The sequence below is a fragment of the Lynx rufus genome, unplaced genomic scaffold, assembly GCF_022079265.1.
Source record: "Lynx rufus isolate CCGP_SWC_20201006 ecotype Redwood Valley unplaced genomic scaffold, mLynRuf1.p SCAF_31, whole genome shotgun sequence".
Lineage (NCBI taxonomy): Eukaryota > Metazoa > Chordata > Mammalia > Carnivora > Felidae > Lynx > Lynx rufus.
Window position 1 is genome coordinate 2,480,412 of NW_025814847.1, and position 72,089 is coordinate 2,552,500.

The 72,089-nt window shown below is 43.1% G+C and overlaps 1 protein-coding gene and 1 pseudogene across 1 annotated transcript; both read right to left on the reverse strand.

Annotated features, from left to right (window-relative positions):
* Positions 1-18,446: 18,446 nt before the first annotated feature.
* On the reverse strand, positions 18,447-21,867 carry LOC124521727 (T-cell surface glycoprotein CD1a-like; annotated as a pseudogene).
* An 8,554-nt stretch (positions 21,868-30,421) lies between these two features.
* On the reverse strand, positions 30,422-37,642 carry LOC124521651 (uncharacterized). Its single transcript, XM_047092630.1, is given in 7 exon segments — positions 30,422-30,496; positions 30,733-30,894; positions 31,781-32,625; positions 32,693-33,661; positions 33,664-35,148; positions 35,151-36,093; positions 37,625-37,642. Coding segments are annotated over 7 exon segments (4,497 nt in total).
* Between the last annotated feature and the right edge of the window lie 34,447 nt (positions 37,643-72,089).

The following is a 72,089-nucleotide window of genomic DNA, read 5'->3' on the forward strand; positions in this document are numbered from 1 at the left end:
AATGGAATGTCATTCAGCCATAAAATAACGATATCTTGATGTTTACAGTTCCATGGATGGAGCTAGAGTGTATTATGCTAAGCAAAATAACTCACTCAGAGAAACACAAATACCATCTTTATTCACCCACATGAGGAATTGAAGAAACTAAACAGATACATGTAGGGGGATCAAAGAGGGAGGCAAACCATGAACCAGACCCTTACCTACAGAGAACAGACTGAGGGTTCCTGGAGGGGATTGGGTGGGGGATGGGTGAAATGGGTGATGGGCATTGTTGTGATGTTGTATGTCGGTGATGAAATTGCTAAATTCTACCCCTGAAAGTAACATTACCCTATATGCTACCTAACAGAAATTTAAATTAAAACTTGATTAAAAAAAGGAAAAAAAGAAAAGGGTCGGGATGTGAGGTGATAGCCATGTTAACTAGCTTGGTTGTGGGCATGTCACCGTGTCCACATACACTAAACCATCAAGTGGTTACTTCCTTTTATGTTTTCAAAAGACAACAGAGTTTATTGCACAGCAATTCAATGCATTCAAACGTGATGAATGCAACGTAAAATATTATTCTTCACAGTTTGTCTCGATTCAATTTCCTTGACCAATGCTTCATTTTCGGTCAAAATGCTGCATGTCAAACTGGAGGCTCCACAGCTCAGGACCTGAGCGTCACCTGCAGCTCCCTGCATGCCATGTGCACTGGGCTCCCGACGTTCTTCAGGCCGTCCTCTCTGAGAAGTTGTTGGAAGACTTTCATCAGGAGGACCTTTGTGCCCGAGTCCAGCTCCAGCCTGTCCAGGGATTCCCGAAGGATGAACGGCGTCTGCTGGAAGCCGAGCTATCCCAGCCTGTGTGGCAGGGCCCGGGCTCTCGACAGATTGGTGACTGCAGGGCGGCCCGCCGACAGTGAAGCTTCTTGTCCTCCCGCTTCTAGGTAATTTGGCCTTAAAACTCCCCGGGGTATTGTCTGTCGGGGAATTGCCTAGGCAGGCCCCCTGGGAAAAGAACCATTAGGGAAGAAAATAAGGTTCCGCAAGAAATTGTGCGGCCTTACGTTTAGCCCTCGCCATCCCCTATGGAGACTCCTCTACTTACGGGAAGGATGGCCTCATGCATTTGCCAGCAAAGAGGGCCTGTAAAGGAGAGACATATGGATTTGAAAGCCCCATTCCGGCAACTAAGGAGTGTGTCTCTGGGCACAGGTGACTTCAGCCCCTAGGCCCACCTGGCCCCCCAGAGGCATTCCAGATGATGACTGAACCTAGTCGCTTAAGCTACAGAATGGTTCATTGGTTCCTAGGTGCATTGTCTCTCTGAGAATGTATGGGGCATGGGTTTCTAAGGCCTTTTCGGCCCCTTCCTGGCACCTCGGACCGAGGCAGACACATTGTTCTTCTGGCCTCGTGTGGTTAGGAGGTCATGTCCCTGTAACTGTTCCCCTTGAAGTGCTGAGAAACGGAGGGCCTTTCACGTGAACAGCAAAGCAAACGCTTTGTAGATTATAGATAAACACAGATGCATAATGGGATAATGTAAGAAATTAATCTATAATCAAAGGGTATGCGGGAAAATTAGGGGGAAACCTCCATGTTATTTCTAAAAGGTTGTTTACGCATAGGACCATTTTCAAAATTAGGTAATGTTAGAAAAACATAGATGACGTATGCTACAAGGAAATCACTAGCAAATAAAATGCCACGTTTGCTACAATAAACCGGCCAGTTCAACACACTGCTGTTGTCTGCATCCATTTTTTTTGTTTTTATTTTAGTTTTTTATTTTTTGTTTTTATTTTAGTTTTTTATTTTCGTTGTTTTATTTTCACTTTTTCACCAATGCCGTTCATCCTTTGGGAACTCCTGGACCTGCTGGAGCTGGACTCTGGCAGGCGTCGGCGAAAAAGTGAAAATAAAACAGAACTAAAATAAAAAACTAGAAAACAAAAAACTAAAATAAAAAACAAAAACAAAAATGGACGCAGACAACCGCAGTGTGTTGGTCTGGCCGCTTTATTGTAGCAAACGTGGCATTTTATTTGCTAGTGATTTCCTCGTAGCATACGTCATCTATGTTTTTCTAACATTACCTAATTTTGAAAATGGTCCTATGCGTAAACAACCTTTTAGAAATAACATGGAGGTTTCCCCCTAATTTTCCCGCATACCCTTTGATTATAGATTAATTTCTTACATTATCCCATTATGCATCTGTGTTTATCTATAATCTACAAAGCGTTTGCTTTGCTGTTCACGTGAAAGGCCCTCCGTTTCTCAGCACTTCAAGGGGAACAGTTACAGGGACATGACCTCCTAACCACACGAGGCCAGAAGAACAATGTGTCTGCCTCGGTCCGAGGTGCCAGGAAGGGGCCGAAAAGGCCTTAGAAACCCATGCCCCATACATTCTCAGAGAGACAATGCACCTAGGAACCAATGAACCATTCTGTAGCTTAAGCGACTAGGTTCAGTCATCATCTGGAATGCCTCTGGGGGGCCAGGTGGGCCTAGGGGCTGAAGTCACCTGTGCCCAGAGACACACTCCTTAGTTGCCGGAGTGGGGCTTTCAAATCCATATGTCTCTCCTTTACAGGCCCTCTTTGCTGGCAAATGCATGAGGCCATCCTTCCCGTAAGTAGAGGAGTCTCCATAGAGGATGGCGAGGGCTAAACGTAAGGCCGCACAATTTCTTGCGGAACCTTATTTTCTTCCCTAATGGTTCTTTTCCCAGGGGGCCTGCCTAGGCAATTCCCCGACAGACAATACCCCGGGTAGTTTTAAGGCCAAATTACCTACAAGAGGGAGGACAAGAAGCTTCACTGTCGGCGGGCCGCCCTGCAGTCACCAATCCGCCCACAGCCCGGGCCCTGCCACTCAGGCTGGGATAGCTCGGCCTTCAGCACCTTTGTTCATGTCACATCACAGGCTCTGCTGCACCTGCCAGACCTGGCGAAGGCCCATGTGGCCAGTGGGGCCTCCCAGCCTTCCTCCCTGGGTGGCTGGAAAGCTGCACACTGTACAAAGGTACAATTTTCATTTGTCATCATACTCCAGTGAAGCAGGAAAAAAGCAGCAGCAACAAAACCAAAACATCAGAAAAGTGAAGGCAGACACATAGACCCACAGAAGGGACTGGAGCCCCAGTGATTTGGGGGCCCCCAGTTCCACCAGCCAATACATTCCCTGCATGCTTTCAGCCCAGCAAGGCAGATTTCTGTCCTTTGTGACTGAATGCTTGCTCCTCTCTGATGGACGTGGACATGGTCCATGGGGATGCTAGGCTAATTTCTCTCTTGCTTGCAGAGTTTTTCCTTACTTCCCTCTTCCTTTCCCTTGATTCTTGAAAATGTCCCTCTATTCTTTTTCTTTCTGCTTGCCTTTTTCTCTGTGTGTCGTCATCTGTCACACTCTTACCCTGTCTTGCTTGTTAACCCTGACATCTGGATGAGGCCTCATCCTGGGTGTTTGCATGGGTTTCTAACAAACCACTGGTCAGGAATCAAAGGCTGGTTCTGCTTCTGCATACGTGATCTGTAAAAAATTCACTCCAGGGTTTTCCTAGAGGTGAAAGGATAAGCTGCACCAGCCATTATGAACCAGGAAATGTCGTGGCAATGGCATTAAATACTCAAACTGCAGGATATTTTCCATAGATTTCTTTTCAACAGAATACATCTATTCATTCATTTATTCATTCATGCAGACATTCTATCATACACTCATTTATGACTTACTCAGCTTTTCCTATATGTATGGTAAACATTCTGTAAGAGTGGTTTCAAAATGTATGAGAAGCTGCTACATGTAAAGATATTTAAGAAATAATGAATATCTCATCCCCCAAGCTGTGTGTGTGTGTGTGTGTGTGTGTGTGTGTGTGTGTGTACATTTAATCACGCAGAGGCAAATTTTAGAACTCTTAAATAAGAAAATTTAACCTCATACATTTGAGCAATAATTGCTTTATTAAATAATCCATGAACCGCACATCACACCATCTGGCACACAGGTGGGCACTTTGAGAAGTTGTACAAATGGAAGGTTTTTATAGAGGGAGGGTGGGGCCAGGGAGTCCCTAGCAAATGAGATTGGTTGTTCCAAGAGCCAAGCAGACTTTCTTAGGGGAAGAGCAAGGGGTCTTATCCACATGACCTCATCTGCCTTTGAAGGTTGAAGAGGACCCAGGTGACAGACTCATTGCCCTGTGGAAAGAAAAATTTACTTGTGATGACTGCTTAAGGCTACATTTCTGGGGTGGTTGAAATTCATTTGACTGGGTATGAAACCCCAGGTTGGGAAATCAATTTATGACCTCATTTTGGGTCTGATTTTCTTTTTCTACCAGGGTGTGGCTCAAGAGGATATACCTTCATCATCTGTCTCTGTGCCAGCAGGAGCTGTTCTTGGTAGCCTGCTGGCTGGCCTGTCTGGGGTAGAGAAGGGGGCGCTTCCTCTGCTCCGGTCCAGTCTCATCCTCAGCCAGGTGCTTTGTCTTTCAGTTCCAGGACTCAGACTTTTGAGTGTTCCCCCCTTTCCCTCAGCAGATGGATTCTCTTAGTCTGGGACAAGGTGTGTTCCTGTCCCTTCCCCCACTGCCCCTCCCCCCAGCTGCAGAGTGGCTCACTGTGCCCTGAGGTGGTGGGGCTCCCCGCCCTTCCCACACCCAGTGAAGGCTCCTTCCTGTGTGGGGGATGGTGGTCTTCCTGCCCTTCTTAGGAGGGAGCTGCTCTCAGGCCTTGTACCACCAGAAAGCAGTTCCCTGGTGTTTACCCTGGACTCCAGCCTGTCAGGAGCCCCTGGTAGGTTGATGGGAAAAAATCTAGAGATACAGCAAATTTCTGGGCCTCATGCTAGCCTTCAGTCATTTGTTAACAGTTGTAGCTGAATTATTCTTTTCTGGTTTGTAGAGACTCTGGCACCTGTCCTAAGTAAGCAAGGAATTGGTTTGCATGTCCTATTTCCTTGGAGGCATCTGTATTTCCCTAGATTTGGGGCTAACAAGCTGCCCTGATATTCAGCTTTATAATGTGATGAGGCTTTTGGGGTGATGGTGTGGCGTTCATGGGGTTCAGAGCCAAGGGCCAACAAAGAATTCTTAAGATGTCTTTGGTGCAAAAAAGTGATTTTGTTAAAGCAAGGAGACAGGTCCCATGGCAGGAAGAGCTGGCCTGGACCCTGTAGATAGATGGGTTATATATTTGGGAGTGGGGGGAGGTAAAAAAAAAAAGAAACAAAAACTCACAGATTACTGGAGGCCTAGCTATTGTCAAGCTTAGGTTCTTTTCCTTCTAGCAAAGAATTAGCATTAAGACAGTAGGCAGTTCCTGGAGAACTGTTTTACTCAGCCTGCCTTAAGTATTTGTCAATGGGCTGCAGGTCATGACGGAAATTTAATTTCACCTGCCATTTCCTTCTTGCCTTTGTTCCCCTTATCACTATGAAGGGTGATGTTGGGGCTCCAGGAAACTGAGTCTATAGGTTTCTGGAGATGAGGCTATTGATAAGACTGCCTTTTTCTTGCAACTCACTAAGATATTTGTAAACGGATGGAGACTCATGTCCTACAGGACTGTGATCTCTATCAGTTAACCATCTGTTTTCCCCCTTTCCTTTGTTCTTGGGCAGCCAGGGGTGCCTGAGGAATGTCACAGATTTCCCACCTGGGGGTAGGAGGGTGGTGTTTGTGGCCTGTCCACTTGCCTTATGCTCCCTCATCATTATGGATTCAAGAAGTGAATGATCGTCCAGCGTTTCAAAATCTTGAGCATTGCAGTGTTGTTTTTTTGTTTTTGTGGGTTTTTTTCCTATGTGACAATGAAACCTTTCCTCAGAACTACGTTCTCCCTTCACTTAGCTTAAAGTTATATCTGGTCAACCAAGAAATAACAAGACACATAGCCCAAACACATTATCCAGATGATATAAAGCACCAAGAAATATTGAAGAGCCTGTAAACACTCTAGGACACCATAAAGTAGTTCAGCATGTCTAGCAGAGGCCAGTTCATGATAAGGCAACCACGGAACATTCTAGCAGGAATACTAAGAAGAGAATCTGGGAACACGATTCCAGAGCACTCTATTAACTCCATGTGTTACAAATTCTCATGGTTTCTTATTACAAGTAATGGGAGATTTGTATTAGGATCTTCTGTGTGAACTTCATGATTATTAGCATATGGCTTATTCTAAAGAAAATTGTGTAAGATTCTCAATCAAGTAAGATTACAACTAATACTTTCTGATACTTAAAAAAATTTTATGTTGATATCGCCATGTTTTGGGGAATAATTGTATACCTGGACCATATTATTCAATCATTCAGAAATACTCATTGAGCTCCTATCACTTGCAAGCCCTGTCTTAGATATTGGGGATCCATTACAAGACGGATGTTTATCTAACACCCTAAGGTGACCAATGAAGTCACAATTCTGAGTGGGCAAATATCAGTTAAGGGTCACCACTTTAAAATTTTTTAACATTTATTTATTTTTGAGAGACAGAGTCCCAGGGAGGAGAAGAAAGAGAGGAAGACAGAACCTGAAGCAGGCTCCAGGCTCTGAGTTGTCAGGACAGAGCCCAATGCAGGGCTCAAACCCACGAACAATGAGATCATGACCTGAGACAAAGTCGGACACTTAACAGACTAAACCACCCAGATGCCCCAAGGGTAACCGCTTTAAAAAATACTTCAATTCTGGCGCGCCTGAGTGGCTCAGTAGGTTAAGCATCCAACTTTGGCTTAGGTCATGATCTCACAGTTCGTGGGTTCAGGCCCCACGTCGGGCTCTGTGCTGACAGCTCACAGCCTGGAGTCAGCTTCAGATTCTGTATCTCCCTCTCTCTCTGTCCCTCCCCTGCTCATGCTCTTTCTCTCTCTCTCTCTCTGAAAAATAAATAAATATAAAAAATTAAATTAAATTAAAAAATAAAATAAATAAATGAATAAATAAATACATATTTTATACACACACACACACACACACACACACACACTTCAGTTCGATCTCTGCCTCAGGGTCCCCACGGCAGAGTGGAGCCTGCTTGGAATTCTCTCCCTCTCCCTCTCTCTCCTCCTCCCCTGCTCACATGGTCCCTATCTCTCTCAAAATAAAATAAACTTTAAAAAAAGAAGAATATATTGTTTCAAGCAGTCATGTTGTTGGGTAGAGTCTGTACCTTATAATCAAACTCAGCATATGCAGTTCTGGGGAAGGTGGTGTTGTAGGTGTTGAGATCACCTCTTCCAACTGGAAACCACCCATGTCAATTTAAATAACCCAGAAAATGACCCCAAAACTGACAGAACTAACTGTCCACAGAGATTCCATTGAACAGGGTATCATGGGTAGAGACGAGGTAGGGAATCCAAGGGACACAGAGGACGTCCAGTGTCCACAGGGGGAAGAGGTGCAGAGGCCCTGATAAAGGATAGAAAGTGACCACACCAGGGAGCCACCTGGGAAGAATTTCCATAACACTTCGCATTGAAAACCAGAAAGGTACAGTTTCTGGAGTTCCTACACTCTGTGGGGCTTAACACCTGGAATATAAAAACCAGCAGGCTCAGCTCTGGGACAGCTTAAGGGTCAAGAGGAAACTGAGTGCCCCTGCTCTTAAAGAAATGGCACAACAAACAGCTCCACAGAATTATAGCATAGAAGCAGCAGTTGGAAATATGCCTGGGGCACCTGGGAGGGAGACTTATTTACTAATCTCAGAGCATGCCCCATAGGGACAGAGATGGTTGAAGGACTCCTCAAGGATAAAGGAGCTGGCAGATGTCACTTACCACCTCCTCCCCCTATGTAACCACACAGAGAGCTATGGGAACTCTAGAAGGCACAGGAGAACTGTGGAGCAAGGCAAGCTGACTGCCCTCACTATTCTGTGAGGACTGTCTGAACAGCATGGTTTGAGACACCCAGTCCAGGGAGGAGAGACTGGGGTGTCACCATGTTTTTCACTACCACCAAGACAGTGGGACTTCAAAGAACAGCAGCCCCCAGTGGAGGCAGGACCCGCTTGACCAAGTATCGCCCCTCCATGCCTGGCAACTGCTTATCTAGTGGAGCAAGACTGACAGTGAGACAATCAGACAGCCTCTCCTCTAGTCGCCAGTCCCAGATGCCAACAGACAACTGTTTCTGTTGGTTGGTTGGTTGGTTGGTTGGTTGGTTGGTTGGTTGGTTCGTTCGTTCGTTGGTTTTCCTTTATTTTTCTTTTCTTTTTAATGTTTTTTAAGTTTCATTTATTTATTTTGAGAGAGACTGAGACTGTGTGAGTGGGGGAGGGGTAGAGAGAGAGGGAGAGAGAGAATCCCAAGCAGGTTCTGCACTTTCAGCACAGAGCCCGATGTGGGGCACAAACTCACAAAACTATGAGATCATGATCAGCCAAAACTGAGAGTTGGACCTATAACTGACTGAGCCACTGAGGGGCCCTTCTTTTCTTTTCTATTTCTTTCTTTCCTCTTCTTTTTTTCTTTTGGAATCAGGCTCATAGTTTCTGGTTTGTTTTTGGTCAATTCTTTTATTGATCAGGCATTCTTATTCTATTCATTTTCCACCTTCTCTCTTTCTTATTCTTTATTTTCTTCTCCCTTTCTCTGGATTTAGCCTTATAGTTTTTTAATTCTCTGTTTGTATTTCTTTCTCCCCTTTCATTTTACTCTTTTATGGGATCAGTCTTCACCTCCACACACCTTTCACTTTCCTTTTTCCAGGCATACTTGAACAAACAAATTAAACCACATCTGGTTGAAATTGAAACACTCCACACTGCAAGCAAAGAGGATCTCTGCAGAAGATTGAGCAGTGGAACAGAGCAGTCAAAACACAAAGCAGAGTGCACACAGCATACACCAAAAACATTTCCTGGAGTGTGATACCCTGGACGGTGTATGACCCTTTTTTAATATAGTCATACTCTATGGTGAAGGACACATAACAAGCTTTTAAAACACACAAAAGACAGAAACCTAGCCAAAATGACAAAAGAGGGAAATTCTCCCCAAAAGTAAGTTCAAGAAGAAATCACACCAGAGAATTTCTCAAAACAGACATAAATAATATATCTGAACAAGAATTTAGAATAACAATCATAAGACTAACAGCTAGCCTTGAAAAAAAGTATAAAAGCCACCATAGAACTCTTGCTGGAGAGACAAATACCTAAGAACCAGTCAGGATGAATTTAAAAATGCCATACCTGATATGCAAAATAAACTAGATACAGGGACAGAGATGATGGAAGAAGCAGAGAGAAGAACAGATGAAATAAAAGATAAGATTATAAAAAATAATGGAGGTAAAAAAAAAAGAAGGAAAAGAAATTACTAGATTAAGTGTGGAGAAATAGAGAACTAAGTTATTGCATGAAACAAAACAATATCCATATCATAGGAATTCCAGAAGAAGAAGAGCAAGAGAAGGGGGAGAAGGTTTATTGGAACAAATTATAGCTGAGAACTTCCCTAATCTGGAGAAGGAAACAGGCATGCAAGCCCAAGAGTACAGAAAACTCCCTTCAAAATCAACGAAAACAGGTCAACACCATGACAAGAACCATGAATAAAATTGGCAAAATACAAAGATAAAGAGAGAATTCTGTAAGCAGCTTGGGAAAAATGGTCCATCACCCATAAAGGTAGATATTTAAGGGTGATAGCAGATCTGTCCATTGAAACGTGGCAGGCCAGAAGGGAGTGGCAGGAAATATTCAAAATGCTGAATAGGAAAAAATATGCAGCCAAGAATCCTTGATCCAACAAGGCTGTCATTCAGAAAGGAAGGCTTTCTCAAACAAACAAAAACTAAAGGAGTTCGTTACCACTAAACCAGCCCTGCAAGAGCTCCTAAGGGGGACTCTGTGAGTGGAAAGTACCAAAAATTACAAAGGATCAGAGGACAGCACCACAAACATGAAATCTCCAGATAACACAATGGCATTAAATGCATATGTTCAGTAATCACTCTGAATGTAAACAGACTAAATGCCCCAACAAAAAAACATAGGGTATCAGAATGGATAAAAAAAAAAAAAGATTCATCCACATGCCCCATACAAGACAGGGGCTCGTTTCAGACCTGAGGACACCTGCAGATTGAAAGTGAGGGGATGGAGAACTATCTATCATGCTCCTGGATGTCAAAGGAAAGTATGGAGTAGCCATACTTTTATCAGACAAACTAGATTTCAAAACAAAGGCTGTAACAAGAGATGAAGAAAGGCATTATATCATATTTAAAGGGGCTATCCAATAATAAGGATAAAAAAAGTATACATATTTATGCCCTCAACAGGATAGCACCCAAATAGATAAATCAGTTAATCACAAACATAAGCAAACTTATTGATAATAACACTGAAATGGTAGGAGAGTTCAATACTCCACTTACAACAATGAACAGATTTTCTACACAGAAAATCAATAAGGAAACAGTGGCTCTGATGGACACATTAGACCCAATAGACTTAACAGATCTTTTCATCCTAAATTTTTTTTAATCTTTATTTATTTTTGAGAGAGAGACAGAGTGTGAGCAGAGGAGGAGCAGACAGAGGGAGACACAGAATCCAAAGCAGACTCCAGGCCCTGAGCTGTCAGCACAGAGCCCAACACAGGGCTTGAACTCATGAACTGTGAGATCATGACCTGAGACAAAGTTGGACGCTCAACCGACTGGGTCACCTAGGTGCCCCCACAACATTTCATCCTAAAGCATCATAATACACATTCTTCTCAAGTGGACATGGAACATCCTCCAAAATAGATCACTTATTGGGTCACAAAATGGCCCTCAACAGGTACAAAAAGATTGAGATCATACCATGCATATTTTCAGATCAAAAATTGAAATCAACCACAAGAAAAAAATCAGAAAGCCTCCAAATAAATGGACATTAAAGGATATCCTTCTTTAGAATGAGTGCGTTAACCAGGAAATTAAAGAAGAAACTTAAAAATACTTGGAGGCAAATGAAAATGAAAACACGACAGTCCAAATGCTTTGGGATGCAGCAAAGGCAGGCTGAAGAGGAAAGTACGTTGCAGTCCAGTCCTATCTCAAGAAACAAGCAAGATCCCAAATACACAACCTAATATTATACCTAAAGGAGCTACAAACACAGCAGCCAATAAAACCCAAAGCCAGCAGAAGGGAAATAATAAAGATTACAGCAGAAATAGACTATGTAGAATCAAAGAGAGAGAGAGAACAGATCAATGAAATTAAGAGCTAGTTTTTTTAAAGGTTACTCAAAATTGATAACCCCCTAGCCAGATTTCTCAAAAGAAAAGAGAGAGGACTCTAATAGATAAAATCATGAATGAAAGAGGAGACATCACAACCAACACCACAGAAATACAATTAAAAGAGACTACTATGAAAAATTATATTCCAATAAATGGACCATCTGGAAGAAGTGGACACATTCCTAGATATTCACACACTACCAAAACTCAAAAAGGAAGAAACAGAAAATTTGAACAGACCCATAACCAGCAAAGTAACTGAATTGGTTATCAAAAATCTCCCAACAAATAAATGTCCTGGGTCAGATGGCTTCCCAGGGGAATTCTACCAGACATTTAAAGCAGAATTAATACCTATCTTTCTCAAGCTGTTTCAAAAAATAGAAATGGAAGGAAAACTTCCAGACTCATTCTATGAAGCCAAAATTACCTTGATTGCTAAACCAGACAAGCACCCACTAAAAAGGAGAATTACAGGCCAGTATCCCTCATGAACATGGATGCAAAAATTTTCAACAAGATACTAGCAAATTGAATTCAACAGTACATTAAAAGAATTATTCACCATGACCAAGTGGATTTATTCCTGGCCTCCAGGTGTGATTTAATGTTCACAAATCAATCAACATGATACATCACATTAATAGAAGAAAGGATAAGAACCATAGAATCCTGTCAATAGATGTAGAAAAAGCATTTGACAAAATACAGAACCTTTTCTTGATAAAAACTCTCAAAAAAGTCAGGATAGAAGGAACATACCTTAACATCATAAAAGCCATATATGAAAGAACCACAGCTAATATCATCCTCAATAGGGAAAAACTGAGAGGTTTCACCCTGAGATCAGGAACAGACAGAGATGTCCATTCTCACCACTGTTGTTCACCATAGTGTTGGAAGCCCTAGCAAAAGCAATCAGACAACAAAATGAAATAAAGGAATCCAAATTAGCAAAGAAGAAGTCAAACTTCCACTCTTCACAAATGACATGATATTCTAAATGGAAAACCTGAAAGACTCTACCAAAAACCTGCTAGAGCTGATACATGAATTCAGCAAAGTCCCAGGATATAAAATCAATGTACAGAAATCGGTTGCATTACTATACATGAAAATGAAGCAACAGAAAGAGATATCAAGGAATTGAACCCGTTTACAATTATACCAAAAAAAAAAAAAAAAAAAAACATAAAATACCTAGGAATAAACCTAACCAAAGAGGTAAAATATCTCTACTCTGAAAACTATAGAAAGCTTATGAAAGAAATAGAAAAAGTACAAAGAAATGAAAAATATTCCATGCTCATGGAAGGTCAGAACAAATATTGTTAAAATGTCAATACTAACCAAAACAGTCTACACGTTCAATGCAATTCCTATCAAAATAACATGAGCATTCTTCACAGAGCCAGAACAAACAATCCTAAATTTGTATAGAACCACAAAAGACCCTGAATAGCCAAAATAATGTTGAAAAGGAAAACCAAATCTGGAGACATCACAATCCCAGACTTTAACCTGTATTACAAAGCTGTAGTCATCAAAAAAGTATGGCATTGGCACAAAAATAGACACATAGATCAATGGAATAGAATAGAGAACCCATATGGACCCACAAACATATAGCCAACTAATCTTCGGCAAAGCAGAAAGAGTATCCAATGAAAAAATGACAGTCTCTTTAGCAAATGGGAGAACTGGGAGAACTGGACAGCAACATGCAGAAAAACAAACAGACCACTTTCTTGCATCATGCACAAAAATAAATTCAAAATGGATGAAAGACCTAAATGTGAGACAGGAAATCATCAAAATGCTACAGGAGAGAACAGGCAGCAACTTCTTTGACCTAGGCCACACCAACAATTTACTTAAAGATTAGTGGACCCTGTTGTGGGTTCATTTCTGGGTTTTCTGTTCTGTTCCATTGACCTATGCGTCTATTTTTGTGCCAGTTTCATAGTCTTGGTGACTACTTTTGTACTTTCCCTTAAGTCCAGAATTGTGATGCTACCAGCTTTGCTTGTATTTTTCAAGATTGCTTTCACTATTTGGGATCATTTGTGGTCCCCTACAAATTTAGGCTTGTTTGTACTAGCTCTGTGAAAAATGCTGGTGTTATTTTGATAGGGATTGCATGAAATGTGTAGATTGCTTTGGGTAGTATAGACATTTTAATAATATCTGTTCTTCCCATCTGTGAGCATGGAATGTTTTCTTTTCTATTTCTTTGTGTCCTCTTCAGTTTCTTTCATAAATTTTCTATAGTTTTCAGACACAAATCTTTTACCTCTTGTTTGGATTTATTCCCAGGAATCTTATGGGTTTTGATGTAATTGTAAATGGATTGATTCCTTGATTTCTCTTTCCCCTTGTTCATTATTGTTGCATAGAAATGGCAATAGATTTCTGTAGGTTGATTTTGTACCCTGCAGATTTACTGAAGTTGTGTATCAGTTCTAGCAATTTTTCAGTGGGGTCTATCAGGTTTTCCACAGAGAATCAGGTTGTCCGCGAATAGTGAAAGTTTGACTTGTTCCTTGTGAATGTGGATGCCTTTTATTTCTTTTGGTTGTCTGATTGCTGAGGGTAGACTTCCAGCATTATGTTAAATAACAATGGTGAGAGCGGACATCACTGTCTTGTTTCTGACCCTAGAGGAAAAGCTCTCACTTTGGCTCCATTGAAGATTAGCTGTGGGTCTTTCATATATGACTTTATGATGTTGGGGCTGTTCCCTCTATCCCTAATTTTTGAGGGCTCTTATCAAGAATGGATGCTGTCTTTTGTCAACTGTTTTTCAGCATCTATTGAAGGGATCACATGGATATTATCCTTTCTTTTACTAATGTGGTTTTATTACATTGATTGATTTACAAATATTGAACCACCCCTGCAACCCAGGAATAATTCCCATTTGATCGTGGTAAACACTTCTTTTAATGTTCTGTTGGATTCAATTTTCTAGTATCTTGTTGACAATTTTTTGCATACATGTTCATTAGGGATCTTGGCCTGTAATTCTCCTTTTTAGTGGGGCCCTGTCAGGTGTTACAAGCAAGGTAATGCTGGCCTTGTAGAATGAGTTTGGAATTTTCCCTTCCATTTCTTTTTTTCAAACAGATGGAAAAGAATAGATATTAAATCTTCTTTAAATGTTTCCTAGAAAACACATGGGAAACCATGTAGTTCTGGAATTTTCTTTATTAGATTTTTCATAACTGATTAAATTCTTTGCTGGTTATGGGTCTGTACAGGTTTACTATTTCTCTTTCCGTTTTGGTAGTTTCTATGTTTCATTTCTGCTGGTCTTCTTGAGGAGGGGCTCACTGCTCTGGTTCTCAGGCACATCTGCCCAAGAATAGCAGCACCTGCAGAGCACAGAGGGGCGGGGCTTGATGCCACTAGTTAATGCTGCTGCTGTTGGTACTGTGCTGCTTGCTCAACTTAGTTGATGCTGGGGGGGACAAAGAGAAATGGCACCAACCCCCTCCCTCATCCCTGGACTGGGTACTCCATGCTAGCCATTCTCAGGGCACTCCCAAAACAGCAAATAGTCTCCCCTCATGTGTCCCAGGCATCACTCAGATTCCTGCTTTCACCCTACCTTTCCCAGACTATCTGTGTACCCAGCAGTTCAATGCCCCTATGCTCTATCACTGGCAGGAAGACTGAGTTTTAAAACCCCAAACTTTAAGGACCTGGCATGAAGTGGACCCACACTTGTCTTGGGTGGATCTCGCCATGCTGGGACTGATGCAGGTTTCTCCCAGAAGGGCAGCCACACCAAAGAACAGGGTGTGTATTTGGACTAAAATGCAGCAAAGAGCTGGCATCTAGATTACACACCCTCTGTAGGTATCTCTGTTCTATGCTAAGAGGTGGGATAGGGTAATAGTGCCAGCCAGTACTATTGTCCCCAGAGAGACAATTCCACCTCTCCTAGATACACTACAACAAAGGGGAACAGTCTTTCCCAGTGTGTCCCAAGGACTCCTCAGTGCCTTCACTCTGCCCCTGGGGCTTCTGTCCTTCTCCACAGGATGACTGCAAAACCCACTGTGTTTCACACCAGCAACAGCATGTACTTCTAACACTCCAGTCTTTGACCTCCAGTGGCTATAAAACTCATGAAAATCAGCTCCTCTCCTTTTTCTGGCCAATGGCTTTGGGGAAATGTTTTCCTTCTGTGAATCCCTATATGTTTATCTCTTTCTCACTCACTCTCTCCTCTGTCTGAGACCAGGGCTCCCTCCCCTCCCCAGCACAAATGATCTGTATCTCCCCCAAACACAACTCCATACCTCACCTCCTACCTTCCAAGATGTAGTCTCTTCTCCCCCTTTAGTTGTGCAATTTGTCCTCTCAGTCCTCAGATTGACTTCTTGAGTATTCAGAATAATTTGATATTTATCTAGTTGTGTTCAAGGGATGAGGCAAACCTGTGGCACTCTTACTATTCTGCCATCTTAGCTCTTCTTCTCTGACCATCTTCTTCCTTTTTCTTTTCTTCTCTTTATCTTCCATGTAGTGAGAACCCCTTGGATCTATCTCTTGGCAAATTTCATGATAAAACTTTTCTGTCTTCTTCCATACAGGTTTCGTCCTCAGCTTTGCTTCTCTTGTGTTGAAAATGGATTTTAATTGTTTCAAGGTTTATATCCCAATGTTATCATCCAAGACAAGAAAGAGGATCTCCTTCCCTTGCCATCAACTAAAAGAATCAGGCTTCTAGTGGTCTGGTCACCTAGAGTCAGTCATGGCTCTGAACCGTCATTCTAAATGAGGACAAGTGGCATCTTTATGATGATTGACCTGAACTGATTGTGTCCCGTCCATGCTTCAGCCTGTAACATGGTCTAGGATGCTTTCTCCTGATGGCCTTAGGCTGATCAGAGCCCAAGCCTATGCATGAGATGCATGAGGGTAGGGTCAACTAACAAAAAACCACATGCTGTCCATTTGAGAATGACAAGGTAGACAAGAACATAGACAAGAAACAATTAGCCTCATTGAGATGAGAAGATGGAAGTCTTGTGATTTGCTCTTCTCCATCCTATATTTTTCACCTTTCCCACATCTCCTATCTCAACTTCATTTTCCAGAAGGTCCACATGTACCATGGTGGATTCCTGCACTTCATCCCTCTGGATGTTCTCCTGCCCTGGGCTCCCTCTTTCAGCCCCTAAACAAATTAGAACTTGTGCCTTTCCCAACGTTGGACTGAAATAAGTTGCTACACTAAGAAAGTAGATAGAAACAGCAATGAAAACAGTAATCAAATGAGGAAAGCAAAAATTTTAAGCTCCAAATACAGTGATGGTCTTTTCTTCCCCGGCTACTTTCCACTCAGAATGTCTCTTCTGCATGATCAGGGCTTGAGAATGATTTGTGGAGGTAGTTAAAACACTAGAGTAACTGAAATCTAACCATGGACATCTGCACTAGCACTGCCATTGAAACAATCAGTCACAAAGGTCCATCTTCAATATCTACAGACTGTCTATGCTAATGGACCCACCTACTGACATTGATTTGTAACCCCCAGACCTACCAGTTCACTGCTATTCATAATGGATGGCAGGGAGAGTGCTCTGACATGCGTCACCCATCGCATGTGTCCTGGTGAGGCTGAACCAGTTGCTGCTCTGCATTTCCATGGTAATTCCCACACTGTAAACATGTGTCCTTTTCATCGTCTATTTGGTGCCACATTTTCTGCATTTACATGTACTTTCTTGGTGATTTCGGTGTTTCAAAAGGCCCTGAAGCCCAGACGTGCGAGGTTGACTCGTGTTCAAGAGGGTGTGATGTGTCTCACAGATAAAACACTTGTGCAGGTAGGTCTCTCTCAGGCTCAAGATGCAGAACTGTGGGCCTTGAGTTCAGTGGTACTGAATCAACAATGTACAAATCCGGGAAAAGTAAAAGGTCTATGTGGAGCCACCTCAGAACGTTCTAAAGTAACATCTAGGGCACTATAATGATGTTACAGAAAAGGAAGGAAAAGAGCTAAATATGTGAGTTCATGAAATGACAACCATATCTTCTTTGTTTCTAGACGCACCATGGGCAGCACAGCTGTGGGACTGAAAGTCAAAGACACTGGAGATCACAGTAACCAAACCTGGAAATGTTATATATTTCTGAGGTGGTATTTCAATATAGGGAAATACAACATACGATAAATTACTGGGATATACATGTGTATATATAAGCTGTCTTAAAACAAAAACACACATGAAATAAGGCTGTGTATTCATCAGATGGCAACTGTTCTGAGCAGAGGCTCCAAAAACTGAACCCCGTATTTCCCCCAGGAGCAGGTATTCTTCTGTTTTCAAGGTCATCTCGTTACCCTCCAAGGAGACACTTGCACTGCTACCTCTCAGGCACCACATTTATGCACCTGTGAATCCCCTGCTGGTTTTGCTAAAATGCACATTGTGATTCAGTGAACCTCAGCTGAGGCCAAGACCCTATATTGCCAACAAGCCCCAAGGTGATGTCTCTGCTGCTGTCCTGAGGGCCTCAAACAGCCAGGACCTGTATCTGCCCTCCTCCTTTTATCCATAACAGGTCCACTCCAACAGGTGTCTGTGTTTAAATAATAGAAATATCCACAGACAAAACTGTATTCTCCTCAGAGGCTCAGAGATGTTAGCAAGGAACCATAACAGTATCAAGTCTCCAGGCAAAGTGAAAAGAGTTTTGACAAGAAGAACATCAAACGTCTCAACTACTACAAACACCACAGGAGGTGAAAGAAGAAAAAACTATGAAATTGGCATCAATTCAACACAGACTTTTATTGAGGACATATTCCATGCAGGCGAGACTCCTTGCCAAGGATACAAATACTAAAAAGATGTGGGCTTTGCACTCAAGAGACCTAGGAATTAGAAGGGAAAAGGGACCTAAATGCAGGGCAAAAACGGATAGGAACTGGGTGTAGATTATCCACAGTGCAGGTTAAAGTGGTGGAAATTCCCACCAAGCAGAGACTGCTTCCACTATGCAGACCAGAGAAGGTGCGTGGGAGGAAGTGACACAAGATGCCTGTGACCCATGGAGGTCCTCAGACTTCATTTTACTCTAAGATAATTTTGAGATTTAAGTCTGAGACTCAGGTCAGAACAAGAGTTCCTGTTAAACGACACTCAGCTTATACTGACAACTGATGCCTGAGCAGAAAGGAAAGACAAAAGCTGCACATAGGGACTTGCTGGTCCATCACTGCTGAGATGGGTTTAGGGACGTCCTGGTCCTGGGCTGCTGGGATCTCTCTCCAAAGGGAGGCCAGTGCACTGAGGTCTCCAGTGTGATTTCCTGGGAGGAACAGATTGGAAATGCTCTGCAGCAGATGGGGGTGAGGACTGTAGGGAGAGGAGCACTGGGAGGGGGAAAGGTGAGGACAGACAGGAAGGTGGGGAGACAAGTGGGAAAGATCAGAAATATGGTTCCAGAGTCTTACCAGCGCTTCCAGAGCCAGAATGCAAGACCTGCCAGAAGCACCAGGGGCACCAGCACTGCCAGGAAGACCAAGTCCACGGGGCGGTGCTGCTCTGTGGGTTTGGTGCACAGAGAGTATCAATTCCCATCCATCTTGGGTTCAGCTGCACCTTCCCGGTCCTTTTTGCTCCTGTCACCCTCTGCCTCACCAACCACCCTTCTTCTTTCTCTTCTCTCATCCCTACTCAGAGAAGGATCCTTCACCCAACCCTCTGCTTCCTCCCACATCTACAGGACCCTCACACGAAGCTCTCCATTTCTTGGGCTATTAATTTTATGTCCTTTATGATCTGGAGTCCCTAGAATCCCAACTTTGTATCTGTCTCTCCTGCACTGCTGGAGGACCACCCTTTCCCAGCTGGGCACCAGCCCTTTCTCACCCCAGTAGAGGACAATATCCTGGCCTTCTAGAGTGCTGTGTCTCACTCGGCAAGACAGGCCGGCTGCCTCCCTGGTTTCCACATCCAAGGATGTCTGAAGATACCATGTCCCGTCAGCATGGGGCAGGATGTCACCTCGCCGGGTGCCCGGCTGCTCCTGCTCACCCTGCATCCACGTCACCCACACTGGCTTTGGGTAGAAACAGAGACATGGCACACAAGGAGCAGATGGCCAGGCCCCAGACTGGGGCCAGTGGACAGCCAGGCCTCTGGCCTCACTGCAGAGACAGGACAGGAATTCTCAGACTGAGAGGGAAGATCCTCACATCGCTTTAGATACACACATCTTTCCACCTCTAGAAACCCGTCACCATCAGCCCTCTCCCTCTTGGCCCCTTTTCTCCCTGAGTTTGAGGAAATGTTGCAAGTTTCTGAGTGCAGAAAGAAAGCTTGGAGGGAGGGAGCAGGACTGACCTTGCCGCTGAAGATCTGCCTTCCCTGCACCAAGTAGACCCAAGTGAAAACGGGGGCAGATGTCATTAACATGTGCTTGTATTCGTAAGTTGACAACATGGTACTGATTGAATAGTTTGGAGATCTGCTGAATTCTCTTTCCTCCCTTTGGAGATGGCCACCATGACGTGTTCTGGAAGCTCACGAGACCTGATCCTTGATACGCAATCCACAAAAATCCTACTGATGCCTCTCCAAAGTGCAGCACACAGCCTTTGACCAGCTGTACCTGAAAAGGATCTGGCAAAAGAGACTGTAAGTTATAGGAAATGGGGAGGGAAAGAGATGAAATGAGGTAAGTAGAAGCCAATAACAGAGGAAGCAGAGGGAGAAGTTGAGGGTATTGGAAGGAATGGAGCAAAGTTTGGTTTAAGTGGAGGCTCACACAGAGGGGAAGTGGTGGTCACTGCAGCAGAGGAAGAGGTGAATGACTGAGGAAGGAACAACTGTTGGAGGAGAGACCAGAAGGCTGTGGGCAGAGAACAGGAGAGGGCTCAGCAGGAGAGCTGTGATAAAACCATCCGGGGGGGGGGGGGGTAGTGGGTACAGGGAACACATGGACAGATGTTGATGAGAGGACTCAATGAGGAGTAAAGCACAATTCGAGGATCAGTCACAGAGTGAAGGAGAGGAGAGTCTCTGGCTGGAGGCCAGGGAATGGGGTGGTCATGGGAGACTGGTGAGAGACAGGAGAACACAGCCTGAGGTCAAGGAGCGGAGGGGAAATAGCAGAAGGCGTGAAGCTTTTCAAGTTCGGGGTCTGGCTTCTGCCTCCTGAACACAAGGGTATGATTCCGTTTTATGAAGGGGAGTCGAGAGGTTCAGCAACCAGGGGAGGCTCTTTCCTGGAGGAAGAAGGAACTCAAGGTGACACACACCAGCCACCTCCATCCCACCTGCCCTGAGGGACCCAAGCTCACATTCAAGCTGCCATTGACTGACGTGGTTCTGAAATATCAGAGGAAATGCAATGGATGCTGCACGTAATGACCTTTCCTGTTCCATCAGCTCCCTGTTGCTGAAGTTGCCCTTGGACCAAGGTCGCAGGTGTATGAGAATGCCGGTCTTGCTGTCCCAGCCATGAGTCTGAAGCTCATCCAGCCAAGCTGAGCCAAGGTTTTGTGTCCAGGAACGGTTGTAAAAAGATGTTGTCAGGATGATTCGGAAGGAGTTCGGCCCCTGGAAGTCTGTGTCAGAACAGATAGAGTGAGGGAGGCATTGCAAAGAAGAGAGAATCAGAAAAAGGTGCCAGCAAGGGGCACTGAAATCTGGAGGACAAGGAGCCATAGTTCTCTCAGGAAACACGTGTTGCCCAAAGCTCTGAGCCCATCATTCTGAACCCATCGTTCAGCAGAGAACAGGGCCCTGGGGTCAGGAATGTGTAGAAAGGAACCGGGTGGACATTCTCATTCCCCAGATATGTGCTGGAGAACCCAAACCATGAGTGCACACACAGGCGAGTGTGCACAAACAGTGACACACCTATGCAAACTTACATTACACACTCTTGCCCAAACTAACATACACAGATACACATGCACACCTTCACACACAAATACACACATACACCTATTAAAACACAACCATACAGACACACAAGCAGTTGTGCACACATGTCACACACAGACTTGCACACATACAGACACACACGCAGATACATGCAGAGAAACAAACACAGGCACCTATGCGCACACACTCATACAACTTGCACACGTGTAGGCACACAAGCACATGGACATAAATGATGCACACGTGCACACATGCAGACACAGAGATGCACACATGGGCCTCTAAAAGCACACATTTATAACACAAAAGCACACATTTATAACACACATGCAGGCACAGAAGCACACATATGACACACATGTTCACACACACTGACACACAAATGTATGCACATCACACGCATATAGGCACAATCATGCACACATGACACGTGAGCACACATGATACACGTGTGCATGCGCATGTACGCATTTGCATGCACGCATGTACACACATCACACACATATACACTCTCTGAGCAGGGCCACCGTCCTCACCATCGTCACTGTCACCACCTGGGACAAGAACTGTGAGCAACACCAGTTGCAACAACAGCATCTTTTTGCAGATGTTCTTTCTTTCTCTCGGAAAGTGGGTCTTTGGCGTCTGTTCTCACAAACCTCCCCACACGCAGCCCCTCTCTTCTGACTTCCTTCTCAACACACATGCCTGCCCTGTGTCTCCGCGACAATGCAGATGGACTCCGCCCTCAACCCTGGACACCTACTCAGACTCTCACTTCCCCTCCGGGTCTGACCCTCCTCTCGGCTTCCAGCTTCTCCCTGTCACCAGCCTCCATTCTGTTTCCCGAGGTCCTAACTCAGGTGCTGGGGACCAAGTCTTGTGTGGCATGGAAAAGGAACCCAACCTCTTGTGCTTTTCTCCACATCCAGACAGTAACCCATGAAAACACGGCTCCCCAGCATGCAGCCCTGGAGCCTGCTGTCACCCTGTCCCTCCTGCCCTTGGAACACTCCCCATGGACTCCCTTCCCTGTCTCACCCCCACCCCAGCCCATCCACATCTCTGATGTGTTACTGCTTGTGTTTAAAAACAATCAACCAGGTCAATTCGAAGATCTAATCGATTGCATTAAGGGATACAAGTTTGAGGGAGCATACAATTTGGCATGGGAAAGAGGAGCCCCTAGGAAGCGTACAAATAAGAGGTTTTTTATAGGAAGGAAGTTGGAAAAATACAAGAAACAAATGTTTCAGGGAAGGTCACTTTCCCTTAATTGGGAGCGCAGGGGTCTAGCCATACAGATGACCTCACTGGGGGATGGAGAGGACCCATGTGACAACAGACCTCACTGTGATGAACAGAGAATTCCTCGCTGACAGGGGAAGACTTACATTTCTGGGGGAGGTTGGAACAGCCGTTAGCTTAGGCATCAAACAAGGTTTGGGGACTTGGCTTGGCCTGAGACACCATTTTGAGTCCATGGGTTTCTTTTAACACATTCTATTTGCTTTTCCAAATTTCCCCATGATTGCCTGTGTAACAGTATCAGCAACCACCAGTTCACCATTATTTTAGGGGAGAATCAGTTGTCATCAGAGAGACCACAGGACATTGAAACATCTGAAGAATACCCACTCAGTCGTACTTGCACTAATGTATATTCACTCACCAAACACTCAACACCAGCCTGGTCCAAGCACCTTGCTACATGCACGAAAATACAGTGTTCACAGTGCAATCACTTTATTCAAGGAGCTTTTAGTCTCTTTGGGAGAAAATAACACATACAACAAGAATTATATATTCTGGTGTGCTGAGTTACTTTTTCTTCTTTTTGTTTTGTTTTTTTAATTCGAGTTAACGCTATGCATTACTCAGCGTTCATCAATATAGGTATAAAACTATTCCCTTCACCATCTTCTCTCATTCCCCACCTGCCTCCCCTCAGGTGACCAACAGTGTGTTCTCTATTGTTCCCATTCAGTTTTTGCCTTTATCTCTCCTTTGTCTTTTTCATTTGTTTTGTTTCTTAAGTTCCACACGTGAGTGAGACAATAGGTGTTTGTCTTTCTCTGGAAGGCTTACTTATTTCACGTAGCTTAAAACTCTCCAGCTCCATCTGTGTCATTGCATATGGCAATATTTCAGTCCTTTACTTGACTGAGTAACATCCCATTATACGTACATATCACACTTTGTCCTTCTTCATCCATCATCCGTAGACACTGGGTGGCTTCCATAATTTGGCTACCGTAAATAATGCCGCAGTAAACATAGGAGTGCGTGTATCTTTTCAAATTGCCATTTTCATATTACTTGAGTAAATATACAGTAGAGGAGTTACAGGATCACGTGGGAAATCTGTTTTTAACTGTTGAGGAAACTGCATACTGTTTCCACAGGGGCTGCACCAGTTTGCATTCCTACCAACAGGGTACAAGGGTCCTTCTCCACATCTTCCCCAACGCTTGTTTCCTGTGTGTCTGAATTTAACCGAACTGACAGGAGTGAGGTGGCATCTCATTGTGGTTTTGATTTGCATTTCCCTGATGAAGAGAGATGCTGAGCATCTTTTCATGTGTTTGTTTGGCCATCTGGATGTCTTCTCTGGAGAAATGTCTATTCATGTCTTCTGCCCTCTTTTTAATTGGATTATTGATTTTATTGGTGTGGAGTTGTACTAGTTCCTTGTGTAGTTTGGATACTAACCCTTTATCAGATATGTCATTAGCAAATATCTGTTCACATTCTGTATATTGCCTTTGAATTTTGTTGATTGTTTCCTTTGCTGTGCAGAAGCTTTATATTTCCCTGTAGTCCCAATATTTTATCTTTGCTTTGTTTCCCTTGTCTCAGGAGCCATTTCTAGAAAAGTATTGCTGCAGCTGATGGAGAGACAGACCTGCCTGTGCTCTCTTCTGGCATGCTTATGATTTCAGGTTCCACATTGTGGGTTTTTTTTTTAACATTTATTCATTTCTGAGAGAGAGAGACAGAACACCAGCAGAGGAGGGTGAGAAAGAGAGGGAGACACAGAATCCAAAGCAGGTTCCAGGCTCTGAGCTGGCAGCACAGAGCCCAACGTGGGGCTCAAACTCACAGAGCTTGAGATCATGACCTGAGCCGAAGTAGGAAGCTTAATCAACTGAGCCACCCAGGTGCCCCGCACGTTTTGATCCTGAATCCACATTGAGTCTATTATGGCATATAGTGTAACAAAGTGGTCCAGTTTCTTTCTTTTGCACGTTGCTGTCCACTTTCGCCAACGCTGCATTTTATTTTTTTAATATAATTTATTGTCAACTTGGTTTGCATACAACACACACTGCTCATCCCAACCAGTGCCCTCCTTCCTGCCCATCACCCACTTTCCCCTCTCCCCCCTACCTCATCTACCCTTAGTTTGTTCTCGGTCTCATAAGAGACCCAGTCTTAAGAGTCTCCTCTCTCTCTGTATATCTTTTTTCTCCTTCCCCCCCCCCATGGTCTTCTGTTTAGTTTCTCCAGATCCAAATATGAGCCAACACCACATTTTAAAGAGACTTTCTATTTGCCATTGCATGATCTTGTCTCTTTGTAAAAAAATTAATTGGCCATAAAATCCTGGGTTTATTGCTTAGTTCTCTGCTCTCTCCCATTGATCTGTGTCTACTTTTGTCCCAGTACCATAATGTTTTTATTACTACAGCTTTGTAGTGTAACTTGAAATCTGGAATGGTGATACTTCCAGCTTTGTTGTACTTTTTAAAGATTGATTTGTCCATTCAGAGTCTTTTTGGTTCCATACAAACTTCAAGATGGGTTGCTCCAGTTCTGTGAAAAATGCTGTTGGTATTTTGTTGGGCATTGCATTAAATCTGTAGATTGCTTTTTGTACTATGGACATGTTAACATTGTTTTTCTTCCAATCCATGAGCATGGAATATCTTCCCATTTCCTTGTGTCACCTTCAATTTATTCACCAGTGTTTTATAGTTTTCAGAGTACATGTCTTTCACCCCTTTGGTTAAGTGTAGTCCTAAGTATTCTCTTATTTTTTGGTGCCATTGTCAGTGTGATGGCTTTCTTAATTTCTTTTTCTGCTGCTCCGTTATTATTGTATAGAAATGCATGCATTTCTATATATTGATTTTGTATCCTGTGACCTTACTGAATTCATTTATTGGTTCTAGTATGTTTGGGGGGAGTGTCTGTAGGGTTGTCTATATGTAATATTGTGTCATCTGCAAACAATGAACATTTTAATTCTTCCTTGCCAGTTTGGATAACTTTTATTCCTTCCTCACATCTGATTGCTGTGGCTGGGACTTCCAGTATAATATTGAATAAAATTGGCAAGAGAGGAAATCCTTGCCTTCTTCCTGTCCTTAGGGCAAATGCACTCAATTTTTCACTAATAAATATGATGATAGCTGTGACATCACTGCTATATATGTGACCATCTGTTCTATTGTACTTTTCTTTTTAATTTCCTGTATCATTTATTTCTGCTCTAATCTTTATTCTTTCCTTTCTTCTACTGCTTTGGGGTTTTATTTGTTCTTCTTCCCTAGCTTTTTTAGTTGTAAAGTTAGGTAGTTCTTTGAGATTTTTCTTGATTCTTGAGGTGTGCCTATTTGCTATACTCTTCCCATTTAGAACACCTTTGGCTGAACCCCAAAGATTTTTGGGCCATTGTATTTTCATTTTCATTTCTGTCCATGTATTTTTTCATTTCCTCTTTGATTTCTTGTTTGACCCACTCACTGTTTAGTAGCATGTGATTTAACTTCCATGTATTTTATGCTATTTCAAGGGTTTTTTTGTTTTGTTTTGTTGTTTGTTGGGTTTTTTTGTTTGTTTTCTGGGGTTTTTTTTTACTGTGGTTAATTTGTAGTTTCACAGTGTTCTGGTGACAAAAGATGCTGGCTACACTTTGAACTTTTTGAATTTGTTGAGACTTGAGACTTTCTACTTTTTTTAAATTTACTTTTTCCTTTTAAGTTCTTTACATTATTATTATTATCATTATTATTATTATTATTATTATTATTATTATTATGGATCTCACTTCTTTTAATGAGCAGATTAAAACACACCTAGGATCTAGCTTCTTTTTTTTTCTAGACTTCCTTGTAACATAGACATTACTCTCAGTAGCAAGAATACAAAAGTCTTTACTAACATAAAAATAGTGACCCAGATAAAATGAAAAGACAGAGTAATTCACCTCCAAGAAAGAAAGAACAAAGTAAACAGAACCATTTATATGCTGCTAACAAGAGAATGATTTGAGAGCTAAAGACACTTGCAGATTGAAATTGAAGGATGAAGAAACATTTATCATGCTAATGAACATCAAACGAAATTAAGAAGCTGGAGTAGTCATTCTTCTATCACACAAGCTAGATTCTAAAGCAAAGACAAAGGCTGTCTTATGTAGCAAGAGATGAAGAAGGTCACTACATCATAATCAAGAGGTCTATCCGACAGGAATATCTAACAATTGTAAATATTTATGCTACCAACATGAGAGCATGCAAATATATACATCGATTAGTAATGAACCTAAAGAAACTCATTGATACTAATAGAAAATAGTAGGAGACTTTAATACTCAATTTAAGCGAGAGACAGATTACTTAGCAGAAAAATCAACAAGGAAACAATGGCTTTCAGTGACACACGGACCAGATGGATTCACTTGATATACGCAGAACATTTCATTCTAAAGCAACACATACACGCTTTTCAAGTGCAAATGGAACATTCTCCAGGATAGATCACATGCTGGGTCATAAATCAGGCCTTGACAATACTCATGGATAGGAAGAACAAATATTGTTAAAATGTTTTACTACCCAAAGCGATCTACACATTTCATGCAATTCTTATCAAAATACCAGCAGCAAAATACCACAAAGATAGTACAAACAATTCTAAAATTTGTATGGTACCACAAAAGATCCCAAACAGCCAAAGCAATCTTGAAAACGCAAGGCAAAGCTGGAGGCATCACAATCCCAACCTTCCAACTCTATTACAAAGCTGTGGTGAACAAGACAGTATCATAGGGGCACAGAAACAGACACATAGATCAATGGAACAGAATAGAAAATCCAGTAATGGACCCACAACCATATGGCCAACTAATGCCCCACATAGTAGGAAAAAGTATCCAATGGAAAAATGAGTCTCTTCCACAAATGGGGTTGGAAAAACTGGACAGCAATATGCAGAAGAATGAAACTGGACCAATTTCTTACACCATACACAAAAATAAAGTCAAAATGGATAAAAGACCTCTGTGACACAGGAAACCATCAAAATCCTAGAGGAGGACTCAGGCAGCAACCTCTTTGACCTTGGCCTCAGCAACTTCTTACTAGACATGTCATGGGAGGCATGGAAACAAAAGCAAGAATACAATATTGTGAGTTTCTCAAGATAAAAACCTTCTTCACAATGAAGAAAACAATCAACAAAACTAAAAGGCAACTTTCAAATGGGAGAAGATATTTGCAAATGACATATGTGACAAAAGGCTAGTCTCCAAAATCTATAACAAACTTATCAAACTCAACACCCAAAAAAACCTAATAATTCCATTAAGAAATGGGAAGAAGTCATGAATAGATATTCTTCCAGAGAACACATGCAAATGGCTACAGACACATGAAAGGATGGTCATCAATACTTATCTTCAGGCAAATACAAATCAAAGCTACAATGAGCCATCACATCACACCGGTCAGAATGGCTAAAATTAACAATACAAGAAACAACAGGTGATGGGAGGATGTGAAGAAAGGGGAATACCTCCCACTGTTCCTGGGAATGCAGACTGGTACAGGCACTCTGGGAAACAGTGTGGAGCTTCCTCAAAAAGTTAAAATAGAACTACCTATGACTCAGCAATGTCACCACTAGGTATTTACCCAAAGGCTACAAAAATACTGATTTGAAGGGGTAGATGCACTCTGATGTTTATAGCAGCACCATCAACAATAGCCAAATTATGGAAAGAGCCCAATGTCCATTGACTGGTGAATGGATCTTGGTATCTACACACAATGGAATGTCATTCAGCCATAAAATAACGATATCTTGATGTTTACAGTTCCATGGATGGAGCTAGAGTGTATTATGCTAAGCAAAATAAGTCAGTAAGAGAAACACAAAATCCATCTTTATTCACTCACATGAGGAATTGAAGAAACTAAACAGGGGGATCAAAGAGGGAGGCAAACCATGAACCAGACCCTTACCTACACAGAACAGACTGAGGGTTCCTGGAGGGGATTGGGTGGGGGATGGGTGAAATGGGTGATGGGCATTGTTGTGATGTTGTATGTCGGTGATGAAATTGCTAAATTCTACCCCTGAAAGTAACATTACCCTATATGCTACCTAACAGAAATTTAAATTAAAACTTGATTAAAAAAATGAAAAAAAGAAAAGGGTCGGGATGTGAGGTGATAGCCATGTTAACTAGCTTAGTTGTGGGCATGATGTCACCGTGTCCACATACACTAAACCATCAAGCGGTTACTTCCTTTTATGTTTTCAAAAGACAACAGAGTTTATTGCACAGCAGTTCAATGCATTCAAACATGTGATGAATGCTACATAAAATATTATTTTCCACAATTTGTCTTGATTCAATTTCCTTGACCAATGCTTCATTTTCGGTCAAAATGCTGCATGTCAAACTGAAGGCTCCACAGCTCAGGGCCTGAGCGTCACCTGCAGATCCCTGCATGCCGTGTGCACTGGGCTCCCGACGTTCTTCAGGCCGTCCTCTCTGAGAAGTTGTTGGAAGGTCATCAGGAGGACCTTTGTTCATGTCACATCACAGGCTCTGCTGCACCTGCCAGACCTGGCGAAGGCCCATGTGGCCAGTGGGGCCTCCCAGCCTTCCTCCCTGGGTGGTTGGAAAGCTGCACACTGTACAAAGGTACAATTTTCACTTGTCATCATACTCCAGTGAAGCAGGAAAAGCAGCAACAACAAAACCAAAGCATCAGAAAAGTAAAGGCAGACACACAGACCCACAGAAGGGACTGGAGCCCCAATGATTTGCCCCCCCCCCCCAGTTCCACCAGCCAGTACATTCCCTGCATGCTTTCAGCCCAGCAAGGGAGATTTCTGTCCTTTGTGACTGGAAGCTCCCCTCTGATGGACGTGGATGTGGCCCCTGGGAATGCTGGGCTAATGTGCCTCTTCTTTACAATGTTCCTCCACACTTCTCTCTTCCTTTCTTTAAAATATTCCCCTATTCCTTTTCTTACCTGCTTGCCTTTTTCTTCACGTGTCCTCACCTGTCCCACTCTTACCCTGTCTTATTGACACTGACATCTGGATCAATCCCTATCCTGGGTGTTTTCGTGGGTTTCTAACAAACCACTGATCAGGAATAGAGTGCTGGTTCAGCTGCTGGAGAAGTGACTGGTAAAAATTTCTTCCAGGGTTTCCCTAGACATGAAGGACAAGCTGTATCAGCCTTTAATAAACCAGGAAATGTCATGGCAATGGCAGTGAAATACTCAAAATGCAGGAAATTTTCTATGGATTTCTTTTGGACACAATATGTCTATTCATTCATTTATTCATTCTGTCATACATTTTATCATTCATTCATTCATTCATGACTTACTCAGCTTTTTCTATTTGTATGGGAAACATGTTCTCAGAGTGGTTCCAAAATGTATGAGAGGCAGCTGTGTGTCCAGATACTTAACATATAATGAATAATCTCATCCTTTAAGCTTTTTATTCTCTGATGTCTACATTCAATCTTCCAGAGGCAAACATCAAAACTGTTAAAGAAGAAAATTTAACTTCATACATTTGAGCAATAATTTCTTTATTAAATGACCCATGAATCGCGCGTCACCCCAGCTAGCACACAGGTAGGCACTTTGAGAAGTTGTACAAATGGAAGGTTTTTACAGAGAGAGGGTGGGGCCAGGGGGCTGGTAGCAAAGGAGAAGGTTTGTTCCAGGATTCAGGCCTGTTTTCTTGTGGGAAGAGCAAGGAGTCTTATCCTGCACATGACCTTGTCTTCCTTAGGGGGTTGGAGAGGTGCCAGGTGACAGATTTAGTGGTACTGACGGAAAGAAAATTTTCCTGCCTGACTCATTTAGGCTACATTTCTGGGGTCACTGAAATTAGTTAGATGGGGTATGAAGCCCCAGGGAGGGAACTCAGCTGATGATATCATTTTGGGTCTACGATTTTCTTTTTCTAACAGGATGTGGCTCAAGTGCATGTATCTTCATTGTCTTCTTCCCCCACCAGCAGGAGCTGCCCTTGGTTCCCTGCTGGCTGGTCTGCCTGGGACAGAGAGGAAGTCGCTACCTCTGCTCTGGTCCAGTTCCCTCCTCAGCCAGGTGCTTCGTGTATCAGTTTGGAGACTGGGCCTTCTGAGAGTTCCCCCCTTTGCCTCAGCAGATGGAGCCTCTTAGTCTGGGACAAGGTGTGTTCCTGTCCCTTCCCCCACTGCCCCTCCCCCCAGCTTCAGAGTGGCTCGCTGTGCCCTGAGGTAGTGGGGCTCCCTGACCTTCCCACACCCAGTGAAGGCTCCTTTCTGTGTGGGGGATGGTGGCCTTCCTGCCCTTTTCGGGAGAGAGCTGCTCAGAGGCCTCAGGCTTGTACCACCAGAAAGCAGGTCTCTGGTCTGTGTCCTGGATGCCAGTCTGTCGGGAGCCCCTGGCCAGGTCGATGGGAAAAGCCTAGGGATACAGCAAATTTCTGGGACTCATGCTAGCCTTCAGTCATTTGTTAACACTTATAGCTGAAGTAATCTTTCTGGTTTGTAGAGACTCTGGCATCTGTCCTATGTAAGCAAGGGTTTGCATGCCATATTTCCTTGGAGGCATCTGTATTTCCCTAGATTTTACATTAACAAGCTGCCCTTGTTATGCCCAGAATTCGTGATCCCCAAAGACCACCAGGGAGCCGAGTCCGATGCAAAAACAAAAGAGCCTTTATTCGAGCTAGCTCGAGCTCAATCCCCTACCTGCACGGACACAGCGGTGGGATACCGGGGAGAGAGAGCGAGTTTCAAAAGGACAAAGGTTTTATTGGGGCCTAGGGGCAGTTGGTGAGGTAATGGCTATGGCCTCAGTCGATTGGCTGGGGAAGGGTCCCAGTCCTGTTAGGCAGGTGAGGGGGGGGTTACTCAAGGGGAGGAGGTGTGGTCAAGGTGAAGGACACAGAACAAGATGGAGTCGGCCGGCGTAGGCCCGCCCTTTCATTCCCCCCTTGTCATGTAGCTTAGGGACCCAATCATGGGACTGGCTGCATTTATGGTGACAAGGGGAACAGAGTTTGGAGGTTTACGCAAAGTTCTGGGAAGCAAGTGTCCCTGGGGTGGCTCTGGGAGGTCTGATTAAGTATTGTCCCCAAGCTGGTGTCTATGACCTGCCAGGTGATGTTTTGGGGGGTGTGGGGACTCCTGGCAGCATGAGCAATGACAAGCAGAGTTAACAGAGTTACCAATATTAGGTGGGTCAAATGCACTGTAGCTTGAGCTTGAGCAGGTTGTGTTGGTCGTGACTGATGGCCCATTGCATGACGAAGTCCTTTTGGATCGAGGAGGGGTCCCGCTGGCCAAGCGTGGGTGTGATGGACCCAGGTCGCGATGCTGTCTACTTTGAGAGCAGTGGGGGTTGTCAGCACCATGATGTAGGGTCCCTTCCAGCGCGGCTTGAGGGTCTCTCAGTGGTGCCTCTTGAAGTAGACCCAGTCTCCCAGCCTGTGTTGATGAGGTGTCGGGGTCGGGCCAGCCTTGTAGATGGCACGGAGGCGCGGCCAAATGTCCTCGTCCGTCCTCTGGAGCCCGCTCAAGGAAAGAAAAAGTTCTTGATCTTTAAACTCAGCAATAAGTTCAGCTCGAAGGCTGGGAATAACAGGGGGTGGCCTGCCAAACATGATCTCATAGGGAGTAAAACCCAGAGTGTAAGGAGTGTTTCTAACCCAGTAAAGGGTGTACGGTAGGAGAGTCACCCAGTCCCCGCCAGTCTCCATGGTTAATTTGGTAAGGGTCTCTTTTAGGGTTCTATTCATTCTTTCTACCTGTCCTGAGCTCTGGGGCGTATAAGCACAATGTAATTTCCAGTTTGCCCCCACCACCTTGGCTACTGCCTGTGTTACCTGCGAGATAAAAGCTGGTCCATTGTCTGATCCTACCATGGCAGGAAAACCATACCTGGGTAAGATGTCTTCTAGTAGCTTCTTAGCCACCGTCTGAGCCGTTTCATGCTTGGTTGGGTATGCCTCCACCCAGCCAGAGAAGGTGTCTGTAAATACTAAAAGATATTTAAAACCATACTTTCCTGGTTTGACTTCAGTGAAGTCGACTTCCCATTGGGCTCCCGGTCTGGTGCCTCTGAGCCTGGTTCCTTTTTTATTTGATGTGGCTCTCGCGTTGGTGAGTTGGCAGGTCTTGCAGGCAGATACAACTTGCTCTATTTTGGTGTCCTGTTGGTGAATCTTGATTCCTCAGCTCTAATATTGAGACTCCAAGACAGTCTGGCAGCACGAGCTCCTTGTTAGGTGTATACGACCATCCCTTTATCTCCTGGGCCATGGGGAGTTTCTTGATCCGCTGTAACTCCTCCTGGGAGTATTTGGGCTGGTCTGGTAAAACTGGGTCTCCCGGGTCTGGTAGTTGTATGGTCATGGTGGGGACTGGAGTAAGGGCTACTGCCTTGGCTGCCTGGTCAGCCTTTTGATTACCTCTAGCCACTGGGTTATCAGCTTTTTGGTGCCCTTGGCAGTGGATAATGGCTAGCTTGGCAGGAAGCCATAAGGCTGTAAGCAGGTTAAGTATCTCCTGCTTATTTTTTATACTCCGTCCTTCTGCTGTCAGTAACCCCCTCTCCTGATAAATTGCCCCATGAATATGAGCTGTGGCAAATGCATAACAGCTGTCTGTGTAGATGTTAAGCCGTTTTCCAGCTCCCAGCATCAGCACCTTGGTGAGAGCTATGAGCTCTGCTCGCTGGGCTGACGTTCTGGAGGGTAGAGCCTCCGCCCATACGGTGTCCATTTCAGTGACCACCGCTGCACCTGCATACCTGTGTCTGTCTCGCACAAAGCTGCTGCCATCAGTAAACCAAGTAGTCTCAGCATCGGGGAGGGGCCGGTTGGTCAGGTCCGTCCGGAATCCATGTACTTGTTCCAGGATTCCTGCACAGTCATGTAGTGGAGAGCCTAGGTCAGGATCGGGCAGCAGGGTTGCAGGATTGAGGGCTGCACTGGGGTGGAACCGCACCCGTGGAGGGTTGAGTAGGAGGCTCTGGTAATGAGTCATACGTGTGTTGCTCATCCATCTATCAGGAGGCTGTTTCAGGACCCCTTCAATGGCGTGTGGGGTCGTGATCCAGATCTCCTGTCCTAGGGTCAGTTTGTCTGCGTCCTTGACTAGGAGTGCTGTCGCCGCAATAATTCTTAGGCATGGCGGCCAGCCAGCAGCCATTGGGTCTAGTTTCTTAGGTAAGCCACTGGGCGGTTCCAGGGGCCTAAGGCTTGAGTTAGAACCCCTTTTGCTATTCCCTTATGTTCGTCTACAAAGAGGTGGAAGGGCTTCGTAATGTCTGGTAGGCCCAGGGCTGGGGCACTTAGGAGGGCCTTTTTTAACTGATTAAAGGCAGTTTCTTCTTTTTCAGCCCATTTAAATGTTTTCCCCTCTTTGGTAGCTTCATATAGGGGCCTGGCGATCTCAGCAAACCCTGGAACCCAGAGGCGGCAGTAGCCGGCTGATCCTAGGAATTCCCTCACTTCTCTTCGGGAGGTGGGAGTAGGGATCTTTAGGACGGTTTCTTTTCTGGCATCTGATAACCACTACTGTCCGCCCTCCAGGATATATCCCAGGTAACTTACCCTCTCCCTGCATATCTGAGCCTTCTTCGCGGATGCCCGGTACCCTAAGTCCCCCAGGGTAGCCAGCAGGTCCTGGGTCCCTCGCTCACAGTCTTTGGCCGTGTCGGCAGCAATCAGGATGTCATCTATGTACTGTAGAAGGGTGAGGCCAGGGTGCTCCCTTCTGTACTCACCCAGGTCCTCGTGTAGGTCTTCGTCGAAGATGGTGGGTGAATTTTTGAATCCCTGAGGTAGCCGTGTCCAGGTGAGTTGCCCACTGTAGCCCTCCTCCGGATCATGCCACTCGAAGGCGAACAAGGGTTGGCTCTGGGGTGCCAACGGCAGACTGAAGAAGGCATCCTTTAAATCTAGTACAGTATACCAGACCCTGGAAGGTGCCAAGGAGCTCAAGAGAGTATATGGGTTGGGGACAGTTGAGTGTATGTCCGCGACCCTCTTATTTACTTCCCAGAGGTCTTGTACCGGTCGGTAGTCATTTGTGTGAGGCTTTTTGACCAGCAGTAGGGGGGTGTCCCAGGCAGACTGGCAAGGAACTAGTACCCCTAGGCTTCCTAGTCTCCGGATGTGTGGCTGGATCCCCTTCCGGGCCTCCTGAGACATGGGGTATTATTTGATCCTTACCGGACTCTCTCCTGGCTTGAGCTCTACCAGGACTGGGGTCCTGTGAGTGGCTAGGCCCATCCCCCCCGTCTCTGCCCAAACCGAGGGGAATTCTTGTAGCCATCTGTCTATATTATCCTCTCTCGGGAGCGCCTCCTGGTGGAGGCGGTATTCATCCTCCAGTTTCATGGTCAGGACCTGGATGGGGTGGCCCTTGCCATCGGTGACCTGAGGCCCCCCTTGTCTGAAAGTTATCTGAGCTCCAATCTTGGTCAGTAAGTTCCGTCCTAACAGCGGGTAGGGGCATTCTGGTATTACCATAAAGGAGTGGGATACCCGGCCCATTCCCAAATCTACTGTTCTTCAGGTAGTCCATGAATACTGGCTCATACCAGTTGCCCCTTGTACCCAGGACTTCTTCCTGGCTAGTTTTCCTTGGGGGGTGCGGAGGACCGAATGTTGTGCTCCGGTGTCGACAAGGAAGCCAATAGGGGTCCCCCCACTTTAAAAGTTACCCTGGGTTCGGGGAGAGGGTCCGAACCCCGACTCCCCTAATCACTTAGTTCATCTAGCTCTAGGACTTTTACTTGATCAGTCTTGCTTCCCTTCCCGCCGGCCCTTTTTGGACAATCTCGGGCCCAATGCCCTATCTCCTTGCAGTATGCGCACTGATCCTTCTGCAGCCTCTGCATCCCCCCCTTGGTGGTTCCTTTACCTTTTCTTGCATCGTCTGCCAGCTGCCGGAGATGGCGGTCTCGTTCCTCGGGGGAGTCAGCGGTGGTAGCTAGCAGTATTCTGGCCAGGTCTTGAGTCTGCTTACTGCTGGCAGCCGCCATGGCGTGAGCCTGCTTGTCCTCAGGAGGTTCCCGGTTATTATATACCTTTTTGGCTACCACCAGTAAGTCCTGCAGACTTTTTTCTCCTAGTCTATCTATTTTCCGTAATTTTCTCCTAATGTCTATGGCCGATTGGTTTACAAAGGCCATGATAACAGCTGCCTTGCTTTCCGGAGCCTCTGGATCCAGGGGGGTATAGGTACAGAATGCCTCCATGATCTGTTCTAAAAAGGCAGCCAGAGATTCATCTTTTCCCTGTTGTACATTTCCTACCTTGGCCAAATTGGTTGGCTTTCTAGCAGCCATTCAGAGAGCCCCCATTAGAGTCTGGCAGTAGACCCGGAGCCTCTCCTTACCTTCTGCCGTGTTGAAATCCCACTGGGGCCAAGTTAAGGGGAAGGAAGCATCTATCTGAGCCTGGTTGGTGGTGGGATTCCCGTCTGCGCCCGGAACTAGTTTTCGGGCCCCATTGAGGATTATTTCTCTTTCTTCAGTCGTGAACAGGACCTGCAAAAGCTGCTGGCAATCGTCCCACGTGGGCTGATGGGTAAAAAGAACAGAGTCTAATAAATCAATAAGCCCTGCTGGTTTCTCGGAAAACTTAGGATTCTGAGCTTTCCAATTGTAGAGGTCACTAGTGGCGAAAGGCCAATAGTGATGGGGCTGATTCCCCTCCGTGTCTGGGGGTCCAGTGGCTCGCAGGGGCAGAAGAGTGGAGTCGGTGGTGGAGGCGGATTGCTCCCTCTGAGCCCTTTGTCTGGTGAAGGGCAGGCTTCCCACTGGAGCGTTTCCACCTCCCGCTCTCGGAACAGCGTCTGCCTTCCCCAGAGGGGGAGGATGGTGTTCTTCCGGCATCCTAGAGGGGTTATACGGGAGAGGAAAAATTAATTCTTCTTCAGTCCCCCCCCTGTAGGACAGAGTAGAGGGGTGCTGAAGGCTGGGTAAGACTTTTCTTCTTCTTTGTCTCCTGCAAAGCAAGAAAGGGTTTTGGCTCCGGAGGGAACGGGGCTAGGAAGGGCTTAAGCCAAGAGGGTGGGTCTTCTACAAGGTCCTGCCAAGTGATAATGTAAGGGAGCTGATCAAGATGGCCTGTCTTAGGCCGAGAGATGATACTCCTGACTCGGTGGATGGTAGGGAGGTCAAAGGTCCCCTCTGGTGGCCATCCGACATTGCAAGTTGGCCACTCGCAAAATAAAAAATAAATAAAAAATTAAAAAAAAAAAAAAGGGGGGGCGCCTGGGTGGCGCAGTCGGTTGAGCGTCCGACTTCAGCCAGGTCGCGATCTCACGGTCCGTGAGTTCGAGCCCCGCGTCGGGCTCTGGGCTGATGGCTCGGAGCCTGGAGCCTGTTTCCGATTCTGTGTCTCCCTCTCTCTCTGCCCCTCCCCCGTTCATGCTCTGTCTCTCTCTGTCCGAAAAATAAATAAAAAAAAAAAAAAAAAAAAAAAAAGTTGGCCACTCGCTAGAACAAAAAAACTGCCACCGACCCTTTCGGACTTCCACACTGAGGTTGTTAGCTCTTCCCCTCACATCCTTAAAGTGATCAATCATAATACTTAGAGGAGTAGTCTGAGTCTGTCCCATAACGTCCGTCCAGTAAGTCCACAGAACAAAACAGAGAAACACAAAAACAGACAAACAGAGGGCCCCTAGAAAGTCTTCCAACTCCATGGAAGCAAAACTGAAAGCTAGCTTAGACATTTGAGGGGATTCCACGTCCCTCCAAAACCAATGAGGGGATTCCACGTCCCTCCAAAGACGACGGCCTCACGCCGACCAGCGGGAGCGACCCGCCTCGTCTCAGACCTTTGAGGGGATTCCACGTCCCTCCAGAAGGGAGGATCGGTATGTCTTCCAAAACTCCTGCCCTGTGGTCCTCCAGTGTGTCCACTTAGACCGCGTCGGGCACTACCAGAATTCCAGAAATGAGCTCACACAGAAAAGACAGAACAAACAGACAGACACTAACCATGGCCAGTCAGGCTCTCCGGGTTGGGGATCCCTTGGGGGTCTTGGGGATCCCGGACGAGCCCCCAAATGTTATGCCCAGAATTCGTGATCCCCAAAGACCACCAGGGAGCCGAGTCTGATGCAAAAGCAAAAGAGCCTTTATTCGAGCTAGCTCGAACTCAATACTCTACCTGCACCGACACAGCCATGGGATACCGGGGAGAGAGAGCGAGTTTCAAACGGACAAAGGTTTTATTGGGGCCTAGGGGCAGTTGGTGAGATAATGGCTATGGCCTCAGCCGATTGGCTGGGGAAGGGTCCGAGTCCTGTTAGGCAGGTGAGGGGGGGAGGTTACTCAAGGGGAGGAGGTGTGGTCAAGGTGAAGGACACAGAACAAGATGGAGTCGGCCGGCGTAGGCCCGCCCTTTCACCCTGATCCTCAGTTCTGTAATGTGATGAGGCTTTGGGGCGATGGTGGGGTGTTCATGGGTTCAGAGCCAACAGCCAACAAAGAATTCTTGAAGACGTCTTTGGTGCAAAAAGGTGATTTCATTAAAGTAGGGGGACAGTACTCATGGGCGGGAAGAGCTGCCCCAGACCCTGTGGAGAGACTGGTTATATATTTGGGAGTTGGTGGAGACAAAGTGGAGGGGATGTTTCCAATGAGATGGTTATATGCTAAAGAACAACTCACAGGATACTGGAGGCCTAGCTATTGGCAAGCTCAGGTTGTTTTCCTTCTAGCAAAGAATTAGCATTAAGACAGTAGGCAGTTCCTGGAGAAATGTTTTACTCTGCCTGCCTCAAGTATTTGTCAATGGGCCGTTAGGTCATAAAGGAAATTTAATTTCACCTGCCATTTCCTTCTTGCCTTTGTTCCCCTTATCACTATGAAGGGTGATGTTGGGGCTCCAGGAAACTGAGTCTATAGGTTTCTGGTGATGAGGCTATTGATAAGACTGCCTTTTTCTTGCAACTCACTAAGATATTTGTAAACGGATGGAGACTCATGTCCTACAGGACTGCGATCTTATCAGTTAACCATTTGTTTTCCCCTTTTCCTTTGTTCTTGGGCAGCCAGGGGTGCCTGAGGAATGTCACACATATCCCACCTGTAGGTTGGGGGGGGGGGGTTGCTGATTGCTGCCTGTCAGCTTTCTTTATGCTCCCTGGTGATAATGGATTCAACAAGTGATTTTGAACGTGCAGCTTTTCAAAATCTTGAGTGTTTGGAATGAGTTTTTTCTTTCTATGTTACAATGAAAACTTGCCCCACAACTATTTTCCTCCTTACATTAGCCTGAGATTATATCCATTTACTGGTCAACGAAGAAATAACAAGACACATAGCCCAAACACATTATCCAGATGATATAAAGCACCAAGAAATATTGAAGAGCCTGTAAACACTCTAGGACACCATAAAGTAGTTCAGCATGTCTAGCAGAGGTCAGTTCATGATAAGACAACCACAGAACATTCTAGCAGGAATACTAAGAAGAGAATCTGGGAACACGATTCCAGAACACTCTATTAACTCCGTGTGTTACAAATTCTCATAATTTCTTATTACAAGTAATGGGAGATTTGCACTAGGATCTTTTGTGTGAACTTCATGATTATTAGCATATGGCTTATTTTAAAGAAAATTGTGTAAGATTCTCATTTCTTCTAGTTAGTGAAAACTAATACTTTCTTAAGCTTAAAAAAATTTATGTTGAATATCTCCCTAATTTTCAAGAATGATTGTATGCCGACACAAAATTATTCAATCATTCAGAAATAATCATAGAACTCCTGTCACTTGCCGGCCCTCTCCTCGATATTGGGGATCCGTTACAAGAGGGATGTGTATCTAACGCCCTAAGGTGACCAATGAGGTCACAATTCTCAGTGGGCAAATATCACTTAAATGTAACCACTGTAAAAAATATTAGTTCGGTTCGATGATCTCCCCACGGCAGTGTGAAGTTGCTTGGATCTCTCTCTCTCTCTCTCTCTCTCACTCTTGCTCTCGCTCTCACTCTCTCTCTGCTCCTCCCCTACTCACAGTGTCTCTGCCTCCCTCAAAACAAAATAAATAAACTTTAAAGTAGTAGAACATATTGTTTCAAGCAGTTGTGTTTTTGGGTAGAGTCTGTACATTATAATCAAACACAGCATCTGCAGTTCTGGGGAATGTGGTGTTGTAGGTGTTGATATCACCTCTTCCCAACTACAAAACCCCCGTATCAGTTTAAATAACACAGAAAATGACTCAAAGAGTGGCAGCACTAACTGTCCACAGAGGTCACATAGAACAGGGTAGGATGGATAGAGGTGAGGTAGGGAACTCAGGGGACACACAGGATGCCCGGTGTCCCCAGGAGGAAGAGGTGCAGAGGCCCTGATAAAGGATAGAAAGGGACCACACCAGGGAGCCCACCTGGGAAGAATTCCCATAACACTTGGTGTTGAAAACCAGAAAGGTATAGTTTCTGGAGTTCCTATACTCTGTGGGGCCTAACACCTGGAATATAAAAACCAGCAGGCTCAGCTCTGGGACAGTCAAGAGGAAACTGAGTGCTCCTGCTCTTAAAGAAATGGCACAAGAAACAGCCCCACCGAGTTATAGCAAAGAAGCAGCAGTTGGAAATACACCTGGGGCATCTGGGAGGGAGATTTACTAATCTCAGAGCAGGACCACCAACACCAAACGCCACCCCTCCGTGCCTGGCAACTGTTTATCTAGTGGAGCAAGACTGACAATGAGACAACCAGGCAGCCTCTCCTCCAGCTGCCAGTACCAGGTACCAGCAGGCAACTTTCTTGTTGCTTGTTTGTCTTCCTTTCTTTTTCCTTTTCTTTTCTTTTTAATTTTTTAATGTTTTATTTATTGATTTGGAGAGAGACAGAGACAGAGTGAGAGGAGGAGGGGGAGAGAGAAAGAGACAGGATCCCATGCAGGTTCTTCACTTTCAGCATAGATCCACCACAATGAAGGGCACAAGCTCATGAAACCATGAGGTCATGATCAGCCAAAACTGAGAGTTGGATGCTTAACTGACTGAGCCACCCAGGTGCCTCTCTTTTTTCTTTTATTTTCTTTCTTTTTTCTTTTCTTTTCTTTTCTATTTCTTTCTTTCCTCTTCTTTTTTTTCTTTTGAAATCAAGCTCATAGTTTCCGGTTTGTTTTGGTCAATACTTTTATTGATCAGGCATTCTTATTCTATTCATTTTCCACCTTCTCTCTTTCTTATTCTTCTTTATTTTCTTTTCTCTTTCTCTGGATTTAGCCTTATATTTATTTGATTCTCTGTTTGGATTTATTTTCACTCCTTTCATTTTTCTCTTTTAATGGGATCAGGCTTCCCCCTACCCCAACCTATACCTTTCTTTTTTTTTTTCCAGGCACACTTCCACAAACAAATTAAAGCACATCTGGATGAAGGTCCAGACACTCCACTGCAAGCAAGGAGGATCTCTACAGAGGACTCAACAGTGGGATAGAACAGCCAAAAAACAACAGCAGAGTCCACACAACATACACCAAAAACACTTCCTGGAGTGTGAGATCCTGGACAGTGTATGACCCTTTTTTAATATAGTAGTACTCTCAGGTGAAGGACACATAACAAGCTTTTGAAACACACAAAAGACAGAAATGTGGCCAAAATGATAAAACAGAGGAATTCTCCCCAAAAGTACGTTCAAGAAGAAATCACTGCCAGAAAATTACTCAGAATTGATATAAATAATATATCTGAACAAGAATTTAGAATAACAGTCATAAGACTAATAGCCAGGCTTGGAAAAAAAAAAAAAAGCATAGAAGACACCAGAGAAAACTCTTGCTAGAGAGATCAAAGACCTAGGAACCAGTCAGGGTGAATTCACAAATGTTGTACCTGAGATGCAAAATAAACTAAATACGGGGACAGCAAGGATGGAAGAAGCAGAGGAAAGAATGGGTGAAATAGAAGATATGATTAGAAAAAATAATGAAGCTTAAAAAAGAGGGAAATGAAATTACTAGATCACCAGCAGAGAATTAGAGAACTAAGTGATTCCATGAAGCAAAACAATGCCCACATCATGGGAGTTCAAGAAGAAGATAAAGAGAAGGGGGCAGAAGGTTTATCTGAACAAATTATAGCTGGGAATTTCCCTATTCGGGGGAAGGAACCAGGCATCCAAGTCGAAGAGGCACAGAAAACTCCTGTCAAAATCAACAAAAACAGGTGAACATCATGACATGAACCACCAGTGAAACTGGCAAAATATAAACATAAAGAGAGAATTCTGAAAGCAACTTGGTAAAAATGGTCCTTCACCTACATGGGTAGACACAAAAGTGTGGTCACAAATCTGTCCATTGAAAATGGCAGGCCAGCGGGGAGTGGCAGGAAATATTCAACATGCTGAATTGGAAAAGTATGCAGCCAAGAATCCTTTATCCAGCAAGGCTGCATTCAGAATGGAAGGGCAGATAAAGACTTTCTCAGACAACAACAACAACAAAAACTAAAGGAGTTTGTGACCACTAAACCAGCCCTGCAAGAGCTCCTGAGTGGGATTCTGTGAGTGGAAAGCACCAAAACTTACAAAGGACTAGAGGACATCACAACGAACATAAAATCTACAGATAACACAATGGCATTAAATTCATATCTTTCAATAATTACTCTTAATGTAAATGAACTAAATGCCCCAATCAAAAACATAGGGTATAAGAATGGATTAAAAAAATAAGATTTTTCTATACACTCCCAACAAGAGACTCATCTCAGACCTGAGGACACCTGCGCATTGAAAGTAAGGGGATGGAGAACCATCTGTCACTCTCCTGGATGTCAAAAAAAGAAGAAGAAAGAAAAAAACCTGGAGTAGCTATACTTATATCAAACTAGATTTTAAAAAAGACTGTGACAAGAGATGAATAAGGGCATTATATCATAATTAAGGGGGCTATCCATCAAGAAGAACTAGCAATTATAAATATTTATGTCCACAACATACAGCACCCAAACAGATAAATCAGTTAATCACAAACATAAGCAAACTTATTGATAATAACACCAAAATGGTAGGAGATGTTAATAGTTCACTTACAACAATGGATAGAACATCTAGGCAGAAAATCAATAAGGAAACAATGGCGCTGAATGACACATTGGACCCAATGGACTTAACAGATATAATCACAACATTTCATCCTAAAGCAGCAGAGTACACATTCTTCTCAAGTGGACATGGAACATTCTCCAAAATAGATCACTTACTGTGTCACAAAATGGCCCTCAACAGGTACAAAAATGTTGAGCTCATACCATGCATATTTTCAGATCACAACACTATGAAACTTGAAATCAAACATCAGAAAAAATTTGGAAAGCCTCCAAATACATGGAGATTAAAGAGCATCCTTCTTTAGAATTAATGGGTTAACCAGAAAGTTAAAGAAGAAATTTAAAAATACTCAGAAGCAAATGAAAATGAAAACATGACAGTCCAAGTGCTCTGGGATGCAACAAAGGCAGGCTGAAGAGGAAAGTACACTGCAATCCAGGCCTGTCTCAAGAAGCAAGAAAGGTCCCAAATACACAACTTAATATTACACCTAAAGGAGCTGGAAACACAGCAGCAAATGAAGCCCAAAGCCAGCAGAAGCAGGGAAATAATAAAGATTAGAGCAGAAATAAACTATATGGAATAAAAAAAAAAACACAGTAGAACAGATGAATGAAACTAAGGGCTGGTTTTTTGAAAGAATACACAAAATTGATGAACCCCTAGCCAGACTTCTCAAAAAGAAGAGAGGACCCAAATAGATAAAATCATGAATGAAAGAGGAGACATCACAACCAACACCACAGAAATACAATTGTAAGAGATTACTATGAAAAATTATATGCCAACAGATGGATAATCTGCAAGAAATGGACAAATTCCTAGACACTCACACACTACCAAAACTCAAAATGGAAGAAATAGAAAATTTGAACATACCCATACAAGCAAAGAAATTGAACCAGTTATCAAAAATCTCCCAACAAATCAGAGTCCAGGACCAGATGACTTCCCAGGGGAATTCTACCAGGCATTTAAAGCAGAGTCAATATCTATTCTTCTGAAACTGTTCCAAAAAAATAGAAATGGAAGGAAACCTTCCAGACTTATTCTATGAAGCCAAAATTACCTTGACTGCAAAACCAGACAAAGATGCCTCTAACAAGGAGAATTACAGGCCAGTATCCTTGAAGAACATGGATGCAGAAATTCTCAACAAGATACTAGCAAATTGAATTCAACAGTACATTAAAAGAATTATTCACCATGATCAGGTGGGATTCATTCCTGGGTTCCAGGGATGGCTCAATGTTCACAAATCAATCAACATGATACACCACATTAATAGAAGAAAGAATAAGAACCGTAGGATCCTGTCAATAGGTGTAGAAATAGCATTTGAGAAAATGCATCATCCTTTCTGGATAAAAACGCTCAAGAAAGTCAGGATAGAACAACATACCTGAAACTCATAAAAGCCATATATGAAAGGCCCACAGATAATATCATCCTTGATGGTGAAAAACTGAGAGGTTTCATCCTGAGATCAGGAACACGACAGAGATGTACACTCTCACCACACTTACGCAACATAGTGTTGGAAGTCCTAGCCTCAGAAATCAAACAAAATGAAATAAAAGACATCCAAATTGGCAAAGAAGTCAAACTTTCTCTCTCTGCAAATGACATAATACTCTAAATGAAAAACTGGAAAGACTCCACCAAAAACCTGCTAGAGCTGATCCATGAATTCAGCAAAGTCGTGGGATATAAAATCAATGTACAGAAATCGGTTGCATTTCTATACACCAAAATGAAGCAACAGAAAGAGATATCAAGGAATTTAACCCATTTACAACTGCACCAAAAAACATAAAATACCCAGGAATAAACCTAACCAAAGAGGTAAAAGATCTGTATGCTGAAAAGTATAGAAAGCTTATGAAAGAAACAGAAGAAGTACAAAGAAATGGAAAAACATTCCATGCTCATTTAAGGGAAGAACAACTATTGTTAAAATGTCAATACTAACCAAAGCAGTCTATGCATTCAATGCAATTCCTAACAAAATAACACAAGCATTCTTCACAGAGCCAGAACAATCCTAAATTTGTATGGAACCACAAAATCCCAAATAGCCAAAGTTGTGTCAGAAAAGAAGATCAAAGCTGGAGGCATCACAATCCCAGACTTTAACCTGTATTACAAAGCTGTAATCATCAAGACAGTAGGGCATTGGCACAAAGACAGACACATAGATCAATGAGATAGAATGGCAAACCCAGAAATGGACCCACAAACATATGGGCAAATAATCTTCGACAAAACAGAAAGAGTATCCAATGAAAAAATGACAGTCTCCTTAGCAAATGGTGCTGGGAGAACTGGACAGCAACATGCAGAAAAATATACGGACCACTTTCTTGCATCATACACAAAAATAAATTCAAAATGCGTGAAAGACCTAAGTGTGAGACAGGAAGCCATCAAAATCCTACAGGAGAGAACAGGCAGCAACTTCTTAGACCTAGGCCATAGCAACTTTTGACTTGACATGTCTCCAGAAGCAAGGGAAATAGAAGCAAAATTTAACTATGGGGACCTCATCAAGGTAAAAATCTTCTGCACAGCAAACAATCAACAAAACTAAATGGCAACAAATGGAATGGGAGAAGATATTTGCAAATGACTTGTCAGATAAAGGGTTAGTATCCAAAATCTATAAAGAACTTACAAAACTCAACACACAAAAGACAAATAATACAGTGAAGAAATCAGCAGAAGACATGAATAGACACTTTTCCAAAGAAAACATCCCAGTAGCAAACACACACATGAAAAGATGCTCAACATCACTCATTATCAGGGAAATGCAAATCAAAACCACAGTGAGATACCACCTCACGCTGGTCAGAATGGCTAAATTAACAACTTAGGAAACAAGGCTATGGAGAAAGGGGAACAATTTTGCACTGTTGGTGGGAATGTAAACTGGTGCAACCACTCTGGAAAACAGTATGGAGGTTCCTCAAAATATTAGAAAATAGAACTACCCTATGATCCAGCAACTGCACTACTAGGAATTTATCCAAAGGATACAAAAATGATGATTCAAAGGGGAACATGAACCCCAATGTTTATAACAGCACTATCAACAATAGCTAAATTATTGGAGGGTGTGGATGGCTCCGTCGGTTAAGCATCTGGCTTTGGCTCAGATCATGATCTCACAGTCCGTGAGTTCGAGCCCCGCATCAGGCTCTGTGCTGACAGCTCGGAGGCTGTAGCCTGCTTCAGATTCTGTGTCTCCCTCTCTCTCTGCCCCTCTCCCGTTCATGCTCTGTGTCTCTCTGTCTCAAAAATAAATAAACATTAGAAAAAAATTTTTTAAATAGCTACATTAGGGAAAGAGCCCAAATGTCCACCAGCTGCTGAATAGATTAAGAAGATATGGTACATATATACAATGGAATACTACTTGGCAATAAAAAAGAATAAAATCTTGCCATTTGAAACAATGTAGATGGAACTGGAGGGTATTATGCTAAGTGAAATAAGTCTGTCAGAGAAAGATACTTATCATATGATTTCACTCATATGTGCAATTTGAAAAACTCAACAGATGAACACGGGGAAGGGAAGAAAACAATATGGTAAAAACAAAGAGGAAGGCAAACCATAAGAGACTCAAATACAGAGAACAAATTGAGGGTTGCTGGAAGGGGGGCGTGTTAGATGGGTATCAGTAATTAAGGAGAGTACTTTTCAGGATGAGCACTGGGTGTCATATGTAACAGATGAATCACTGAGTTCTACTCCTGAGGCCAAGACTACACTGTATGTTAACAAACTTGAATATAAAAAAATTCCACATATAAGAGAAAACAGATGGTATTTGTCTTTCTCTGACTTATTTGCCTAGCATAATACACTCTAGCTTCATCCACATTGTTGCAAATGGCAAGGTTTCATTCTTTTTCATGGCTGAGGAATATTCGTGTGTGTGTGTGTGTGTGTGTGTGTGTGTGTGTGTGTGTGTGTGTAGGTATATAAGAAGTCAAACTGTCACTACATATATATATCACATCTTCTTTATCCATTCATCATCAGTCAATGGACATTTAGGCTTTTTTTGTACTTTGGCTATTATTGATAATGCTGCTATAAACATGGGGAGCATGCACCCCTTTGAATCAGTATTTTTGTAGCCTTTGGATAAATACCTAGTAGTGCAATTGCTGGATTGTAGGGTAGTTCTATTTTTAACTTTTTTGAGGAAGTTCCACACTGTTTCTCAGAGTGGCTATATGACTTTGCATTGCCACCAACAGTGTAGGCGGGTTCCCCATTCTCCACTTCCTTTCCAGAACTGTTGTTTCCTATGTTGTAAATGTTAGCCATTCTGACAGGTGTGAGGGGGTATCTCATTTTGATTTGTACTTCACTGATGATGAGTGATGTTGAGCTTTTTTATTCATGTGTCTGTTGCCCATTTGTATATCGTCTTTGGAAAAATGTCTGTCTTCTACCCATTTCTTAACTGGATTATTTGTGTTTTGGGTGTTGAGTTTGGTAAGTTCTTCCTAGATTTTGTATACAAACACTTTATCAGATGTGTCATTGACACATATCTTTTCCCTTTCCATAGTCTGCCTTTTAGATTTATTGATTGTTTCTTTTACTGTGCAAAAGCTCTTTATCTTCATGAATTCCCAATTGTTCATTTTTTGCTTTTGTTTCCCTTGCCCCTGGAGATGCATCTAGTTAGAAGTTGCTATGGTCAATGTCAGAGAGGTTGCTGTCTGTGTTCTCTTCTAGGATACTGAGGTCTTTCATCCATTTTGAGTTTATTTTTGTGTATGGAGTAGAAAGTGGTCCAGTTTCATTCTACTGCATGTTGCTGCCCAGTTTTACCAACAGTATTTATTGTACAGACTGTCTTTTTTGCTTTGAATATTAATTCCTGCTTTGTCAAAAATTAGTGGGCCCTGTAGTTGTGGGTCCATTTCTGGGTTTTCTACTCTGTTCCATTGATCTATATGTCTATTTTTGTGCCAGTACCAAAGATGACTATCTTTGTAATGTAGTCTATACTACGGAATTGTGATGTCTCCGTAATTGCTTATCTTTTTCAAGATTGCTTTTGCTATTTAAGATCTTTTGTGGTCCCATGCAAATTTTAGGATTGTTTGCACTAGCACTGTGAAAAATTCTGGTGTTATTTTGATAGGGATTGCATGAAATGTGTAGATTGCTTTGGGTAGTATAGACATTTTAACAATATTTGTTCTTCCCATCCATGAGCATGAGAAGTTTTTCCATTTCTTTGTGTCTTCTTCAATTTCTTTCATAAATTTTCTATAGTTTTCAGTGTACAAATCTTTTACTTATTTGGTTAGATTTATTCCCAGGTATCTTATGGTCTTTGGTGTAATTGTAAATGGGATTCATTCCTTGATTTCTCTTTCTACTGGTTAATTATTGGTGCATAGAAATGACAATAGATTTCTGTAGGTTGATTTTGTATCCTGCAATTTTACTGAAGTTGTGTATCAGATCTAGCAATTTTTCAGTGGGGTCTTTCAGGTTTTCCACATAGAAAATCAGGTTGTATTCAAATAGTGAAAGTTTGACTTCTTCCTTGTGAATGTGGATGCCTTTTATTTCTTTTGGTTGTTGATTGCTGAGGCTAGACTTCCAGTATTATGTTCAATAACAATGGTGAGAGTGGACATCACTGTCTTGTTTCTGACCCTAGAGGTAAAGCTCTCACTTTGGCCCCATTGAGGATTAGCTGTGGGTCTTTCATATATGACTTTATGATGTTGGGGCTGTTCCCTCTACCCCTAATTTTTGAGGGCTCTTATCAAGAATGGATGCTGTCTTTTGTCAAATGTTTTTCAGCATCTATTGAAGGGATCACACGAATATTATCCTTTCTTTTACTAATGTGGTTTATTACATTAATTGATTTGCAAATATTGAACCACGCCTGCAACCCAGGAATAATTCCCATTTGATCGTGGTAAACACTTCTTTTAATGTTCTGTTGGATTAAATTTGCTAGTATCTTGTTGACAATTTTTTGCATACATGTTCATTAGAGATCTTGGCCTGTAATTCTCTTTTTTACCGGGGTCTTGTCTGGTGTTAGTAGCAAGGTAATGCTGACCTTGTAGAATTTGTTTGGAAGTTTTCCTTCCATTTCTATTTTTTGGAACAGGTTGAAAAGAATAGATATTAAATCTTTTTTAAATGTTTCATAGAAAATCCATAGAAGCCCTCTGATTCTGAAATTTTGTTAGATTTTTGATGACTGATTCAATTTCTTTGCTAGTTGTGGGTCTGTTCAAGCTTTCTATTTCTTCCTGTTTCAATAGTTTGGGTAGTTTCTATGTTTCTAGGAATTTATCCATTGCTTTCAGATTGGCCACTTTGTTGGCATATGATTTTTCATAATATTCCCTTATAAATTCTGTTTCTGTGGTGTTGGTTACATCTCTTCTCATTCATGATTTTATTTTTTGAGTCTTACCTCTTTTAGATAAGTCAAGGTATGGGATTATCAATTTTTAAAAATTCTTTCAAAGAATCAGCACCTGATTTTATTACTTATTTTACTGTACGGTTTTTTTGTTGTTGTTAGTATGTAACTTATTTCTGCTCTAATCTTTATTATTTCCATTGTTCTGCTGACTTTAGACTTCGTTTGCTGTTCTTTTCTAGATCCTTTAAGTGTAAGGTTAGGTTGTGTATTTGAGATTATTCTTGTTCTTGAGGTAGGCTTTTATTGCTATATATTTTCATCTTGTGACTAGTTTTGCCACATCCCAAAGTGTATGGACAGTCGTGTTTTCATTTTTGTTTCCATGTTTTTTTGTTTTTTTTTTCTACTTTCCTCGTTGACCCAAACATTCTTTAGTAGGATGTTCTTTAACTTCCATCTGTTTGTGGTCTTTCCAAATTTTTTCTTGGGGTGACTTCAAGTTTCTTAGTGTTGTGGTCAAAAAATGTGCATTGCATGATCTCAATCTTTTTATGTTTGTTGAGGCCTGATTTGTAACCCAATATGGATCTATTCTGGAGAATGTTACATTTTGCATTCAAAAAGAATGTATATTCTGCTGCTTTAGGATCAAATGTTCAGAATATGTCTGTTAAGTCCATCTGGCCCAAGGTATTCTTAAAAGTTATTGTTTCCTTGTTGATTTTCTGCCAAGATGATCTATTCATTGTTGTAAGTGGGGTATTAAAGTCTCCTCCTATTTTTGTATTCTTCTCAAGCATTTCTTTATGTATGTTACTAATTGATTTACATATTTGGGTTGTGCCAAGTTGGGGGCATAAATATTTACAATTGTTAGATATTCTTATTGGATAGTCCCTTTTATTGTTTTGTAATGCCTTTCTTCCTCTCTTGGTACTGTCTTTGGTTTAAAATCTGGTTTGTCTGATACAAGTATGTCTATTCCAGTTTCCTTTTGATGTCCATTGGTATGGTAGATGGTACACCATCCCCTGACTTTCCTTCTGCAGGTGTCTGTCTTTGGGTCTAAAATGAGTCTCTTGAAGGCAGCAAATAGATGGGTCCTGTATTTTTACCCTAAGTCTTTGAATGGAGCATTTAGTCTTTATATTCAGAGTGGTTATTGAATAGATATGGATTAGTTCCATTTTACTACTTGTTTTGTTTTTGTTTCTGGACATTTTCTGTTTCTTTCTAGTCTTTGTTGCTTTTCGTCTTTCTATCCCCATTCAAAGAGTCCCCTTTAATATTTCTTTCAGTGCTGGCTTAATGATAACAAACTCCTTTAGTTTTTCGTTGTCTGGGAAACTCTTTATATCTCCTTCTATTCTGAATGATAGTGTTGCTGGATATAGAATTCTTGGCTGCATCTTTTCCCACTCAGCACATCAAATATATCATGTCATTCCCTTCTGTCCTGCCAAGTTTCCACTGAGAGATCAGCCACTAACCTTATTTGTCTTACAATGTAATATAGCGACTTATTTTGTCTTGTAGCTGTTAGGACTTATTTTTTATTACTATATTCCACGGTTTTAACTATGATATGTTTGGTGTTGGCCTGCTTTTGATGATTTTGGTGGGAGTTCTCTGTGCCTCCTGGATTTAGATGCCTGTTTCCTTCCCCAGATTAGGGAAGTTTGCAGTTATAATTTGCTCAATCAAAACTTCTGCCCCTTTATCCCTCTCATCTTCTTCCCAGACTCCTAGAATAATAATGTTATTATGCTTTATGCAGTCACTTAGGAATCTAAGTCTACATTCATGATCCAATATTTTTCTTCTGCTCTTCTTTTCTGCTTCAGTATTTTCCAAAATTTCATGTTCTATATCACTTCTTCTTTCCTCTTCTTCCATTCTGTGGTTATTGTGTCCAGTCTGTTTGAATCTCCGCTACTGCATTTTTCATTTTGGCCTGACTAGTTTTTTGGTCTTTTATACCTGCAGTAAGGGATTCCTGGTATTTTCTATGCTCTCCTCTAGGCCAGCGGGTATCCATATGATTGAAGCTTTAAATTATGGATCATGCATGTAACTTACATCTGTTTCTATTAGATCCCTGGCCATCACCTTTCCTTGTTCTTTCTTTTAGGATGAATTCCTCCTTCTTGGCATTTTCTCTAGGTCTCTGTCTTCTTCTGTGTATTAGGAAAGCCTATTATGTTTCCTGCTCCTGAGAGTAATGGATTTATTCAAAAGAGGTCAACACTCTCCAGGGCCTGTTCTTTCAGGGAATGTCTCTGTAACATGCTGAGTGTATTCTGCTGCTGTATGTTGGCTGCTTTTCCTCTCAGATCAGTTGTTGGCAGAAGATCTCCTTGCCTGCTGTTGGGAGTATTTGGACTTTGTCCAGATTGTTACAAGTTTTATCTAGATGTGTTCTGGTCTGCTTATTCAATGAGATGTTATTTGCACTACAGCTGAAGATCTCCAGGATGCTATGGTCAGTAGATATGGTGAGTGCAGAAGTTTCTGCTGGTCTTCTTGAGGAGGGGCTCACTGCTCTGGTTCACAGGCACACCTGCCCAAGAATAGCAGCACCTGCAGAGCACAGAGGGGAGGGGCTTGGTGCCACCAGTTTATGCTGCTGCTGTTGGTAATGTGCTGCTTGCTCAACTTAGTTGATGCTGGGGGGGACAAAGGGAAATGGCACCAACCCCCTCCCTCATCCCTGGACGGGTACTCCGTGCTTGCAGCTCTCAGGGAATCACTCTCAGAAGAACAAACTCTCTCCCCTCATGTGTCCCAGGCATCACTCAGATCCTTGCCTTCACCCTACCTTTTCCAGACTATCTGTGCACCCAGCAGTGCAATGCCCCTGTGCTCTGAGGAAGACTGAGTTTTAAAACTCCAAACTTTAAGGACCTGGCATGAAATGGACCCACACTGATCCTGGGAGGTTCTCACTATTCTGGGACTGGTGCAGGTTTCTCCCAAAAGGTCAGTAGCATCAAACCACAGGGTGTGTATTTGGACTAAAGCACAGCAAAGACCATCTATGTTAGCTGCCCTGTGCAAGTATCTCTGTGCATATGCTAAGGGTGGGGAAGGGTAATGGTGCCTGCCAGCACTATTATCCCCACAGAGACAATTCTACCTCTCCCAGATGCACTCCAAGAAGGGGGAACAATCTCTCCCAGCATGCCCCAGGGACTCCTCAGCTCCTGCCCTCTGCCACGAGGTCTTCTGTCCTTCTCCACAGGAGCACTGCAAAACCACTGTGTTTGACACTGGCCACAGCATGTATTTCTAATGCTCCAGTCTTTGAGCAACACTGGTTGTAAAAATTCATGAAAATCAGCCCCTCTCCTGTTCCCAGTCAATGGCTTTGGATAAATGGTTTCCTTCTGTGATACCCTGTACATCTCTCTGTCTCTCCCTCTCCCTCTCCCTCTCCCTCTCCCTTTCCCTCTCCCTCTCCCTCTTTCCCTTGCTCACTCTCTCCTCTGTCTGAGACCAGGGCTCCCTCCCTTCCACAGGACCTGTGATCTGTATCTCCCCAACACAACTCTACACCTCCTACTTTCCATGATGTAGCCTCTTCTCTTCCTCTAGTTGTGCAGTTTGTTCTCTTAGTCCTCAGATTGATTTCTCGAGTATTCGGAGTAGTTTGATATTTATCTAGTTGTGTTCAAGGGACGAGGCAAACCTGTGGTGCTCTTACTATTCTGCCATCTTAGCTCTTCTTCTCTGACCATCCTCTTCCTTTTCCTTTTCCTCTCTTTATCTGTCTTGTAAAGAGAAAACTTGGGATCTATCTCTTGGCAAATTTCATGTATAAAATTTCTCTGCCATCTTCCATACAGGTTTCATCCACAGCGTTCCTTCTCTGGTGCTGACAAATGGATTTTAATTATTTCAAGCTTTATACCCCGATGTTATCATCCAGGACAGGAAAGATGATCTCTTTTCCCTGACATCAAATGAAAGAATCAGGCTTTGTGTGACCTGGTCACCTAGAGACATCTGAACCATCACTCTGAATGAGGACAAGTGGCATCTATCTGATGACTGACCTAAACTGAATGTCACCTGCCCATCCTTCATCCTGTCACATGGCCAAGGATGCATTCTCCTGATGGGCTCAAGCTGATCAAGGCCCAGGGCTATGCATGAGGGTGGGGTCAACCAACAAAAAGCACATGGTGGCCATTTGGGAATGACAAGGTAGACAAGAACATAGAGAAGCAGCAGCAACTCTAATTCAGATGAGAAGGCAGAAGTCCTGTGATTTGCTTGCTCACATCCTGTATTTTTCACCTTTGCCACATCTCCCATCTCAACATTATTTTCCAGGAAGTCCACATATGTACTGTGGTGGATTCATGCACTTGGTCCCTCTGGATGTTCTCCTGCCCTGGGCCCCCCTCTCAGCCCCTAAACAAATTAGAACTGTGGCTTCCACCCATACTGAACCAAAATAAGTTGGTATGCTAACAAACTAGATAGAAACAACAATGAAACCCATAATCAAGAAGGGAAGCAAAATTTTCAAGCTCCAAAGAAAGCAATGATCTTTTCATTCCTCACCACTTTACACTCAGTTTCCCTTCTGCACGGTGAGGGCTTGAGAATTATTTGTTGAAGTAATTAAGAAACTAGACTAACTAAAGTCTACCCATAGATATTTCTGCTAGCACTGCCATTGAAATAATCCCAAAGGGTCCATCTTTGTTATCCACAGAGGCTGTCTGTGCTAATGGACCCACCTAGTGACATGGATTTGTAACCCCCAGACCCACCAGCTCACTGCTGTTCATGATGGCAGGGAGAGTGCTCTGACATGTGTCACCCATCGCATGTGTACTGTGAGGCTGAACAAGTTGCTGCTCTGCATTTCCATGGTAAGTCCCGCACTGTAAACATGTGTCCTTTTCATCGTCTATTTGGTGCCACATTTTCTGCATTTACATGCACTTTCCTGGGGATTTCAGTGTTTCAAAAGGCCCTGAAGCCCAGAGCTGCAGGGCTGACTGGTGTTCCTAAGCATAAGAAGGTGAGATGAGCCTCACTAACAAAACTCCTGTGCAGGTAGGTCCTGCTCAGGCTCGCGATGCAGAGTCCTGTGCCTTTGAGTTCAGTGGTAATGAATCAACAATGCGGTAAATCTAGGAAAAAGAAAAGGAAATACTTGATGTCTATGTGGAGCCACCTAAGAAAATGTTAAAGTAACGTCTGGACGCTATGATGATGCCACAGAAAAGGGGAAAAAAGAACTTAATATGTGAATTCATGAAATGATGGCCATATGTTCTTTGTTTGTTTCTAAATAATAACGGACAGCACAGCTGTGGGGCTGAAAGCCAAAGACACTGGCGATCACAGTAACCAAGCCTGGAAAGGTTATATACTTCTGGGCTGGTATTTCAATATAAGGAAATACAGCATACATTGAATTATTAGGAAATATATATAATAAACTGTCTTTAAACAAAAACACACATGAAACAAGGCTGTGTATACATCTGTTGGTAATCATTGTGAGCAGAGGCTCTCAGGAACTCAACCCTATATTTCCCCTAGGAGCAACAGCTCCCAGTGGCTGAACCTGTCCTCAGTGACTGTAACACAGCAGCCACAAATGTGAGGATGTTCTGTATGCCGTCTCCTTGCTGGATCCCCATTCATTCCTGAGCACAACACTCTTGTTCTCCTTTGTGGACCCACTCATTTCCCTGCAGGGACACACTCACATTGCTACCTCTCAGGCATCCCATTTTATGCACCTGTGAATGCCCCGATGATTTTGTTAAAATGCACATTGTGAGGGGCGCCTGTGTGGCTCAGTTTGTTAGGTGGCTGACTTCAGCTCAGGTCATGACCTTGTGGTCTGTGAGTTTGAGCCCTGTGTCAGGCTGTATGCTGACAGCTCAGAGCCTGGAGGCTGCTTCAGATTCTGTGTCTCCCTCACTCTCTGCCCTCCCCCACTCATGCTCTGTCTCTCTCTGTCTCTCAAAAAGGAATAAAAATTTTTTAAAAAAATAAAAATAAATCAAATGAAATGCAGACTGTGATTCAGTGAACCTCAGCAGAGGCCAAGACCCTATATTGCCAACAAGCCCCAAGATGACGTCTCTGCTGTTGTCCTGAGGGCCTCAAACAGCCAGGACCTGCATCTGCCCTCCTCCTTTTATCCACAACAGGTCCACTCCAACAGGTGTCTGTGTTTAAATAATAGAAATATCCACAGACAAAACTGTATTCTCCTCAGAGGCTCAGAGATGTTACCAAGGAACCATAACAGTATCAAGTCTCCAGGCAAAGTGAGAAGACTTTTAACAAGAAGAACATCAAATGTCTCAACTACTACAAACACGACAGGAAACAAAAAAGAAAAAACTATGAATTTGGCATAAATTCAACACAGACTTTTATTGAGGACATATTCCATGCAGGCGAGACTCCTTGCCAAGGATACAAATATTAGAAAGATGTGGGCTTTGCACTCAAGAGACCTAGGAATTAGAAGGGAAAAGGGACCTAAATGCAGGGCAAAAACAGATAGGAACTGGGTGTAGATTATCCACAGTGCAGGTTAAAGTGGTGGAAATTCCCACCAAGCAGAGACTGCTTCCACTATGCAGACCAGAGAAGGTGCGTGGGAGGAAGTGACACAAGATGCCTGTGACCCATGGAGGTCCTCAGACTTCATTTTACTCTAAGATAATTTTGAGATTTAAGTCTGAGACTCAGGTCAGAACAAGAGTTCCTGTTAAACGACACTCAGCTTATACTGACAACTGATGCCTGAGCAGAAAGGAAAGACAAAAGCTGCACATAGGGACTTGCTGGTCCATCACTGCTGAGATGGGTTTAGGGACGTCCTGGTCCTGGGCTGCTGGGATCTCTCTCCAAAGGGAGGCCAGTGCACTGAGGTCTCCAGTGTGATTTCCTGGGAGGAACAGATTGGAAATGCTCTGCAGCAGATGGGGGTGAGGACTGCAGGGAGAGGAGCACTGAGAGGAGGAAAGGTGAGGACAGACACGAGGGGAAAGACACAGTTGGGAAAGAGCAGAAACATGGTTCCAGAGTCTTACCAGCGCTTCCAGAGCCAGAATGCAAGACCTGCCAGAAGCACCAGGGGCACCAGCACCGCCAGGAAGACCAAGTCCACGGGGCGGTGCTGCTCTGTGGGTTTGGTGCACAGAGAGTATCAATTCCCATCCATCTTGGGTTCAGCTGCACCTTCCCGGTCCTTTTTGCTCCTGTCACCCTCTGCCTCACCAACCACCCTTCTTCTTTCTCTTCTCTCATCCCTACTCAGAGAAGAATCCTTCACCCAACCCTCTGCTTCCTCCCACATCTACAGGACCCTCACACGAAGCTCTCCATTTCTTGGGCTATTAATTTTATGTCCTTTATGATCTGGAGTCCCTAGAATCCCAAAGTTTTCAACTGGCTTTTCTGCTTTGCTGAAGGGTCACCCACCCACGTTCCCAGCCAGCCCCCACTGCTTTCTCACCCCAGTAGAGGACCATGTCCTGGCCTCCTAGACTGCTGTGTCTCACTCGGCAAGACAGGCCAGCTGCCTCTCTGGCTTCCACATCCAAGGACGTCTGAAGATACCATGTCCCATCAGCATGGGGCAAGATGTCACTTCGTCGGGTGCTCTGCCTCTCCTGCTCACCCTGCATCCACGTCACCCGCACGGGCTTTGGGTAGAAACCAGAGACATGGCACACAAGGAGCAGACGGCCAGGACCCGGACTGGGGCCGGTGGACAGCCAGGCCTCTGGCTTCACTGCAGAGACAGGACAAGTATTCTCAGACTGAGAGGGAAGATCCTCACATCGCTTTAGATACACACCTTTCCACCTCTAGAAACCTGTCACCATCAGCCCTCTCCCTCTTGGCCCCTTTTCTCCCTGAGTTTGAGGAAATGTTGCAAGTTTCTGAGTGCAGAAATAAAGCTTGGAGGGAGGGAGCATGACTGACCTTGTCGCTGCAGAGCTGCCTTCCCTGCATCAAGTAAAGCCAAGAGGAAACGGGGACAGAGGTCATTAATATGTGTCTGTATTCTCATGTTGACCACGTGGTACTGATTGAATAGATTGCAGACCTGCTGAGCCCTCCTTCCTCCCTTTGGAGATGGCCACCATGACATGTTATGGAAGCTCATGAGATCTGATCCTTCATACGCAATCCGCTTAAATCCTACTGGTGCCTCTCCAAAGGGCATCTCACAGCCTTTGACCACCTGAACCTGAAAGGGATCTGGGAAGAGAGATTGTGAGTTACACGACGGGGAAATGTGGGGAAAGAGATGAAATGGGATAAGTGGAAGCCAAGGACAGACAAAGCAGAGCGTGAAGTTGAAAGTTGGACGGAATGGAGAAAATTTGGTTTGAGCAGAAGCTCAGACAGGGGCAAGTGGTGGTCGCTGCAGCAGAGGAAGAGGTGAATGACTGAGGAAGGAACAACTGTGGGGGGAGGGGGAGACAGAAAGGGCGTGGGCAGGGGACAGGGATGGGCTCAGTAGGAGAGCTGGGATAAAACCATCCAGGGTGAAAGGAGGATAGTGAATACATGGAATACATAGATAGAGTTTGCTGAGGGGACTGAATGGGGAGTAAAGCACAATTCAAAGATCTGTCACAGAGTGACAGAGAAGTAGGTATCTGGGTGGAGTCCAGGGAATAGGGTGGTCAAGCGAGACACTAGTGGAGGCATGAGAGCACAGCCTGAGGTCAATGAGAGGAGGGAAAGGAGCAGAAGACATAGAGCTTTTAAGAAGTGGGGACTGCCTTCTGCATCCTGCCCAGATGGGTGTCATTCAGTTTCACAATGGGGAGTGGAGACTTCAGAAGCCAGTGGAGACTCTTTCCTGGAGGAAGAAGGAACTCAAGGTGACACACACACCAGCCACCTCCATCCCATCTGCCCTGAGGGACCTGAACTCACATTCAAGCTGCCATTGACTGACGTGGTCCTGAAATATCAGAGGAATTCTAATGGAAGCTGCCTGTATTGCCCTTTCCTGTTCCATCAGCTCCTTGTTGCTGAAGTTGCCCTTGGACCAAGGGAGCTTGTTCACGAAAATTCCCTTCTTGCTGTCCCAGCTATGAGTCTGAAGCTCATCCAGCCAAGCTGAGACGTGATATTGCGTCCAGGAATGATTGTAAAAGGATATTGTCAGGATGATTCGGAAGGAGCTCGGCTCCTGGAAGTCTGTGGCAGGAGAACAGATAGATTGAGGAAGAGCAGGGCAGAGGGAAGGAGAGAGAATCAAAAAAGAGGCCAGGGAGGGGCCCTGAGGACAGAGAGCCATGGTTCTCTTAGGAGACATGTGCTGCCCCAGAGCCCCAGGCTTGGCACCCATCATTCAGAAGAGCACAGGGCCCTGGGGTCAGGGATGCTCAGGAAGGAACCAGGCTGACATCCCTCACTCCCCATGTGTGTGCTGGGGAACCCACACCACGAGTGCACACACAAGCGAGTGTGCATAAACACATGGACACACCCATGCAAAGTTATAGTCACACAATCTTGCACAAACTAACATACACAGATACACATTCACACACAAATACAAACACACACATATTAAAATACAAACATACAGACACACAAGCACTTTTACACACAGCACACACACACACAGACACACATGCAGATACACATTGAGACACACACAGGCACCTATACACACACATTCATACATGCTTACACTCATGGAGACACTCAAGCACATGTACATACATGATACACACATGCACAAATGAAGACACACAGAGAGATACACACATGGGAATTATATGCACACACTCATAATACTTATGCACACATGCAGACACACAATCACATACATGACCGCACGTTCACACACAGGCACATCTGTCAGCCACACATACATGTGTGACACCCAAATGTAAGCACATCACACATGCAGACACAAACATGTGCGCACATGTGCACATACTACACACATGCAGGAACCCATGACACACACAAGCACACATGCACGTATACATATATCCATACCCACACACCTCCTCAGCAGGGCCACCATCCTCACCATCGTCACTGTCACCACCTGGGACAAGAACTGTGAGCAACACCAGCTGCAACAACAGCATCTTATGTGCAGATGTTCTTTCTTTCTCTCGGAAAGTGGGTCTTTGGCGTCTGTTCTCACAAACCTCCCCACACGCAGCCCCTCTCTTCTGACTTCCTTCTCAACACACGCGCCTTCCCTGAGTCTCTGCGACAATGCAAATGGACTCCACCCTCAACCCTGGACACCTACTCAGACTCTCACTTCCCCTCCAGGTCTGACCCTCCTCTCCCGCTTCCAGCTTCTCCCTGTCACCAGCCTCCATTCTGTTTCCCGAGGTCCTCACTCAGGTGCTGGGGACCAAGTCTTGGGTGGCATGGAAAAGGGACCCTACCTCTCGTGCCTTTTCTCCTCATCCAGACAGTAACCCATGAAAACACGGCTCCCCGGCATGCAGCCCTGGAGCCTGTTGTCACCCTGTCCCTCCTGCCCTTGGAACACTCCCCATGGACCCCCTTCCCTGTCTCATCCCACCCCAGCCCATCCACATCTCTGATGTGTTACTGCTTGTGTTTAAAAACAATCAACCAGGTCAATTCGAAGATCTAATCGATTGCATTAAGGGATACAAGTTTGAGGGAGCATACAATTTGGCATGGGAAAGAGGAGCCCCTGGGAAGCGTACAAATAAGAGGTTTTTTATAGGAAGGAAGTTGGAAAAATACAAGAAACAAATGTTTCAGGGAAGGTCACTTTCCCTTAATTGGGAGCGCAGGGGTCTAGCCATACAGATGACCTCCCCTCACTGGGGGATGGAGAGGACTCACGTGACAACAGACCCCACTGTGATGAACAGAGAATTCCTCGCTGACAGGGGAAGACTTACATTTCTGGGGGAGGTTGGAACTGCAGTTAGTTTAAGCATCAAACAAGGTTTAGGGACTTGGCCTGGCCTGAGACACGATTTTGAGTCCATGGGTTTCTTTTAACACTTATTCTATTTGCTTTTCCAAATTTCCCCACGATTGCCTGTGTAACAGTATCAACAACCACCAATTCACCATTATTTTAGGGGAGAATCAGTTGTCATCAGAGAGACCACAGGACATTGAAACATCTGAAGAATACCCACTCAGTCGTACTTGCACTAATGTATATTCACTCACCAAACACTCACTTAACACCAGCCTGGTCCAAGCACCTTGCTACATGCACGAAAATACAGTCTTCACAATGCAATCACTTTATTCAAGGAGCTTTTAGTCTCTTTGGGAGAAAATAACACATACAACAAGAATTATATATTCTGGTGTGCTGAGTTACTTTTTCTTCTTTTTTTTTTTTTTTAATTCGAGTTAACGCTATGCATTACTCAATGTTCATCAATATAAGTATAAAACTATTCCCTTCACCATCTTCTCTCATTCCCCACCTGCCTCCCCTCAGGTGACCAACAGTGTGTTCTCTATTGTTCCCATTCAGTTTTTGCCTTTATCTCTCTTTTGTCTTTTCATTTGTTTTGTTTCTTAAGTTCCACACGTGAGTGAGACAATAGGTGTTTGTCTTTCTCTGGAAGGCTTACTTGTTTCACGTAGCTTAAAACTCTCCAGCTCCATCTGTGTCATTGCATATGGCAATATTTCAGTCCTTTACTTGACTGAGTAACATCCCATTATACGTACATATCACACTTTGTCCTTCTTCATCCATCATCCGTAGACACTGGGTGGCTTCCATAATTTGGCTACCGTAAATAATGCCGCAGTAAACATAGGAGTGCGTGTATCTTTTCAAATTGCCATTTTCATATTACTTGAGTAAGTATACAGTAGAGGAGTTACAGGATCACGTGGGAAATCTGTTTTTAACTGTTGAGGAAACTGCATACTGTTTCCACAGGGGCTGCACCAGTTTGCATTCCTACCAACAGGGTACAAGGGTCCTTCTCCACATCTTCCCCAACGCTTGTTTCCTGTGTGTCTGAATTTAACCGAACTGACAGGAGTGAGGTGGCACCTCATTGTGGTTTTGATTTTCATTTCCCTGATGAAGAGTGATGCTGAGCATCTTTTCATGTGTTTGTTTGGCCATCTGGATGTCTTCTCTGGAGAAATGTCTATTCATGTCTTCTGCCCTCTTTTTAATTGGATTATTGTTTTTATTGGTGTTGAGTTGTACAAGTTCCTTGTAATTTGGGTACTAACCCTTTATTGGATATGTCATTAGCAAATATCTGTTCACATTCTGTATATTGCCTTTGAATTTTGTTGATTGTTTCCTTTGCTGTGCAGAAGCTTTATATTTCCCTGTAGTCCCAATATTTTATCTTTGCTTTGTTTCCCTTGTCTCAGGAGCCATTTCTAGAAAAGTATTGCTGCAGCTGATGGAGAGACAGACCTGCCTGTGCTCTCTTCTGGCATGCTTATGATTTCAGGTTCCACATTGTGGTTTTTTTTTTTAACATTTATTCATTTCTGAGAGAGACAAACAGAGCACAAGCAGAGGAGGGTGAGAGAGAGAGGGACACAGAATCCAAAGCAGGTTCCAGGCTCTGAGCTGGCAGCACAGAGCCCAACGTGGGGCTCAAACTCACAGACCATGAGATCATGACCTGAGCCGAAGTAGGAAGCTTAATCAACTGAGCCACCCAGGTGCCCCGCACGTTTTGATCCTGAATCCACATTGAGTCTATTATGGCATATAGTGTAACAAAGTGGTCCAGTTTCTTTCTGTTGCACGTTGCTGTCCACTTTTGCCAATGCCGCATTTTTTTAATATAATTTATTGTCAACTTGGTTTGCATACAACACACACTGCTCATCCCAACCAGTGCCCTCCTCCCTGCCTATCACCCACTTTCTCCTCTCCCCCCCCATCTACCCTTAGTTTGTTCTCAGTCCTTAGGAGTCTCTTATGAGACCCAGTCTTAAGAGTCTCCTCCCTCCCTCTCTGTAACTTTTTTTTCCCCTTCCCCTCCCCCATGGTCTTCTGTTTAGTTTCTCCAGATCCAAATATGAGCCAACACCACATTTTAAAGAGGCCTTCTATTTGCCATTGCATGATCTTGCCTCTTTGTAAAAAAAATTAATTGGCCATAAAATCCTGGGTTTATTGCTTGGTTCTCTGTGAAATGATCTGTGTCTACTTCTGTCCTATTGATCTGTGTCTACTTTTGTCCCAGTACCATAATGTTTTTATTACTACAGGTTTGTAGTGTAACTTGAAATCTGGAATGGTGATACTTCCAGCTTTGTTGTACTTTTTAAAGATTGATTTGTCCATTCAGTCTTTTTGGTTCCATACAAACTTCAAGATGGGTTGCTCTAGTTCTGTGAAAAATGCTATTGGTATTTTGATAGGCATTGCATTAAATCTGTAGATTGCTTTGGGTACTATGGACATGTTAACATTATTTTTTCCCAATCCACGAGCATGGAATATCTTCCCATTTCCTTGTGTCACCTTCAATTTGTTCATCAGTGTTTTATAGTTCTCAGAGTACATGTCTTTCACTCCTTTGGTTAAGTATATTCCTAAGTATTCTGTTATTTTTTGGTGCCATTGTCAATGTGATGGTTTTCTTAATTTCTTTTTTTGCTGCTTTGTTATTATTGTATAGAAATGCAACGCATTTCTATATATTGATGTTGTATCCTGTGACCTTACTTAATTCATTTATTGGTTCTAGTAGATTGGGGCGGGGGGGGTGGTCTTTAGGGTTGTCTATATATAGTATTGTGATCTGCAAACAGTGGACATTTTACTTCTTCCTTGCCATTTTGGGTAACTTTTATTCCTTCCTCTCGTCTGAGATGCAGAAATATTTACAATGGTTATATCTTCTTGATGGATTGTTTCTTCTATTATTTTATAGTGTCTTCCTTTTTCCCTTGGTACAGCCTTTCTTTAAAAGTCTCTTTTGTCTGATACAAGTATTGCCACCCTGGATTTCATTTCACATCCATTTGCTTGATGCATGATTCTCCATCATTTCACTTTGTATCTTCATGTGTCCTTAGATCGGAAATGAGCCTCTTGTAGGCAGCATAGAGATACGACTTGCTTTTTTCTTCATCCCATCACAGTATATCTTTTTATTAGAGCATTTATTCCATTTACATTCAATGTATTTATTGAAGGGTATGACTTATTGCCATTTTGTTTCTTGTTTTATGGTTGTTTTGGTATTCTCTGTTTTTTCTCCTCTTGCTTTTTTCTCTCATGATTACTTGGGTTTCTTGATATACTTGGATTCTTTTCTCTTTATTTTTTGCACAACTATTACAATTTTTAATGGCTTCACTAGGATAAAACTGATATATAAAGCACTGTACAAAAGCATAAGCAACTCTTAAATATAGAGAGCAAACAGAGGGTTGCTGGAGGGGCTGTGGGAGGAGGATAGGCTAAATGGGTAAGGGATGTCAAGGAATCTTCTCCTGAAGTCATTGCTGCGCTATAGACTAACTTGGATGTACATTTAAAAACTAATTAATTAGTTAATTAATTAATTTTAAAAATTATTATACACATTAACAAAAATAGAAATGGATGTGGAGAGTGATCATCTAATGTTCATTAGGAGCGTATGTACGTGTATAAAGTTTGGTTTACAATAATTGTAAAAATAAAGAACTGTACAAATTTCACATGTACAATTTGATCAGTTCAGATATACCAAACATTTCTGATACCACCACCACAATCAAGGTAGTAGACAACTCCAAAAACTTAAAGAGTTTCCTTGTGGCCCTTTGCTTTGTTTCATTTTGTGTTGTGGTAAGAGCACTTAACGGAAGATCTACTCTCTTAACTCTTGGAAAATATGGTATTATTAACTATAGGAACAATGTTGTACAGAACATCTCTAACATACCCAACTAACATAATTGAAACTTTCAACACTTTGAATAACAAGTCCTCAATTACTCACCATCAAACCTCTGGTAACTACTACTCTCTGCTCCTATGAGTTTCACTATTTTAGATAACCCACATATATGAAATCATACACTGTTTTTCTGTCTGGGACTAGACTATTTCACTTACCATAAAGTCCTCAAGTTTCAGCCATGTTATCACAAGGACAGTATTTCCTTTTTTGCGGCTAAATATCATTCCATTGTATATACATACCTCTTTTTCTTTATTCATCCATCTGTAGACAGACACTTAACAAAAGGGAAAGAGAAGAAAATTCCAAGAAGAGGAAAGAGCAAGGAAAAGATATATAGCAAAAGGAAGCACAGCAGATACAAGAACAAAATAGGATCCCTGAGGCTCTGGCTGGAGCAGATATCAATCAGTGTGTATATTTACAGATTCTGTGTAGAGCAGTCAATATTAACTTATTGGTCACTGAACTTTGAATCCATTCTCTATTCTTCTCCTCTGCGTCCACATTTTAGGTATATGGCGTCATACTTTACATCCTTTTATTTTGTGAGTCTCTTGACTGATTTCTATGATATTTTTATTTTTACCACTTCATGCTTTCTTTCCTTTTGGTCTTTCCTTTCCCTTCCCCTCACAGTCCCTTTTAATATTTCTTGTAGGGTTGGGTTAGTGATCATGAATTCCTTTAACTTTTGTTTGTCTGGACAACTCTATCTCTCCTTCTCTTCTGAATGATAGCTTTGTTGGATAGAGTAATCTTGGCTGCTGATTTTTTCCTTTCAGTACTTGAATATATCATGCCACTCCCTCTGGCCTGCACAGTTTCTGCTAAAAAGTCAGCTGATAGCCTTATGGGTTTCCCATGTATGTAGCTATTGTCTTTTCTCTTGCTACTTTTAAAATTCACCTTTATCACTACTTGTGCCATTTCAATTAATAGGTATTGTGTTGTGGACCTCCTTGGGTTGATTTTGCTGGTGGCTCTCTGTGCCTCCTGATTCTTGACTTCTATTTCCTGCATGAGATTTGAGAAGTTTTCAGCTATTATTTCTTCAAATAAATCTTCTTCCCTTTTTTTCTCTCATCTCCTGTGATCTATAATGCAAATGTTATTTTGCTTGATGGTGTCCTTGAGTTTCCTAGGTCTGTTTACATTTTGTGTAATTTTTCCTCTCCTGTCTGGCTTGATCATTTCCCATACCCTGTCTGCCAGGTCACTGATCCATCTTTCTGCTTCTTCTAGTCTATTGTTCATTGCATCTAGTGTACTTTTGATTTTAGTTATTGAGTTCTTCATCACTGATTGATTCTTTTTTATGTTTTCTACCTTTTGGTTGAGAATCTCACTGAGGGTTTCCAGTTTTTTCTCAAGTCAGTGAGTATCTTTGTGACCATTACTTTAAATTTTCTATCAGAGACAAGTGAAGATGGCAGAGGAGTAGAGGGACCCTGGGCTTGCCTCTTCCCTTGAATGCAGCTAGATGAATATGAAATCATTTGAAACACGCAAGAAATTGATCTGGGGATTGAGAGAACAAAACTGAACAACCAGAGCTAGAAAAGCGGCCACACTGTGGAAAGCAGGAGCTGCAGGAAATTGATTTGGGTGAGAAAAGAACTTCAGAAGGTACGGAAACTGATCACAGAGAGAAGAGAGAGGAAGAGGGACAGAAGGAGAGAAAAAGTGGAGGTACACTCAGGGGATTTCACAGTAAGAACTCTTTCCCAAAACCATTGACTGGGAAAAGAGGGGCTGTCCACCATACATTTTTATGAGATTGAGTATGCAAATTCTGAAATTTTGGAGGTCCAAGCCATTGCCTGTTTCATGACTGGATAGCTTTACAGTACTCCAGGAGAAAGGAGGGTAGTTGCCTTATAGTGGTCAGTGTGGTCTGAGGGTCCGCTGGATTGCATGGGGAGAAAGAGTTCCCCTGCTTGGAGACCACTTGGGAGAGGCAGCACGGCTCTCTGGGGACAAAAGACCCTGCAGGCATCAATATGGCGCACTACTCACTGCATAGGAACAGAGATGCCAAATCAGGGCAGCAAACCTTGATGAGCGGTTTTGGCTGCGTTTTACCATAATGTCCAAATCAGTGCACGGTGGCATAACCAATTTCCATGACAAAGTAGCAAATGCCAAAAACGTGGCCACAACCTCTCCCAGAGGATGAGCATGGTTCTGCTGGCAACGGGTCCCTAAAATTTGGCGTTTTGAACACCCCCCCCCATGTGCCTGAGCGAGAGCATAAGGGTACTGTGGAGGACTGTGCGTCCTGGCAGGCAGACCGCTCTGATGCCTACAGGGTGAAGGTAGGGATCTGACAGAAGCTGGGGACACAGGAAGGGTGATTATTTGCTCTTCTGTCAGGGCTTCCTGAAGAGTGGAGGGCATGAATTCCTGCTTTAGGGACACGAAGGTGCGGAGACACCCTTTCCCTACACACACCCTTCAGCACTGACTGACCTCAGTGAGCACAACAGCCCCACCCAGTGGACTGCGGAGCTACACCAAGCTCCAAACTTGGTGGGGCCTACACCAAGCCCCACCCCTCTGAGCCCTGCAGGTACACCCTTACTAGGGCAAGGCCACCTGAGATCGATGCAAGAGACCCTACCTCCAGAAGACCAACACAAACCCTTCTCACGCACTTAGTCCACTGATTATAGATTACTGCAAATCTTCAACTCTAGGAGAAATATGAGCTAGCTTACTTTTTCAATTGTTTTATATGTTAATTTTTTTAATTATTATTTTATGAATCTAGTTTCTGTTAACAAGAATTCCAAAACACACACAGGATCTAGCTTCCTTTTTTTTTTTTTTACTTTTACTTTTACTTTTTAAATTCTTTGTATTTATATTATTCATCATCATTATTATTACTATTATTTTGGATCTCGCTTCTTTTATCAAGCAGACTAAAACGCACCTATGATCTACCTTCTTTTTTTTCTAGACTTCTTTATAACATAGGCATTACTCTGGTACCAAGAATACAAATGTCTTTACTAACATGAAAACAGTGACCCAGATAAAATGACAAGACAGAGGAATTCACCTCAAAGAAAGAAGGAAAGAAAAGAAGTCACAGCCAGGATTCAATCAATACAAATCCAAGATATCTGAACCAGAATATAAAAAAATTATCATAAAGACACTACTTGGGATTGAGAAAAGCAGAGAAGACACTAAACAATCCCCTCCTGCATGAAAAAAAAAAACAAAACTAAAACTAGACATGCCAAAAAATAAAAATAAAACTACAAACAAGATATAAAACCAAATATGCAATGACAGTGAGGATGGGCAAAGTAGAAGAAATGCAGTGACTCCTTGAAGCATCGTAACATTTGTATCATAGGAGTCCCTGAAGAAGAAGAGAGAAAACGGAAGAGAATGTGTATTTGAGCAAATTGTAGCTGAAAACTTCCCTCATTGGGGGAAGTAAACAGACATCTAAATCCAGGAAGCACAGAGAACTCCCATTAAATTCAACAAAAGCCAGCCATCACAAGATATATGATAGTCAAATTCACAGAATACCCAGCCAAGGAAAGGATTCTGAAGCAGAAAGGAAAACAAAGTCCTTAACGTATAAGAGAGGGTAGATCAGGTTTGCAACATCTGTCCTCAGAAATGTGGTAGGCTAGAAGACAGTGGCATAATATATTCAACGTGCTGAATGGGAAAAAATGTCCAGACAAAACTACTTTATCCATCAAGGCAGCCATTCATACACATAGACCAATGGAATAGAATAGAAACCCCAGAACTAGACCCACAAACGTATGGCCAACTAATCTTTGACAAAGCAGGAAAGAACATCCAATGGAAAAAAGACAGTCTCTTTAACAAATGGTGCTGGGAGAACTGGACAGCAACATGCAGAATGTTGAAACTAGACCACTTTCTCACACCATTCACAAAAATAAACTCAAAATGGATAAAGGACCTGAATGTGAGACAGGAAACCATCAAAACCCTAGAGGAGAAAGCAGGAAAAGACCTCTCTGACCTCAGCCGTAGCAATCTCTTACTTGACACATCCCCAAAGGCAAGGGAATTAAAAGCAAAAATGAATTACTGGGACCTTATGAAGATAAAAAGCTTCTGCACAGCAAAGGAAACAACCAACAAAACTAAAAGGCAACCGACGGAATGGGAAAAGATATTTGCAAATGGCATATCAGACAAAGGGCTAGTATCCCAAATCTATAAAGAGCTCACCAAACTCCACACCCAAAACACAAATAACCCAGTGAAGAAATGGGCAGAAAACATGAATAGACACTTCTCTAAAGAAGACATCCAGATGGCCAACAGGCACATGAAAAGATGCTCAACGTCGCTCCTCATCAGGGAAATACAAATCAAAACCACACTCAGATATCACCTCACACCAGTCAGAGTGGCCAAAATGAACAAATCAGGAGACTATAGATGCTGGAGAGGATGTGGAGAAACGGGAACCCTCTTGCACTGTTGGTGGGAATGCAAATTGGTGCAGCCACTCTGGAAAACAGTGTGGAGGTTCCTCAGAAAATTAAAAATAGACCTACCCTATGACCCAGCAATAGCACTGCTAGGAATTTACCCAAGGGATATAGGAGTACTGATGCACAGGGGCACTTGTACCCCAATGTTTATAGCAGCACTCTCAACAATAGCCAAGTTATGGAAAGAGCCTAAATGTCCATCAACTGATGAATGGATAAAGAAATTGTGGTTTATATACACAATGGAGTACCACGTGGCAATGAGAAAGAATGAAATATGGCCCTTTGTAGCCACGTGGATGGAACGAGAGAGTGTGATACTAAGTGAAATAAGCCATACAGAGAAAGACAGATACCATATGTTTTCACTCTTATGTGGATCCTGAGAAACTTAACAGAAACCCATGAGGGAGGGGAAGGGGGGAAAAAAAAAAAGAGGTTAGAGTGGGAGAGAGCCAAAGCATAAGAGACTCTTAAAAACTGAGAACAAACTGAGGGTTGATGGGGGTGGGAGGGAGGGGAGGGTGGGTGATGGGTATTGAGGAGGGCACCTTTTGGGATGAGCACTGGGTGTTATATGGAAACCAATTTGACAATAAATTTCATATATTGAAAAGTTAAAAAAAAGGCAGCCATTCATAATAGTGAAAAGAACAGCTTTAAATCCAAATGACAGCCCTGCCTTAGTTTAAAGCTAAAGTTCTCTTTTCTGCTTATTATGGATCTTTGATAAGAAATACAATTGCTGAGAAGTCTGTTTTGCTTGCTGTTTGCTACGAGCATTGTGAGGCCTTTCCTGAATGTAACCCGCTGTGTAGTAGAATGGGTTGTAAACCTTCCTAAATGTAGTCTGATATGTAATGGAATGAGTGATTATACATAAACTAACCGGCATTTCTCGCTTCTGTAAACCTGCTTGCTTAGCACATTCCCCACCTACCCTACCCCCTTCCCCCTTCCCCCTTTTTTTCCTCCCGCCACAAGTAACAGACAAAGCCTTCCCGCCAAAGGACAGACAAAGGACGCCCAATCAGAGAACAACAAATGTCCTTACTTTAAAATCAACTAATCAGGCCCCTCATAATTTGAAACCTCCCCTGTGCTATTTGTCTCTGTCTATAAAAACGCTGTACCAACCCTGATCGTGGCCTCTTGCGTCACCGGCGACGAGTGCGCAGAGGACCAGGTTCGAACCTTCAATAAACGACCCTTGCCGCTTGGCTTTGACTCACAACTCTGGTGGACTTTTGTGGGAGGTTTCGGAACTTTGGGCATTACAATAGAAGCAGAGAAAAGAGTTTCCCAGAGAAACATTTTGTTTAGATTTTCTAAAGGAGTTGTGACCACTAAGCCAGCCCCACAAGAATTATTAAAGGGGACTCTTTGAGGAGGGAAAAAAGATTAAAAGTAACAAACACTAGAAAGGAACACAGGACATCACCAGAAACACCAGCATCACAGGTAACACAATGGCACTAAATTCATATGTTTCTATAATCACTCTGGGTGTAAACGGATTAAGTGCTCCAATCAAAAGACATAGGGTATCAGAATGTATTTTAAAAAGTAAACAAAAAACATTTATATGCTGCTAACAAGAGAATGATTTGAGAGCTAAAGACACCTGCAGAATGATTGAGAGGATAAAGAAACATTTATCATGCTAATGAACATCAAAAGAAAATAAGAAGCTGGAGTAGTCATTCTTCTATCACACAAGCTAGATTCTAAAGCAAAGACAAAGGCTGTCTTATGTAGCAAGAGATGAAGAAGGTCACTACATCATAATCAAAAAGACTATCCGAGAAGAATATCTAACAATTGTAAATATTTATGCTCCCAACATGAAACAATGCACACATATACATCAATTAGTAATGAACCTAAAGAAACTCGTTGATACTAATAGAAAATAGTAGGAGACTTTAATACTCAATTTAAGCGAGAGACAGATTACTTAGCAGAAAAATCAACAAGGAAACAATGGCTTTCAGTGACACACAGACCAGATGGATTCAATTGATATACGCAGAACATTTCATTCTAAAGCAACACATACACGCTTTTCAAGTGCACATGGAACATTCTCCAGGATAGATCACATGCTGGGTCATAAATCAGGCCATGACAATGCTCATGGATAGGAAGAACAAATATTGTTAAAATGTTTTACTACCCAAAGCGATCTACACATTTCATGCAATTCCTATCAAAATACCAGCAGCAAAATACCACAAAGATAGTACAAACAATTCTAAAATTTGTATGGTACCACAAAAGATCCCAAACAGCCAAAGCAATCTTGAAAACGCAAGGCAAAGCTGGAGGCATCACAATCCCAACCTTCCAACTCTATTACAAAGCTGTGGTGAACAAGACAGTATCATAGGGGCACAGAAACAGACACATAGATCAATGGAACAGAATAGAAAATCCAGTAATGGACCCACAACCATATGGCCAACTAATGCCCCACATAGTAGGAAAAAGTATCCAATGGAAAAATGAGTCTCTTCCACAAATGGGGTTGGAAAAACTGGACAGCAATATGCAGAAGAATGAAACTGGACCAATTTCTTACACCATACACAAAAATAAAGTCAAAATGGATAAAAGACCTCTGTGACACAGGAAACCATCAAAATCCTAGAGGAGGACTCAGGCAGCAACCTCTTTGACCTTGGCCTCAGCAACTAACTTCTTACTAGACATGTCATGGGAGGCATGGAAACAAAAGCAAGAATACAATATTGTGAGTTTCTCAAGATAAAAACCTTCTTCACAGTGAAGAAAACAATCAACAAAACTAAAAGGCAACCTTCAAAATGGGAGAAGATATTTGCAAATGACATATGTGACAAAATCTAGTCTCCAAAATCTATAACAAACTTATCAAACTCAATATCCCCAAAAGAAGCTAATAATTCCATTAAGAAATGGGCAAAAGTCATGAAAAGACACTTTTCCAGAGAACACATGCAAATGGATACAGACACATGAAAGGATGGTCATCATTACTTATCATCAAGTAAATAGAAATCAAAGCTACAATGAGATATCACTTCACACTGGTCAGAATGGCTAAAATTAACAATACAAGAAACAACAGGTGATGGGGAGGATGTGAAGAAAGGGGAATACCTCCCACTGTTCCTGGGAATGCAAACTGGTACAGGCACTCTGGGAAACAGTGTGGAGCTTCCTCAAAAAGTTAAAATAGAACTACCTATGACTCAGCAATGTCACCACTAGGTATTTACCCAAAAGCTACAAAAACACTCATTTGAAGCGGTAGATGCACTCTGATGTTTATAGCAGCGCCATCAACAATAGCCAAATCATGGAAAGAGCCCAATATCCACTGACTGATGAATGGATCTTCGTATCTATACACAATGGAATGTCATTCAGCCATAAAATAACGATATCTTGATGTTTACAGTTCCATGGATGGAGCTAGAGTGTATTATGCTAAGCAAAATAAGTCGGTGAGAGAAACACAAAATCCATCTTTATTCACTCACATGAGGAATTGAAGAAACTAAACAGATAAATATAGGGGGATCAAAGAGGGAGGCAAACCATGAACCAGACCCTTACCTACAGAGAACAAACTGAGGGTTCCTGGAGGGGATTGGGTGGGGGATGGGTGAAATGGGTGATGGGCATTGTTGTGATGTTGTATGTC